This window comes from Hyalella azteca, unplaced genomic scaffold (assembly GCF_000764305.2).
Source record: "Hyalella azteca isolate HAZT.00-mixed unplaced genomic scaffold, Hazt_2.0.2 contig11402, whole genome shotgun sequence".
Lineage (NCBI taxonomy): Eukaryota > Metazoa > Arthropoda > Malacostraca > Amphipoda > Hyalellidae > Hyalella > Hyalella azteca.
The window spans coordinates 1-72,089 of NW_025941401.1; the positions used below are offsets into that span (position 1 = coordinate 1).

At 37.9% G+C, this 72,089-nt stretch overlaps 3 protein-coding genes across 3 annotated transcripts in view; 2 read left to right on the forward strand and 1 right to left on the reverse strand.

Annotated features, from left to right (window-relative positions):
* The first annotated feature begins 4,797 nt into the window (after positions 1–4,797).
* On the forward strand, positions 4,798–35,660 carry LOC125178610. The gene is made up of 2 exons (XM_047882810.1): positions 4,798–5,755; positions 35,477–35,660. Exons 1-2 carry the CDS (start codon positions 4,911–4,913, stop codon positions 35,658–35,660), a joined length of 1,029 nt encoding a protein of 342 aa, XP_047738766.1. The 5' UTR covers positions 4,798–4,910.
* A 6,048-nt stretch (positions 35,661–41,708) lies between these two features.
* On the forward strand, positions 41,709–56,678 carry LOC108681550. The gene is made up of 12 exons (XM_018170595.2): positions 41,709–43,169; positions 46,093–46,276; positions 47,535–47,720; positions 49,232–49,405; positions 49,718–50,261; positions 50,742–50,795; positions 51,185–51,664; positions 52,160–52,315; positions 52,693–52,815; positions 53,469–53,620; positions 54,002–54,189; positions 54,999–56,678. The coding sequence occupies exons 1-12, from the start codon at positions 41,821–41,823 to the stop codon at positions 55,075–55,077; spliced, it is 3,669 nt and encodes a 1,222-aa protein (XP_018026084.1). The 5' UTR covers positions 41,709–41,820; the 3' UTR covers positions 55,078–56,678.
* Positions 56,679–71,113: 14,435 nt separating this feature from the next.
* The window catches only part of LOC125178611, a 14,851-nt gene continuing 13,875 nt past the window's right edge, over positions 71,114–72,089 (reverse strand). Inside the window, exon 6 of the mRNA XM_047882811.1 lies at positions 71,114–71,157. Coding sequence (XP_047738767.1) covers positions 71,114–71,157 — 44 coding nt within the window. The remainder of the gene's footprint in view (positions 71,158–72,089) is intronic.

A 72,089-nucleotide genomic window follows, 5' to 3' on the forward strand; every position in this document is an offset into this window, starting at 1 on the left:
CACGTGTCCAGTGCACGTGTCCAGTGCACGTGTCTAGTGCACGTGTCCAGTGCACGTGTCCAGTACGGAGGCCGTGCAGTGGAGGCCGCGGCCTCTGGCGGATGACCTCAGCGAACACCTGCGCACACACTGCCGTGTGGCGAGAGTTACAGCCACTGCAGTGACTGCAGTGGCTGTAACTCACTGCAGTGGCTGTAACTCACTGCAGTGGCTGTAACTCACTGCAGTGGCTGTAACTCACTGCAGTGACTGCAGCCGGCACAGAGATCACGTTTTTTGGCGTTACTTACTCAGACACTAACAGCACAATTAACAACAGACGCGCCAGTATAAGCAAAAAAACAACAGAAACACCAACTGTATTAAAATTTATACAAAATTAGCACAAATAATAACCATACCAGCATTAACAATCTTAACAATAACGAGTATAGAACTAACATCAGCAACAACTACTGTATCAAAAACAACAGCAGAAAAACTAACAGCAGCAACAAAACTAACAGCAGCAACAAAACTAACAGCAGCAACAAAACTAACAGCAGCAACAAAACTAACAGCAGCAACACTAACAGCAGCAACAACAGAAATAACAACAATAACAACACCAACAACAACAGCAGCAGGGCGGCAGCGGCGCTGGAATGCGTGGATTCTTATTTTTACATTTTACGTATGTATGTGAAGTTTCATGATGATCGGATAATAACTGTAGAAGTTTTTCCGGAGGGTAGCCGGTCCCCTTAACACTAAATCAAATTAATGACTCAGGAGGAAATCCGTTCCATGTCAATATTAATAGATTTGCAATTAATGAGCTGTGCTCCGAGCTGTTGTTTGCAGGAAAAATTCAGACGATGGTTTCATATGCATGGTGATCTTCGTTGAATAATTTTAGTGAATAATTTAAGCACTGGCTAGTTCAGCTCTGGCTTATGACTAGTTGGATCTGATGCTAGCGATAGTAATGGCTCGACGGCTAGTCCATTGGTTAGGCTTCGGCATAAACTAAAAGTCCATAGGTTAGGCTTCGGTATAAACTAAAAGTCCATAGGTTAGGCTTCGGTATAAACTAAAAGTCCATAGGTTAGGCTTCGGCTTAAACTAAAAGTCCATTGGTTAGGCTTCGGTATAAACTAAAAGTCCATTGGTTAGGCTTCGGCATAAACTAAAAGTCCATAGGTTAGGCTTCGGCATAAACTAAAATTCGGGTAAAGTTGATAAACTAGGTTGAATTATGGCTTCAAATGGGCCATGACTACATCATGTAGTAAGTGAGAATAGGATGGAAATAAGAGTTGACGTTTGAGACATCGCCCGAAGAGGTTGAGTACACGTCTCACCATACTGGCGGTGCAGTGCTGTTCAGGGGCCATACTTTCAAAACTCGCTAAGTGAACGTAAGTACTTACGCTCTATTTTCTTGTCAATGATCGGTGGATTTTGCTTGAAAGACTGTCAATGATTGGCTGATGAACTTACGATCTCTTAACTCTTTTTAAAAGTATAGACCCAGCTGGAGATCGCACAGCTTCTGACGGGATATGAGATTCCTTACTTGCAAGGATTGTAGGTCTTCACCCCACAGCCTGCCATGGGGCAAAAGGGCAACCTTACCGTGCCTGGGGGTGAACCTCATCCCTCTGGCTCGGGCTGAAGCTCCCACTGGGGGTTGAACTTCCCTCTGGCTGGGGGTGAACTTCCCTCTGGCTGGGGTTGAACTTCCCTATTGCTGGGGGTAAACTACCCTCTACCTTGGGGGAACCTTCTGGCCGGGGGTGAACCTCCTTCCGGCTGTGGTTAAACGCCTCTCTGGCCTGGGGAGTTATTATCTCACCCTCCCAAATCCCCAACAGGCGGGGTGCAGAGGGAGCAGGCGGGAGGCGACGTGACGAGCGGCAACAGGACCACGCCGGTGGGAGGACCACACGTCCACTGCCCTCCTCCTGGGGAAGCAGGACAAGGTAAACCCTGGGGAGGCATGGGGTCAAGAGGGTAATATAAGCCCCCTGGGGAGGCATGAGGGTCAGGGGACAACAATAATTTACGTGAATTTGTGAGATGAGTTGAGGGGAATCAAGAGGGAAAATGGTACATTATAGGGATGTTTTGGGGAGATATGAGAAGGGTTAAAGGGGTGACGTGGGGAGGTGAAGATGTTGGTAAGTGGGAGGCAATAAAGTGTCAGGCGTTGGTGGGGGAGTCGGGTCGTAATGGGTGGGTGTGGGTGTTCGGAAGGTATGAGTTATACGAGGAATAGAGACGGTGTGGGTGCACGGGGATGCAATAGGTGTGGTGCACGGGGATGCAATAGGTGTGGTGCACGGGGATGCAATAGGTGTGGTACACGGGGATGCAGTAGGTGTGGTGCACGGGGATGCAGTAGGTGTGCATGTGTGCGTGGGTGGGGACAATTCTCGAAGACTCGTTAGCAGTAAACCCGCTTCCCCTGTCGGGGTGAAGTGCATGGCAATCGACAAACGAACTGACTTCACCGCTAGGCGTGTCTCTACAGCCTCACTCTCCCTACTCGTCCCTCATCACTTGCTACGCCATTCCACCACCCTGGTCCATCACTCGCTCCACTCGTTCCGCCAATCACTCCATCACTCGCTCCACTCACTCCATCCCTCGTTCCGTCAATCACTCCACCACTCATCCACCACTCACTCCACCACTTAACCAACCACTCACTCTCAGAGAGGCAGCGTGCCAACTCGCTGACCGATGCGACGCCGGGCCGGCGCTCTGTGTCCCGCCACCACTCCTTCCTGACGTCCCTGCTGTGGCACAGTCAGTCCCGTGTGGTTCACAGTCGGTCCCGTGTGTGACACAGTCAGTCCCGTGTGTGACACTGGTATGCCCGTGTGCGTCACGGTATTTGTTGCCACAACTAACTTTTCGTCTTCCGCTAAATCTTTTTCGTGTGGTTCAACATTTGCTGTGATACAACATTTGCGCTAATAGAACTTTTGTGTATCATAATTGTCGGATGAGCGCACGGCACACAACCTCACTGGGCCGCTATCGCCACGCAAGAGAACTGTCGCTGGCCTCGGGCGGGAAAGTAATGCTTCAGTGCGGGAAGATGCATTCCATTACTGTGATTCATGTTAGCCAGCATTCCCGAATATACTACCCTCAATATAACAATTCCCCAATACCAACCTCACTATAACATTTTTTTCCATGAACAAGCATGCTGCGAAGTAGACTAGTCTAGGAAATTGAGTGTTTTCAAACCCATGGCCCTACCTTCACCCTTACGCCGACTTCCAACACTAAGAAACGAAAGCGAAATTAACCTAAACCTCATTGGCTGCAATATGGTGGAGTGGTAGGTCAAGTAATTGCGGTTTATAGCGGTTTCAGCGTTTATTTAGGCCTGTCGCCGATTATTGACATCGCCGAACATTCACAGCTTGCTGTGGTCTTGAACACGCAACTAGCTGCCCCAATTTTGTTTTACTTAACCGCCGGGCCTCCTAGTCGATTCTCAGCAGGAACTGGCACGAAGAGCTTGAATTGAACAAGCACCTCTCTGCTCCAATTCAAGTAATATTTTTCAAGTATTAATAACTCAGGGGTAAGTATGGAGTTAGTCGGTGCTGGGGTGGAATACCTAACTGAAATGAGAACTGGCTTAGGACATACGGCGCGATGGCTTTGAGTTGTATTGGAACTGGTGTGGCTTGCGGTGTTGCTCTCGTGGTCTGCGGCATCGTAGCTCTGAAGCTAAGTGTATCTGTACATGTTTGTTCTACGCCTTAGCTTTAGGACTATCTTAATAGTTGAATTTGTTGGTAACGGCTGCGATCTCCCATGCTTTATAATTTACGCTGAAAATATGGTGTACTTTTCTCAATGTACGAGTTTTTGTTTTGGAAAATTTTTATTACATAATAACACTTATCTAATGACTGAAAATAATAGAATCAAGTATTTATTACTTCGAATTATTATTCTGTAGTATGGAGGAATTGCATGGGATGAATTAAAGGCTTTCATTACGGCTGTTGCAAGCGCTGCTATCGCGACACCAGCGCCCGGTGAGGCAATGCTGTGCCACTGATACTCTCACTTTCAGCTGGACTAGTGTACTATCACTTTCAGCTGGACTAGTGTACTATCACTTTCAGCTGAACTAGTGCACTCACACATTCAGCTGGAACAGTTTACTCTCACTTTCGGCAGGACTAGTCCACTCTCACTTTCAGCTGGACTAGTGCTGCACTTTTCCTTTGAGCCGGACTGCACTACCTTATCCTTTTCAGCCTTGGATTGAATTGCCCCATTTGTATTAAATTTAAATTCAGTCCAAATTTCCGTTTGAATCGAATTGCCCTCCCTAGTTCACTAGCTGAGTCCGATTTTTTTCTTTCAAGTGGATTATGGCACGTTCGAATTTTCAATATCAGAGTTGGGACCTATGGGATTTTGCGTATAAGTTGTTATTTCATTCGGGATTTTATTCGTGGGATGTTGACCCAGTGGTTATAGTTTAGAGTACCAGGATTGGAGCCGAGAAGTGCTGGTTCGATCCTAGCTCTGTACGTGCGCCAGTTTCTGGTCAGAATCGGCGAGGAGGCCGGGCGGTCAAGCTCATCAGAATTGGAGCAGTGAGTTGCGTGTTCGAGACCGCAACAAGCTGTGAGTGTTCTGCGATGTTACGAATCGGCGACGGGCCAAATGTAGTAGTATTTTTTAGTATTTCTATGCTGAGTAGTTTTAAAAGTATGTATTATATTACATATGTATTATATTACATCATATTCGTAATATCTGATTCCTGTGTTTTCAGAGATATCTTAGTTGGTAAAACAGCAAATTGTTTTACAGTTTCTCTCATCGCATTAGAATAACTATTTCATGACTGTGGATATAACTGGGATTATTAGACGTCATCCATAATGCCGCGACGTTGTTGTTGTGCTTCGTTCTGCACGACTTGTCTGTTGTGCAGACGTCGAAAACGTTTTGACGATAACCTTGTTCTAGTGGCAAACGAAAATAGCTTAGATTCTTTGGAAGTTACTGAAAAGAAGAATAGGAATAAGGTTTCAAATTTTCAAGGAACAGATGAGTGTTGTGATGAAAGCTGTGATCGTTGTTCACGTGATTGCGAAGATGATTGCAGTGCCTGCGATGACTCAGATGTGGAAGACAAGGTAACGGAAAAAATAACGTCTTTTGGAGTCGAAACGAATGGAGCATCACAAAAGTTGAATCAGGCCGTAGAAAAAGATTCAAAGTCGACCAATGTTCCGAAAGAAACTGATGCAGAAGTGACCGACAATGGAGGAAATAGGGACATGAGTGATGGCAAGATGACAATAACTTCTAACGACCGAGTGGACACTCCTCTTAAGAACTTCAACCGGGACGACTTCGCGACGTACTTGACAACGAAGCTTCAGCGTCACGTAGACCAGCAGTTTGAGGACACGGAACTTGAAGCGCAAAAACTCGACACTAGGGACCAGTACGTGCAATCGTCCCTGATCGATTTAAATGAAAATAATGTTGTAGTCGGGCTTAACGGGGTCAACAAAAACAGTTTTCTCAATAAATTCCGAGCCACGCTGTTGGTACGAGGAAAAGAACTTAAAGATAAAAGTAATAAATGGAAAAAACTGTTAAACAAGGAATCTAAAAACGAGAGGTATTTCAGAGATATTGTGATGCGTGGAAGAAGTGAACTACTTGAAGGAACGTCGGTCCATGAAAAGCAACACACCAAACTGGATGCTGAAACGTAAGTACTATGACGGTTCTCATTGAATGAAGGGAATTCAAAATTAATTTCAGAATGTTCATGATTGAAGCGAAAACTGTGCAATTATTATAAATGTTTTTTAAATAGTAAGTTTTATGTTAGTTTGATCGTCGATCCATGCGTATTTTTCACACAGCTTTCATATTAGTTTGTTGTATTAGTATAGGTCACTAGTACCCAGCCTGCAGGTCACTCAGCTGAACTGGTAACTAGGGCATCGAACTTGCAGCAGAGAGAGGCGAAGTCAGTTATGTTTTTTTATGTCATTTTGACCTCCTAATAAGCACGAGAAGTTGGTTCACCGGGTGGCTAGCTTTGTTCCAGTGTGATGTCAGAACCAATTTTTTTTACGTCACAGCAAAGGTCAATTCGACGGTTCTTTGATTTGCGATTATACAGGCATGATCAGATCAAATTAGCTCTTTTTCTTAAATTTGGGGAAGGGTCACTAAAACCGGTAAAACCGGTAAAAAACTGGTAAAAGTCTATTTACCAAAACTTACAAAATGATTCACGGCTTTCTGTTGAGCATAATTTGAGGCACTGAATGGTTTCTTGAACCCGAAATAATTAAATTAATTTCACCAAAGACAATAAATATTAACTAAGGGCACTTATTCCCATTAAATATGTGTAATATTCTATTACCTCAGCTTACTTTAAACTCAATGTATTTGGATCAGGCTCAAGCAAGTAGCATTTACATGTTTTTTTCAAAGAGGGACAAGTGTTGCCACACAAACTGTGTAATGTCTCATGATTGTTGAATACTTAAGCAAGCAGGAAGTAACAGGATTGAAACAAAATAAGGCGAAAATAAGAGCATCACCAAAGAAGGGCGAATGAAGAAACTGATCGCAAGGGCGTTGCAGGAGGCACCGTAAATGTCAGGAGGCACTTTTTAGACCAGTTGTTTTCCTCGCTATTTTGATTTTCATGTGGCGACAAGCATATGTTTAAGTAACGCTGATAACCTGTTGCTCTATACGTATTAGGTCATAAAGCTAACTTCTCTTTCGCCTTATCCAGACACAAGAGAACATTTCAAGGTGTGGGTATGCTAATATTTTTTGTTAATTTAACCTACATGTTTCAGACCACTTACAGGCTTCCGTATCTTGACGTTAAAACTGATGAACTTGGATTATACAGAGGCTCTAATGGTTAAATTATACATAAAAACTCTTTCATTATTTATTCTAGCTGACATACATGATATCATAAAATTTCTTTAATATTCTGTTTGTGGAATAATTCTAGATACGTGCGAGTCCGTTGGGCGGCCATTGAGATAAATCAATTTTATATACTTAATCTCAATCTTATATCAACAGCGACGTAATTATAGCGAGTCCTCATTTTACATTCCATGGTGTTTGCTTGCCAAATTCGTAATCAAAAGAATCAAATAATATCGCGATTACGTGGAATATTTTATTGAGAAGACATTCCGGGATGCGGAGATGATTTTTAGAACTCGTTGTTGAAGGTGATTATTTTTTTGATATTTTTTATCAAAATTTAGACCCTCATTCGAATCATCGTTCGTAATCTTCGGAAGAACTTTACCGACTGAAAAATGGGTTACCTTTAATTTTCAAAGTAAGATGTCAATAAATCTATCGAACTCTGGAATAACTTTTTAAAGACAAGACTACCTCCCTATTAAATCCGTGACTATTTATAGGAAAACTATCTAAGAAAATCGATGTTCAGCAAAGCAGCCGACACTATAGAAAATATTTTAAAAGGAAATTCGTGGATTAATAGACAATCTTGCATCTTAAAATGTTTTGCATTGTCTTGTGATGACATTTGAGGCAAATGTTTTGAATAAATTCAATGAATTTCTTCTAATTGGCTTCCTCGTCCTAAATGAGCGTGAATCTCACATCCGTGCCACCCATGGTCACTCACAATGACCTTTTACTGACAAAATAATTTTTTTAGACCTATATAAATTTTATAATTCAGTCACATATACAGGACTCTCTTCACCTTTAGAGAAAAAAATAAGTTGCATTAAATGAACCTTATTTAAAAGAAGTTACGTACAGGAAATAAGTCGTAATTAAATGACAGTAATTCGTTAGTCGATAAATCAAAGCCTATAAATAAAGGAACACGCATACATTATTTCCTAAGCTAAAAGCCTGGCCAAAAGCTCATAAGTTTCATGGTACTATTTGAGGCCATCATGATACTATACCGTTAAACTTCAGATTCGTTTAAAGACGCTCACAAAAAGCTTCTGGATGAGCAACGTGATATTTCAAAAAAAGTCGCTTCACGGCACCAAAAAACGAGTGAACAAAATGCAAATTTAGCCTCATTTATTTTGGACCTGATTTTTTCTCTAAAAAACATCTACTGATGTACCTATGACTACGGAAAGAAAGGAAATAATTCTACCGCAATAACAATCTGACAGTCTTGCTCGAAATATCTACATATATTAAAAGGTAATAACTTTACAGGCCGACCAAAAAGAAATTAAAAAATCGAGGTAATTTTTGGCGTCAGTTTTGGCGTGATTTTTTACACTACCAATTAGAGACGAAATTTTTTTTTTGTTGACGATGTCTGAGTTTCCGCGGTTACACAAATTATCGGCAAAAAACATACTTTCTATATCACAGTGGACGTAAATATGATCGAGTTAAATAGATAATTTGTTGTGCTTAAAGACTGAAGACAGTGACTTGTAATTCTTGTGATTATACTTCTCTTCTGAGATTAATGCTCGTCTGAGATTACTTCACTTCTGAGATTACTTCTCTTATAAGATTACTTCTCTTCTAAGATTATACTTCACTTCTGAGATAACTTATCTTCTGAGATAACTTCTCTTCTGAGATTACTGCTCGTCTGAGGTAACTTATCTTCCGAGATTACTTATCTTCTGAGATTACTGCTCGTCTGAGATTACTTCTCTTTTTTATCAATCGTAGATGATCGATTAAAAAGCAATTAACTTTTTTTTTCGTGACGCCTGTATAAAGCTTTACACTTCTTCACTTATTAAAAATTTACGAAATACTTGAACTTTAACCCTAATTAATTATGCTTGACTTTTGTGCTACCTTATGTCGCTACGCATGTCGCAGCATAAATAATCTCTTGGCCGAGCTGACGGAAGCTCGGCCAAGAAAGTTTCGTTTCTAGGTCTCAATGTCAGCCATGAATCTGGAGAAAAAACGTTCCCTGAAGTTCATGTGACATTTTGGGGCACTTTTTATTAGACACTTTATACGATGAATGCAAATGGTGAATTTTGAGTTATATATTATTTGTCTCAATGATTTTATTTCAAATTCAAAAGTCACTTCAATTTCAATTAATTAATCACTCGTATTAGAAGTCGAACGCAAAAATTTATGATTCATTGATGACGAGCCTCAAGCACAACAGTAGATTTTTAAACAGTTATTAAATTTCAAATGATTTGGAATGCCAGTTATCCTAATTTTTTAATTACGAGTTATCTGAGGTAAATATTTTAATATGTCAAAAGTAAACAAGCACCATCAAAGTGCACCGCCTACAAGTGCATAGCGTGAGCTCCAAATTTGCTTTTCTGTGGTATAGCTTCAGTGCCTATAACTTAGTAATTGTTGGCTATAATGCAGTGGATTCAGCTTTTATTGCAGGTTAACTCTTCTGTAGAAAATTTGATTTTATAAAGGGGACTTCATCATCACCAAATGTAATGTAAATGTTTAAATTAAATTCGAGAATCGGATTACCCCCGTCTAGAGTTTTCTCAAGGAATTGAAGTAACTCGTGTTCACCAATATAATGCAGAAATTTTGGTAGTTTTCACATGGAATTTCATAAATTCAATAAAAAGCAATTATAACTTATGATGTGCTACTGAAACTAGGTTTATTCTGCTTCGTCAAATCTACAAGGCCGACCGTTTTGCAATGTGCTCAGCGTTTAAACACGAGATTTTTTTGTTAACAGACACGTACTGATAGTAACTACATTATATAAGAAAGATCGTTACGTTATTGCCGTGTAAAGCTCCTGAATGAGAACATTAAATGTTTCGCGCGTTCTTGCACCGGCGTGACGAACGAACCGCAAGACACTAAGAAGTCAGAGAAGTGAAGCCATTCATGAAATTATTACTTAAGTTTCTCAAGCACTGAAGAAATATCCTACAATTTAAACGACTGATAACACCACGATTATGTTGCGTGATTTGTAAGTATTTTTTCCACTTATAATATAAATACAATTCGTAAAACAATTAATAAATGAAATTCGGAAATTAAATGAACTGAAAGAAGAGATGGTAAACTAAAATAAAACATTTCATGTACGTTCAAGCCAGCGGACGAGTCGGCGTGCATGTAAACTCACAGTGAGCCCGGAGAGCAATCGTTTCGCGCGTCCGTAGGGCCGGCGAAGTCTCTTTTGATCGTACGGAAACTCTTAACTATGTTCAAAATTTAATTGAGGTTCCAAAAGTGCCGATTCTTTAACTCACTCCCGACTAAAATAGAACCCGTTCATCGCGAAGAGCTTGTAAAAACATTTGTGGGTGGTTCATTTTGCAACGTTACAGAGTATGCTTTCTCATATAAAAATTGAAGGTTTTATGAACATTTGTAGACAAATTGTGTGTTGGTGCATTATCCATTTCGTAACAGTTTATTCGTGCTGATGTGAAGCGAATTAATAATTTGAAAAGCAAAAAACAAAGGAATCCAAAAGAACTGCTTAAAACAAATTAAAATAAGAATGGGCAAATGAAATAAAAGGGAATGTAAGATTCCAAGCAAAAAAAAAAAAAAAAAACCAAAAACTCAAAATAATGATCACACACGCAAAAGAAAAAGACAGGGAAAGGAAAAAGAAACGAGAAACGAGATCATGGCTCTCGTTCATTTGGGACTTGATCACCCTAGTGATCCACGTAATTTTCCTTGTGTTTCCACGCAATCGCTGGTCATCGACCTTTGTTTGGCGGTTGCCTTTGTTTTCGTTCGATTAGCGTTTTACGATCTTTTCGTTACAGTGTAACGACTTCACGGTCGTTGGTGATCATGGTTGAACCATGGTTGGTAACTTGGTGATCGCCTGCTGTACAAGTTACACACTTGTTCTCTTATATATCTTTCAAGATCTGAAATATATCTTCGTAAGCTATTCATCTAAAATTTTAATCCTATAATACAACTGAACAGACAGTACGTTCTCCTGTCAGATTCATATAAATGTACCAGAAGTATGATTACGTTGATTGAAGGATGATTACATTGAGGTCCGTTTCCCCCTGTGCTCACGTTTTCTTCAGTCCTCCTTCGATCGAAAGTTTTCTTCGTTTAAAAGAATATTTTGCTGACAAAAAGTATCCCGCGCAAGGTCGCTTACAGTGCAGAGCAGCCTGGGCGTGCGATTGCTCCTTTTCAGCCTCGGCACTAAATATTATTATTATCTTATAACATCATCTAAACTAAATAATTATCCTATAATGGCATTACTTGAGTCCTTCCTTTATAAGTTAAGTTAAATAAGCCCATAGCCGTTGGTTAGGTTAGGTTATTTATAGGTTGAAAAACTGTAGTTTTCTAGATTTAATAATTATTGTTGAAACGCGGTTGAAAGGAAAGCGATTGAATATTCATTTTATGAAAACATAAACAGTATTATAAGCTGCAATTATGTAATTAAATTTAAAATGAATCCGATTTCCCAATAGAATATACTCGATTAGTTGTCGGTTGCAAAACACGTTGTTGCAATACGAAACATTTCGTAATTTTGCTCCGAAAAACAACGTTTTCGACGTGTTTTTGTTGTCATGGCGGTTGACCACGAGAGCGTCGTGCGAACCCCTTCACTTTCATGCGAAGCCGAGCATGGTGGCGGTTATCGTTATGAATGGTTATTATTTAAGAAATCTTTGAATAACTTGTAGTCATTAACGTTTATAATAATAATTAATGTTAAAGTACCTTGTAGATTGTTGGACATAATTTGGCTATTACATCAGTTTTCTACATTTTTTACAATTAATAGTCTGAACATGGGGCTGGGTATGTTTCACTTTCGGATTAATTCTTAATTGGTAAAGTACTCTCCTTCTCATGGCAGAAGAATATATTTCTCTGCAGGTCCCTCCATTAAGAATCCCGATCACAATACGCGCTCATTGTTATCTCGGCAAACAAAGATCGATTACGAAAAATTCCCCCGTCAATTATAATTACTTTTATCACAGAAGCAAAAAATCTGTCACAGTATTTTAATATCATAAAATTAAGCAAAAGAAAACGAATATTCGACGCCTTCAATCTATTGTTATCGTTTATTGAAAAATCAAAATTCAACAAATTGCCACCCTCAACTATCGGCTGCTCCTGCAATGATTTCGAAGCGTCAACTCACTGTAATATTATTCGAGCCGGACTATTTATTTACCGCACGTTAAATTCATGATAATTAGAATTAATTATTCTAACAATGGCCACCGAAGAACGTACAAAGTGCCATTTACATCCTCAAATGTAGATTTCAGGCATAGGCAGCTGGCATATATGGGATCATCGCTGCTGAATGATTGTTAATTGTAAATGCGACAAACATATTGTTGATATACATTGAGCTGAACGGCAACAGTGACAGGCCATGCACGATAACGGGAAAACCAGCTTGTTTATGACTTCACAACCGTCATGGCGTCTTATGCCGTAGCATAATGAGTTAGAAGTTGACGCTATTAATATGCGTGACTTGCGGTAGGCCACTTTCTCTTCGTCGAGGAAATTGTAATTTTTGCTGATTAGTTTCGTGGCTGTCAATCGATGTTACGTTGATCACAATCGAGACAGGATCTTTTATCGATGACGAATGGAACTTTCATGCATTGCGTTACAGGACAAGAGACTCATTATGGATGAGTCTTGATATCATCGCACCGATGATATTATTTGAGACTGCCTTCGATTATTATTGTAAAGGTTCATAAATTATTTCTCACCAATTTTTTTTTCTGGCATAAGACACCTACTATTTTGAGCAACAAGGAACATGAATTTGCATACTCCTAGTTCGTTTCTTCATTCTTTTTTCCAACAAAAAAATTTGTAAGTTTGTGTAATAATGGCTTTCACAATTACCAACATAAGACGCCTTCTATTTTTGACTATTAGAATCATGAATTTGCATCCTTTTAATCTGTCTTTTTTTTTCTCTATCTCGAACGATCAGTTCGTCTTAATGGCTTTCACAATTTGCCGCAGTATGCATGACGCTCTCGCACTGATCAATGCAACTCGAGGAGCCGCGGGAGCCGAAGCGATTATTAGCTCCCAGGCGTTCTCTGACCTGGCCTCTGTGCAGAGCGATTATTAGCTCCCAGGCGCTCTCTGACCTGGCCACTGTGCAGAGCAATCTCACACAGCCACAGATATTTTAATCAAACATTAAAATTTGATTAAAATATCTTATTTAAAATTAAAAAATGTAAAAAATTTTTATTATTAAAATTATTATTTAAAATTAAAAAATTTAAATTAAAATATTTAAAATATCTTATTTAAAGTTAGGTTTGCTCGTCTGAGAATTCATCGAAGTATGAGATTTTCTTAGCGTTGTGTCATGTTAGTAATTGATTACGTGACGTATACTTTAATTAAGAGCCCACATCACTGTTAGAGAATGATTCGCTGCTAACTACACCGCTGTACATCTATAAACCTATCGCAATGCACAGTTAAAAATAATGGCTTTTGCCAATCGTGAAAGTGGAACTCAAATTCACGGTCATCGTGAGATTTACGATCACTTAACGAATTTACGACCATTAATGTAGTGCTTCTCTGAACTATTAGACTGAGGTTTAGCCTTCGCTCTGTCGGCGATATACAAAAAGTTTGGATGAGCAACCGCATCCTCAATACGAAAATGGATGCGATTTTTTGAAATACGAAGTATATGATAAAAATAAAAATTCCCTTCATTTTTTACACAATCATAATCATGGATGTGAATTTAACTAGGCTATCAATTAAGGGAGCTTTGAGTATGTGGAGCAATCAAAAAACGAAAATAGTTGACATCGGTTCTGAAGTATTTTAAAGTTAATTACTTTAATTACTTTAATATTTCTAATTAAGGCCAGAAAAAGATTATTTAATCATTTTATTTTCACACATATGATAACTGCTCTGTGTTTCACATGAATCATATATGTTTTTTATAGCATGATTGCATTATAGATACATACTGTATGTAGGAATGTATTTGATATAATCATATATTTTTTAAATTCTATTCAAAATAGATCGATGGAATGAATCTCGTTTCCTGTTTCCATCTAAACGCGCAATCGTCCGGCGCGAATACCAAGCTTATGGTACTCTATAATTCATGACAACAAACTGCGGCTCATGAAGCTCTAACGATAATATGTCGCGACCGTTGCGACAATGACCGAAGATTCTGCAAAAAATGAGCTCGATCGAGTGACCGACCCTATAGCATGCGATGACTGAGCGAAGTGTACTTCTGTTTTGCACATTCCTGTACGAGATCTCATTCCCGCAATAGTAAGAATACCTATTACCACCATATATAATCTATTCTACTCGTGTGTCACGTATCATTTATAAGAATATTTCTAAATAAGGCTTATTCTTATTTCTTATTTATTTCTAAATAAGTAAATCACAAACACGATCGACTTTATTTCAGATGTAATTTATTCAAGATGTCGATTTAAATCATGATGTATTGAATTGCGATAGAAAATCATGAATTTATTAATCAATTCTCGACATGCGTAATCTTGAGCCTATTCTTGCGGCGAGTCTTATTGGCTATGACAAGCCTGCGTATCACGCTCTGGATAGCACACTTGTTATTAGCCATAATCCTAGAGTGCAGATCACAAGGCAGTTTTTCTTGATGAGAAAACGTTATTAACCGAGACAAATGATGCTGCAAATCCACGCATCAGCACTCCAGTTTCAGAGTGGGAGCGATTGAGAGCAAACGATGCTACCGGTGATGTGTGCTGAGATCCTCAAGTTCTAACACAAGCTTGTTTTTCACACGACCTACTTAACTTAACGCAATGATCGATCTTTTACCGCCGCATGGAGGTCGATAAGGCATTTCTATATATACATTATACAGAATGGATTTACTTGTGATTTAACTTTCAGGCCAATATGCTTTATATATATTTTTGATTCATTACCTTTCAAAAGAAAATCAATATTAAATTATATCCTTATGTCTGATTCAAATGCAGTCATTATAATATTCTTTCCCAATTCTAGGCTGATCCATTCAATTCAATTTTGATACAAAAATATGCTGTTTCTTTGTATTCATAAAAATTATATTGTTTTTGTCATCGTCATGGTTATGTAGCATTTGTTGCATCTAATTTTCTGAGGTGATAATGGTCATGGAGTTGATCATGGAGGTGCTCACATAGTCCCATGTTGGTCATGCAGTCGGTCATAGTCGCTAGCTGGTCAATGAGTTGGTCATAGTCTCTCGTTGATCAATGAGTTGGTCATAGTCTCTCGTTGGTCATGCAGTCGGTCATTGACACTGGTTATTAGCGAGCTCGTATTCCACAGTGACCTGCCATGACATGCTCCGCATCACCCGCATCCTCCGGAACGTCTCCGGAACTCCGCATATTTTTCATATTCATGCATTTTATAAAACTTTTGTATTCACGAACCATACGGCAGAAGCGCAATAAAAAATATTCCTAGTGCCATCACTTCTACGGATCATTACATTGGCGGTTACTGTACCAGCTGGAATTGTCGTCTCTCACACATCAAGATCAACACAGTTTTTTTTAGTACTGATTCTGCGATTATTTCTGAAACCAATTGTACTAGGAAATGATTGCAACATCGTGAATAAAGCTGCCTTCCACCATTTAGATCAAGTATAGTCAAAGTATAGTGATATTAGTGTTATAGTTATTGAATACTTTGGTTCTGGTGTATTTACTTTACTAAAAATATGTAAACATCTTTATCTACTAATGAAGAGAGAACATTGGCTTATCAGAAAGCAGTTCAATAAGAGGATCTATTGCAAATAACTAGGAAATTAATATTTCTCTGATTTGAGCCCTTTCTGACTGAATTATTAGGTAGTGTAAGCTATCATGCGAGGCCGCTTAGGGCGGTTGCTCATGTTGGTGTTGAACGATTATGCTGGAGTTCAGTGAAGAGTCAAACACAAGACGCTAGCTAGCACTGATTGTTCTAAGCAACCACTAAATACCGGCTTTTCCAGCTCATGTCACGCTCGGCAACAGAGAGAAAGTTCTTCAGGATTAACGAATGAATTTGAAAACTTTCTCACGCATGACTTACGCGGAGAAATGTTGCATAACGAAATCAAATAACTGACAGAGCAATGGCGAAATGCAAAAATGCGTTGATGGTTTTCAGTTTATAGGAAACAAAAGTCTTTGTTGGCGACTAATTCTTTCTACATGAAAAGTTTTTCTTGCTATTTAATAGTTTTATTGTTGGTTTCATGTTTGTTAGTTTAAAATGTCCGCAGATAAAATTTTAGAACTTTCGCAAACACCAAAGCATGGGCAAACAGGAAAAAAGATTGACCGTAACAAATCGAGAAATTCCTAAACGATTTCTGGTAAGGAAGGTTATCATATTCTCTGTCTGCAGGGCCTTCAACTTTCATCCACATTCTCTCAAGATTACCGCGCACTTCATTTACCCCTCCCATTTATATTACGGCAATAAACAGTCATATTTGAGAAGGAAATCTCGTACAAAAATGAGTTCAAAGGTCGGAAACACGAGCTTTAGCCCTCAATCTTGACAAAGGAACTAACGTCTGGCCTTGAACTTGCGGTGTTGTGTAGTTCAAACTCAAGCCCTTGCAAGACATCCTTAATGCATATCAGTGACACGCCTTAGTTCTCATTTGCTAAGCAGTAACATGTGCTGTTCAGAGGCGTTGTGTTGAAGCTCTATGATATCCATTGACCCAGCTCGGCCATAACCTTAAGTTTTCTAGTTGCTCACCTTTGTTAAAAATCGAGTGAAAAGAGATTTTATTCGTAATGAAATTGTTTCTTGCCAAGTGTTACTCAACATTTATTTTCAAAACATAAAAAGGTGGCTATAACTATAGTTAGCAAGAAAGAATGTATGCTATTATATTACTATTGAATGCAATGCATGACATTCAAAAAGTGATAAGCTTAATTGTCCTTAATCTCTTCTTTTCCTTTCGATTTGATTGTATTTTACTACTGAATGTAGAGCCCGGCTAAAATTTCTATCAACTTTTTATTGTACGACCATCATTTCATATTGCGTCACAGAATAACAATACTGCAGATAAAGTTCCTGTTTTGATTTAAAGGTCTATGCAGAATGTTTAAAATTAAATCTAAATCCACATGCCTATGCAGAATGTTTAAAGTTAACTAAATTTAGTCGTCCACTTCTAACGACTAGCATTGGTCGTAAAAACAACGACATTGACATAACAGTTGAAATTGTGTTCTTTAAACAGTTGTTTATCAGCTAAATACCTCTGCTTGGAATACCTCGTCTTAAGGGGCTTGTTAAAAACCTGTACGTGAGCATCTCGCCCGACGAGGTCAGTGCGTAAATGTTGCGGTCTGAATTTCCATGACCCCATCAAACATGGTGTCAACAGAAGTGAAAAACATGTGTAACGCATTTTATTGCAAACCACGTATGGCTACGGGATGAAGGTCAAAAATAATAATTATGTAAAATTAGTTAAATTATGCAGTCAAAATCAAGATGTGCTCCTAGCGAGGGTATAAAAACTAGTAAAAAGCTGCTCAGACCTTGTAAGGAATTTTATATTTTGGAAAATTGATGGCAATTATTTCGCAAACACGATTCCTGAAAAGGAGTTAAAATATTTAAATATTAATCTAATTTGAATTAATCAAATTTAAATCTCAATTTTTCAAAAGTTCAGTCATAAATTCGATGACAAATTGAATCATAAAAATCATAAAATTGTTCTGGATTTGCAATTTATTTTCCGCATAAATATATCAGGATGATACATGAAAATTTATATGAGACATAAACTCTAGCTCAAAATATAAAAACCGAATCAATACAATACACTAAGTTAAAAGGCTGAGACTATTTCAGTTCTACTTAACATTCTCAAGCCTTCCTTTCTTATTTGTAGTGAAGGGAGTTCAGATGTAAATTTTTGTTCTCATTTTTCCGCCTTTAATTAGCTTGTTTGATGAGCGACTTCAGTGAAATGTACTGAACAAACATATCGGTCTTGCACGGCCCGTACGTAGTACATAGCAAGAGGCTCAATATCGCGTGCACCGCTGCTGCATTTTCAGTGCAAATCCGCGGCGCTGCTTAATTCAAAAGAATTTTCCGATGTTCAGCGAAAGTGAAGAATCAGTGAAGCAAAACTTCGCTTCCTTCTTAGTCTTTTCGAGCCTCACTACATTTTTGACCGCATGTCGAGATTCAGCAATTTATTAACCGGAGTGAGACGGTTTTACTATAAATGTCAATTCATGCTTTCTCGTAGCCATTACAGCAATATATGTGCAATGTAGACATTAACTATTTAATTGTATAGCAGGGAAGATTGAATCGTTAAACTATGGAAAGAGAGTTACTGAAACGTGTTGGAAACTCGATTTGGGATTGAGATTAAACTGACTTTTTCCAGCAGTTCCTATATAATATTATAGGAACTGCAGTTCCTATAATATATAATAGAATTTTCCAGCAGTTCCTACTGTTGTTTTAAAGATTTTTACTGAAGGCCTTTTTCGAGTAAAAATGACGAAATTTATCTTCAGTCCACACTAAAATTTTTGTTCACGGGATGAATGTATATTTTGTGAAGCACTGGAAGAGTGCGGTAGAAGAGCAGTGAAAGTGAAAAACACTTACCGACTGATGGATGAACGGGTGCATCAATCCAGGATTGATGGATGATTGGGTGCAGGGATGAATTAATGTATGCATGGATGAATGAGAGCATGGAAGAGCGGGTGCTTGGATGAAAGGGCGTAAGGATGAATGAGTGCAAGGATGAATGAGTGTATGGATATGTGGATGATTGGATAATAAGTAGCCATTAGAAGTTTGGGGTGACAAAGGGCCGATGGATGAACAGACGGTTGGATCATTTTTTAAATGGATGAATAGATAGGTGGACATGCAGTTTATAAATAATGGCATGCGGATAATAACATCTATGAAGAGATGAATATTCTACAGTTAGTTAGAAAAAGTTATATATACAGTAACGGATGTTTGAAAAACTGTTTTGAAGACATTCATGCTTGAATTGGTCTTGCGCCGACGGGTAAATGATTTAATTGACATTGCGTTGTACAGACGGATGATTAAATGAGTATAGTTTCGAAGCGATAGAAGTTTTAATTTTTATGCATAGTGTTAAATGGATTTTATACATCGTTTCGACCGATTTAACTGGAATATAGAACAGATGCAGAATTGAGTATATTCAACGCAGAACGCACATATTTTAAATTGGCAAATTTTAACGAATGGATGATTAAATTGTATTAGTTGGGTTCTGGAGTGAAACGTGCGCATTTACTGTACAAGCGTGAAGCAAGACCGATGAGGCGAGCTTTAAAAAATTGATCGGTGCATGGAGAAACATAGAGCGCATTATAATGCTTATCCATGTAGGTGCCAACATAAGTCAACATAAGTTTTGACTTCAAAATGAGTGAGTTTTAAAATAAGTATACATATGTTAGTGGTAAAATGTTCCTCTAAAACCACTTACCACTTCAGCTCTCTCATATATGCAGAAATTTTCAACGCTACGCTTTTAACAATTATTTGCCGCTTCCAACTCACAGACTACACTTCGTGTTTTTTTTAACCTATCGTTCGACTCGCGTAAAGTAAGCATGCAATTTTTTAAAGTGACTTTCTCAGATTCCTTGAGTGAATTTTCCAAGATACCGGGAATTAATGAGAATAAATTATTGGGATACTATGTGAGTTTACACGGAACAGAGTACCGTGACATGGAATGAAGCAAGCGTAATTTGTAAGCGCAACTCTGAAAAGCTCAAGAAAATAGTTTGTTGTTCGTAACGTTCAGTACTGCGCGCTTGAAAGGAATTATTGCATTGTATTGTAGAGTATAATGTGCATATATATGGTAATTATGGGTACTTTTAGATGTTTTAAGCAGGTTGAGCATGCAACTATGAATGTGTTTAATGGAGATTATTGAAATATTTTCTAAAGAATTATTGTTAGTGTCGTGACCCATAACGGAATTAAAAACATTTAAGATCGTGATTCTCCAAACGATAAATCCTGCAGCCCGTAATTCAAGACATTATTTCGCCTTGTAGTCCTGGAATCTTCAATTACAGGATCTTGTTTACCGATGCCAGACAATAATTTCAAGACTCCTATGTTATGACCTTCAGTGTTTAACCCGCATGAAAATTAAGCTTTGGAATCCTAATGATAAATTATTTATAGGTTCCTTTTTATTATTTTCAATCCTTGATAAAAAAGCAGAGAATATCCTACGTGAGGTCATTAGTAATGAATTCAAAGATGAAAATAAAGTGGCGGCGCTTTTTATAATATGAATTTTAAATTTGAATTCAGATTGGAAATGCAAAAACTCAGACATCATTCAGACTCAGACATCACTCATTGCAAAAACTCATCATTCTCATTATTAATGATTCAGACATCATTAATAAGAATATTAAAGTATTTTTCGTCTTGAATTGAAACATTTTATACAATATTCAATATTGATTGCAAATCATTTTAACCATTGTGACATGAACATCTCTCACCCCCGAAGTCTAAAAAATAAATCGATATTAAAATTTTTTACCGTAGCCAACAAAAGTTATCTAAATTCAATTAATCAATCTGTACGCGGAGACATGCATTAAATAGAATAATTTTGTTAATATAAAGTAAGAAGATGTCTTACTACTCATGTGACCAGCAACAACAATTTAATCCTTAAACAATTATCAGAAAACCATGAATTCTTTTCTCGTTATGAATTCTTATCAGATCATTCAGCAATATTCAGTTTCCGCTTCCGATGAACAGATTCCATTGGCGCATTGAACTCCCACTCACATCTTACACGTACTTATATCCTGATAATTATTATTAGTTTCTCACTATTGCCGCACGTACTTATATGCAGGGACTTATCATTATTTTAATATTATTACTTTTAATCTATTACATAGTATACATCTGCGGACTTATTAGTATTTCATTATTGTTATCGCACGTCCATATAACCAGGTCAACTCTACACCACAAGGGTTCAGTTGTTCAGGACTCCTTTTCTACCGATCCCCCGGAGAGAGGAAATTGAGGCCAGCCTCTCATTGCATTGCCTCCTTAGAGGACTAAAAAGCTATATAAGGTATATAAGGTGGAAATTGAGGCCAGCCTCTCATTGCATTGCCTCCTTAGAGGACTAAAAAATATTCTCATTAATTCACTTTAATAATTCCATGTGTAGATAAATTATTTCACAATGTATTATAAATACATGGAATTTGCAACAATAATCGCTTGATCTCAGGTGTGAACAGTACCACAATAATCGTTTGATCTCAGGTGTGAACACCGCCGCAATAATCGTTTGATCTCAGGTGTGAACAGTACCACAATAATCNATGTGTCAGTATTTAATATGTACTGTATATAGTCAAGCCATATGTGATGACTCGGCTAATTTTTATAGAGTTAAATATGCTGGAGAATAAGGATCGAATCTTTGTTGTGGCAGGATATAAGAGTAAATCAGAATTGAAGATTTGGGCACGAGGTATGCTTATGATTGAAGGGTATACTACCTACATATTTATGTTTAAGAGGTTTATCTGTAGAAATGTGGCGTTGTTAAGGCGACTGACTCGTCTTGGTAATCTAGTACTGACTTGTTATCGCATGGACAGGATTACCTCTTTTGAAAAGTATGCACCTACGTATTTTCTGGTTTATTCCCAAAAGAATAAGATTGAAATTTGAAACGAAAAGGCCATGAAAAATACAAACTGGAGTCATTGAACAAATGAAGATTTTTTTGTCTACAGAAATTGCTAGATTGATTAACACGCAACATTCATTATTGTAGAAGCAAACGCATTGAGTACTAGCGAATTGAAACACTTATTATCCCGGCACGATAAATTTTTCCTGAAAAGTTTATAAAGCATTCAAGGTTAATGAAAATTAAATTTGTACATCAACGTTGGTCCGCGGTTTTGAAAGAATGCTCATCGGTAATTCGGATCCTCGCCCCAGGGCAGATACTCCAGCGTTTATTTCTTCACTAGAGGACCGGACGCGGAGCAAATGCCTCACGTGATGCAGGACCAGCCAAGCGAAACGCGGCCCAGGATGCATTTTGCCCACCACCCTCGCCACAGTTTAGGATGAGCAGACAATCATCAAGAAAAAAACCTAATGCAGGTTGGAATGAAGGAATAAATGATAGCATCAATATATACTCTGTTTATACAATTTGATGTTGATTGAGAAATAAAAAAAATGTGATCGATTTTCGGTGTTGTGGAAACTTAGTTATTTTTGCGTGAAATCTTCCAGTGTTTTAGGCTGCACTGCAGGACTGCCCTGTACAACTTGTATAGTAGAACGATGGAGTAACAGCTACATTATCCCTACCTCAATTACCATCAAGGTTAGGACACTGCCGAAACAGACCAGCAAGGTTAGGACACTGCCGAAGCAGGATATAAAGCTAGGATATCGCCGAAACAGGCCAGCAAGGTTAGGCCACTGCCCAAGCAGGCCAGCAAAGTTAAGACGTACACTGCCGAAGCAGGATATAAAGCTAGGACATCTCCGAAAGAGGCCAGAAAGGTTAGGAAAGGTTAGCAGGATTTCAAGGCTAGGACACTGCCAAAGCATCTTACCAAGGTTAGAACACTGCTGGAGCAGGACAGCAAGGTTTTGACACAGCCTGCGCACGAAAGCACGGTTTTGCCATAGCCAAGCGCAGAGACACTGCCGAAACAGGCCAGCAAGGTTAGGACACTGCCGAAACAGGCCAGCAAGGTTAAAGACACTGCCGAATCAGGATATAAAGCTAGGACATCGCCGAAACAGGCCAGCAAGATTAGGACACTGTCGAAGCAGGCCAGCAAGGTTAGGATATCGCCGAAGCAGGATTTCAAGGCTAGGACACTGCCGAAGCATCATACCAAGGTTAGGACACTGCCGAAGCAGGACAGCAAGGTTTTGCCACAGCCTGCGCACGACGGCAAGGACAGCAAAGTTTTGCCACAGCCTGCGCAGGACAGCAAGGTTTTGCCACGGCCTGCGCAGGATAGCAAGGTTTTTCCACAGCCTGCGCAGGACAGCAAGGTTTTTCCATAGCCTGCGCAGGACAACTATGTTTTACCACGGCCTGCGCAGGACAGTTTCCTGCAATGTAATCACTGAAATATGCGCCTGGCGGATGTCTTGAGCAGAATTGCAAGTCATGCGGAACACGGCACCAGCTGCTGCAGTGCTGCTGTTCGTGATGCTGGTGCTGCTCCAGTGCTGCCGTTAGTGATGCTGCTGGTGTTAGCACAACTGTAATGGTGATGCTACATCTTCAGTTATTTTGCTGATTATACTGCTGATATTAATGTTGCTACTAACACCGGTATAATATTTCTGCTAACATCGGCATAATATTGCTGAAACTATTATCTTTATATTGCTGAGACTGTTGGCATAATGTTGTTACTGGTGCAGCTACTCATGGCGCAAAGTTATTGCAACTGGTGTTGCGCTGTTTGTTGAAAAGTTTGTTTAAGGTTTCCCCTACTGCTGATGTGAAGTTGAGTGAATAACTTCTAAAACTTTATTTACGCTTACATAAAATTATTGCAATGTCTCAGTTGTTATCGACTTGTGACAGTTCATGCCGATTGAGATTATATTTAAATATCTGGTTTCGAATTAAGTGAAATTGGATTCCTTCTTATACAAACTCAGGTTCTCGTCATTATATTAACTAACCAATCGTCGTTTGGAAACGTTTCACTATCATCCTACCTATTCAATTCTTGTTAAGCAGCAATACAATTCGATATCATCTTCAGTAACAGAGCTATCGTGATCATCAGTAGCAGCAGCATCAACACCCTTACCAACTGCAGCATCACCAACGTACCTATTAGCATCAGTAGCATCCACCTTTTCATCAGCATGGACGTGGTCATCAGCAGCAGCAACAGCATTAGCCTGCTTGTCTTCATAACATAAATTGGATGAACACAAGCTGAGGATAGAATATATCCTAGGGCCAGGCACGGATCATCTGTGACGACAGCAGCCCCCGGGTTTTGAGGTTCCAGTAGCCGTCTTTGTGGTGTCCAGTCGTCGATGGAGAGTAGCTGTGTGAGGGTGTGAGACGCTCCGCTAGAACTGAGAGTTAACTCTTGGTGCAAGAACTTGCCTTTGTAATGTGTTGATTATTTTTAGTAGATATTCCAAGCGAAGTTGACTCTTGAGGGAAATTTGTTTTCAATGAAAGTATCGCGTTTGTTCCCGAATTGATTTTGGCATGTGGGATTGAAATTTGATTCAATACTGGAAACATCCTAATATAATGAGTTGATGTAACGATATTTTTGCTATTGTTATAGAACATTTTGATGTCGCCTCCAAAATTGGTGAATGATATTAAACCTAAAATAATAACTTGAATTCACAACCAAATGTTTACATTTCGTTAGCCATATGACGTTTGCATCAAGCTTGATGAAAGATATCTTTACTGTTATTCAGTACTCTATATACTTTTTTTTTAATTCTTTGGGCTGAAGGAAGATTTTCATGAATAATATTTCTAAAGTATCAGTGGTAGAAAACGAGAAGCATTTTGTCCGAGGGCTAAAATTTCTAAAGATTCGATCCGCACGGATAAGCTCCACGCCAGCTTTCTCTGTTTTGCTTACATCATTTGCTGCTTAAAATGAAACGAAACCTAAACTCTGTCCTGCAAGAGCATAGTTTTCTATGAAATAATGATCTATGCGTTAAAAACTAATTGAAATAATGGTTTCAAAGTAAATAAATTTATATATGTTACAATTTATTTAGCTTAAATACAATTTAGAAGCTTTGTAAAATTCATTCTAGCTTTTTGAGAGCCCATGAAAATTACAGTCGATGAGAGTGTAATTATATTCTAAAAATTAATGACGCTTTCAATGAAGTCTCCGTATTGTGCATACAAGTATTTCCAGTGAAAAATGTACTAATTTTTAACAAACAATAACGGGAAAGTTCGGTCATTGAAATTATTTCGAAGTTTGCATTCATGTCACCGATGTGGTATTACGACATATTTTGACCGCGCATTTTCATCAGCTGAGATCTCAAATCAAATTCAAGTATTTATTAAAGTGAATTCATCACTCTTAATGTTGTACGCTCTAGAGCTCATCCATCAACGTGTGTTGCTAAGTGATAGACGAAAAATTGTTTTGTGAAGCAGCGTAATTACTGCAGCCAGCGCTGCGTGACTGCATCAGAGGTAAGATGCTAAAAATTTCCCAAATATTACAGAAGAATATTATATATACTTCTGAATATTCCCTTTAAATTATATTAGAAGAATTTTATCCATGATCGAAATGAATAATTTATTCACTCGCTGATAATTGTAAATTTAATAAATACTTTCAATTAAACTAAATTAAAGTTAAATAAACAAATATTTAATTATATTTAGAATTGAAAATAATTGTAAATGAATAAAAATAAATAGCGGATACTTTCGTGAGTTCTTGTTAACAAAATTAGTCTCTCATTGACATGGATGGCTCCCGTTTATTTTCCTTTAACAATCAAATTCTGTTGGAAGCTCAATTTAAGATGCTACCTAATGTTTACAATAGCTGTGGTGAAATATTTTGCGTGTACAATTTTTTATAGCCAAACTATACATACTTTCAGTATAATGTTTTTCAGCGACTTTAACTTAAGCTACGAGCATCACTTCGTGCAACTAAATCAAAGTTACCAATTGATCAAGAGGATGTTGCAAGTAAGAAGCAGTGTTACAAATTACTAGTCCACGTCAAGCAATTTTGCAAATTAGTCTACTTATATTTACTTACTTATATTTTTACGCAGTTACACAATAATAACACATAAGATATTGAAGTTTCTCTAATAAACCTGTTATTTAGCGTTTAGTTTCATAGGATGATTTTTGGTCTTCATTGGATTACTAAAATCTTCTGATTGATCACTTTTGATTGTTGAAACAAAACCCAAATCAGATAAAAAACCCTAAATGCAAACCTTCTTGCAACTTACGACCTGCTAAACATTTTTGAGCAAGCAGTGAGTTGAGCTAAATACCTGCTAGGTCGGTATTATAGAAGTTGGTTAACACTCATGACCTATAAAGATGGACTGCTGCGGGAGTCTTGGTTGCGTGGCGATATTTCATTGTTTTTATGACGGCCATGATGCAATTCTTGATGGAATTTGATGGATTACGTTAAGAAAGCGTTCACATTTTACTCACATACGACCTGAAGAATTTCATGCTTTATTAGTAAGCGCATTAACGAATTCATGGTTTAAAATGTGAGTGAGATAATTATTCTGGTTTCAATAATTGATATTGATTGAGTTGATTAGTGATTATTATTTGTGGTATTGATCAGCAGTATAATTTTATCTGAAATTATCACCGGTATATATCACCGTGAAACCGAATGAATACAAGTGGCTGGGATTGTTTTTTGGTGGTGTTATCTCAATTTCTCCTTCTGACTCAAGAAATGAATTATCATCAATTCAGACACTGAATGAACTCTATACCATCAAGTGGTATAAGCGTTAATTCGTATTTGAGTGAAGTTTGTTTCTATATCGCATTAAGCGGTGTCGGTGGCTGTGTTCAGCAGCCTGAGCAAGTTTTCGTGATAGACTTTATTTCTAGTATCATTTTAATTTATCTATTATCATTTTAAATTTTTAGAGGACAAATATGCCGATGCCCAGAAGAATGTTCACTTTCGAATATATGAAATCTCAGATTTTTCACCATTGTCAGACTCTATCACAGCTATTGATATATCGCATTTTTGCACATCCAGTATTTCCAACAGTTTCATCATTTCCTCAATGTCAGATGATGACATGTATATAATAAACTAATCATTGTTTCGGCTCCTGACACAGTTGTGCGCCCCATATATCATGCACCTCGTATGCTTTTTTTAATATTATCGTTTTTGTCTGTGGTATCGTTGACTTTTGGGATCAGTGTTGCTGTCTATTGATTCCTCTTTAAAAATTTCCGCCATTTATTTATCTACCTAATCAAATAACTATTTACATTGTCACCAAAACGTGCCTACCATGCAATATGAGTTTGTACCTCATATTTTGTTTGTTTTCTTATTTTCTCATATTTACCCCATTTCATCACCTGTAACATCATGTCCATTACATCTTCTTCACCCAATAACATCATCACAATTCATCCCAATAACATCTCCGTCATCACAGGTCCTTACCGTGCAGAGCTGGTGCCACATGTCTACAGTGGGCATGAGCTCATATATCTGACACTAATNCTCGGTAAGGCTGACCCACTGGCAGCTCCAGCGCCACACCATCTGCCAGAGTCGCCACGTCGGTCGCCCGTTACCATCTGTGCCGCACGTTGAGTCTAATTTCTTCGTTACGTGGAACTCCTGCCAGAACCTCTCATTATATTTAATTTGTACTGCTGGTTACACTTCAATAGAGCTCTGTTTTTGCCCGTCACTGCCTATGAGTATACATAGCAGTTCATCATTTTTGTTCGACTAAATATGTAATTTAGGGACCAAGATCCTCATCTTTTGACGTTTATAAAGGAGTATTGACAATTTATTTGCAACGAATAATATTTCTTTGTTCATTTTCTAGGTTTAACAAAATATTACAAAAAAGAGAAGCAAGCGTATTCCTGATTGGCACAAAGTATGAAAGGGCTCAGATATCACGTTTTTTGCACATTGGCTCCAACAGTTTATTAGAAATCTTAAATTCCATTGCAACTTTATCTCAAAAATATCTCGATGCAATCACTTCAGAAACTCCTTCGGCAGCCGTGAAAAATATATTTCACTCTTCATAAACTTTCTGATGGCCTTTGTTTTCACCGCCAGCACGATCCGCTGGAGGGAACACTTTTATATCAGTTAGTCGTGCCGATGTCCTTTTGATCTGCTCAGCGCTGATCCACCACACCCTCGCTCTGTCCCTTCTAATCTCATCACGATTGTCTGACATATAGAAAGAGATGCATCAAAGAAACCTACAAATACAGTTACCAGATCAAATAGATAATATGATCATTGCTGTCAATATAATATTATCATACATTAGCTAAAATGCAACAAATTTTTTGAAACTAAAATTCTGAAAAAAATTAAACAAATTTCAATGATACTTGTATATTATAATAGGATAAAATGCATTCTAATCATAATTATTTGGATTAGCTTTGCTCTGACTCAGTGAAACAATTTCATGTTTTTTACAGGAATTACACAAATTTTCTCAGTTTGCAAAAAAAAAAAAATAAATTGACGTTCAATACATTTACCATGTTACAAACAATATTTAAGCACAAAGCTTTGCAGCTCTCGAGGGAATTTTTGTCTTCTTAATCTACAAGCTATGTGTGCTTCCGTGATTTTTCTATTCACAACTAAAAAGGCTTTAGATAATAAATAGTATATTCATTGATGCGTATTTTCAAATAATATTACATGATATATAATAAATTACGCATTAGATGTGATCAAGACGGTTCATACGTGCTTTAGGCATCCAGTTGATCGTGATCGACCATCTTGATCACGATTGAGTTGTGATCCACTGAGCCGTGCAATTAAAACTCATCAGCGACCGTACGGCGCACGCTGAGGCTGGAAAATTTCTCCATGGTGTTGACGGGGATTGTTTGCGGTAGTAATTAGAGCGTGCAGAGGTGATGCTGCGAACATGCATGCATTTACTGAGCGCAGTCTGCAGTCTTCAGCTTGTTTGACACGCTCGTATCTTTTTAACAAATACGACCTATTTTCCCAGCATCAATGTATCATTTAAAAGCCCCTTGAAGCGCAAAGGCATCTTGAGAAGTCGATTGTGTTATTGCTATTTGGAACGTAAAAGCGTCGGCGAGGTGAGAAAATTGGTGTAATTCCTGTAGAAAAACATGAAATCGCCTCACTGAGTCATAGCAAAGCTAATTCAAATAATTATGGTTGAAGTGGATTTTATCCTATTATAATATACATGCATGTGTCAGGGAATTTTTTAAAAAAAATTTCGAAATTTTAGTCTCGAAAAATTTTTTGGTTTGAGCTACAGCTTCGTAAATGTAGAGCCATAAGCTCATGCTTACAGTGAAGAATGGAATGGCTTAAATATCCCAACAATAGGAAAGCAAATCCGTTTGTAGTGCAGTGAATTAGAATTGAACCATAAGAACGAATATTGAGATTTGCGAACCCAACAACGAAGGCATTTTCAAGTAAAGTATTGTTAAATTCATGCAGTTTTTAGTGCACGACCACGCGCGAGAAGTTTTATACAATAGAGACAGCGTTAATTCTTTTGTCTGTTGTCGGGAGGATTGAACTTCCGCGAGAAACTCTCCTGTTGGTCACTGCTGCGCTGTTCTCCGTAAAAGCGATTTCGCTTCAGTGAAATTCTTAGCGTCAGAACTAACGTTGTTTGCGTCGCGTCGCGCTTTACGAACAAACGAATTTAATGAAGGAAATGTTCTGCAGGGTGTCGAGCGACGGCGTTTGGAGGCGTCTAACAAATGACTTTGTTAGACGTGCGTTAGACTATTTGAATAGTGAGTTCACAAGTAATGAGGCCTCATAAATCAGTATAATGATTATTTATTCATATTGCGCACGCCATTATTCACATGAATTTCATCACTGCTTCTATTTAAAATGTACAAATTTAATATTTTACGAATAATTGTATTTTTTGTTGTTGTTGTGTGTCAAAGACAAATTTATGCTAACAGCTCCTAATTTTATGCTGCCTGGTGTGAGCATTTCAAATGTGAACTCTACTAAACGAACGTTAAAAGTTTTTGGTTGGAACAAGACTGAATAATTTCAAATCAAAATTCATAAGTTCTTCTTGCAGAACATTGTTATACGATAAAGCTTGGGAATACCCGATGTTGTTAAAAAAATCAGCACCTTGACTCTAGTGATAATTAGAGTTAGTTGCACATTTCATACATACAAGAAGCGAAACAAATTACCTTTATTTTTAAAATCATGACTTCATCCAATGTTGTCGCTTTTGTGGGGATAAATGGTGATGGTGGGTGCTTAAATGGTGAGCTAAAAAGTTTCTAAAATATCATTTCTTCCTCACTACATATATAGCCGATCTTGAGTCCCGTAACTTTGATAGTTCTTCAAAAATTAAGTATTATTTCGTTTTCCCCATTTTATGGCTTTTCATGACACTGGAATTTGTAATTGAAATCTACAACTGAAGTACGGAACTGAAATTCGTAACTGAAATTTGCAACTTAAATCTGCAACTGAAGTGTGTAATTGAAATTTGTAACTGATTGGAGTGATAGGAGTGCGGGAAATTGTTAAGTGTAACTCACGAAGCCGTTCACCCAGAATGAGTTCCGTAAATTCTTGGAGTTCAGCAATTAGTATCAACGCGGCAGATTTATTTTCTTCGCAAAATTATAGTTTGCGAAAAGCAATACAGTAATGAAAAAGACTTAGAAATATGAACTGAACAATTATTAACATCTAACGGTTTTAAATCTAGAAATTCTTCATCGTGGCGCTAAAAATTTTCTTTACATTCTGTTATCCATGAAGCGAATTCTTTTATTTATCTGTTAAAATGGAGGATAAATTTAAGGCGAATGAACCTTGATCATTTATATTTGGTTTATAATGGCCCTAAAATTTCTGACGTCTTGGAAATATATGAACTAATAATACCCATCGTGCATGTTATACAAATGAACAGGTAGAAGACACATGAGATCGCTGCGGTACTTGCGTAATGCTGGAGATCATTGCGGTCTGCACAACAAGATACAGATTTTGTGGTCCGTATATGGCGAAGATCATACGGTCTGTACATAAGACAGGTCGACGGTCCTAGTATGGGACAGATCGACGAAATGGGTATGGACAGATCGTCGGTCTGTGCAAGGGACAGATCGTACGGTCCGTGCAAGGGACAGATCGAACGGTTCGTACAAGGGACAGATCGAACGGTCCTTACAAGGGACATATCGTACGGTCTGTGCAAGGGTCAGATCGTACGGTCCGTGCAAGGAACAGATTGTACGGTCCGCGCAAGGGACAGATCGAACGGTCCGTGCAAGGAACAGATCGTACGGTCCGTGCAAAGGACAGATCGAACGGTTCGTGCAAGGGACAGATCGTACGGTCCGTGCAAGGGACAGATCGAAACGGTCCAGTTTGCGTTTAGCTAATCCCCGAGATCCACGCTATCTATACGGCGAGTTAAAGCGAGCGGTGTCTCCACTGTTGACACGCCACGCAAACATAACGGGTGCAGCTTTCTTTCCTCTTGTATACATGCAAAATGTAAGGAATACTTTGCTTCAAACTAAGACAAATAAGATAATCATTGTCCGGCGTATTTTAATAGGTAATACCACATCCTACACTGATAGAATGAAACCGTTGATGTTATCGTAGATGTTGCCACCGGTTTGAAGGTTAATCTCATAAAATAAATATAATTCAGGCATAAGCTGATTGGAAATAATTGAATTCTCCTCAATTTTTAGTTGGATAGTTTAAAATGGCGTCATATTATTGAGCTTCAGGGATAGTAGACATTGCATCATTGCAGAGGCCTAACAGATTTCATCGTCTGCATGCCAGCACGAACGTCGCCGCTACATTGCACGCGTGTGATGATACCAGCATTTCTGCCGTGGTCTGAGGTGTACTTCTTGACTGTTCTTGTCTTGACTGTTCTTGTCTTGACTGTTCTTGTCTTGACTGTTCTTGTCTTGACTGTTCTTGCCTTGACTGTTCTTGTCTTGACTGTTCCTGTCTTAATATTGTTTTGGTCTTTACTGTTCATGTCTTGACTGTTCTTGTCTTGACTGTTCTTCCCTTGACTGTTCTTGTCTTGATTGTTCTTGTCTTGACTGTTCTTGTCATGACTGTTCTTGTCTTGACTGTTCTGTTCTTGTCTTGACTGTTCTTGTCGTGACTGTTCTGGTCTTGGCTTGACTGTTCAGGTCTATACTGTTCTTGTCTTGACTTTTCTTTTCCTTTTGTGTCGTTAATTTATTTCTTCGTTGAATATTAAATCAGTTACTACGTTTTAAGAAACTTTTCAATAATAATGGAGCTTACTTCTATACGTTTCTTATAAAAGACATTACACAAGCCGTTACTGAACTAAATGTTTTTGATATAAATTGCTTTAATTTCGTTTCCAATTTATAAAAACTGATAAATTTTATCGGATCATGACTCCAAAGAAGTTCATTCAAATTTTCTACTAAAGGACAGTAATTTTCTACGAATTCTGAGCATTATCCTTGTGAAAATAAGAATTCAAGTTAAAATTTATCGACTTTGCTGTTTCCATGTAAATCAGGCAATGTTAGCTTATAGTGCACTCCCCTCATTTCAATTAAAACTTTCACCTTCGTAATAACATTCAAGGCTCCTCAATCCCTCAACTTAGGTCTTCATCTTGATAGAATGCACATAATTTTTTGACTTATATTCTAAGTTTAAGAGTATTTCAATAATAATTACTAGAAAGTAGATCGTTATATTATCTCTGTATAACACTTCATGGTCTTGATCTCGTGACTAAGCGAGCGCTCATTAAATAACTTCTCTCACTTTCATTCAGCGCTGCTGGCCCGGCTTCACTTTCGTGAGTTTGCCTCACTTCAGAAAAAGTAATTTGGTCATGGCCCTCCCACCGAGCTCAACCTAGCGCCGTGAATGTGATAGAAGCGTGATAATGCGTAATACTGGGAAAATTTGTGAATCTGTGATCGAATATTTACGGTTAGGGGTGATTCAATTAAAAAATAAAAGTGCAATAGATACCGAGGATTTCAGATCAGAATTGTCAAAATGATAAATTTTTTAGCTATTATGAAATTGCCTCACAAACGGATCTTATTATTTGTATTTCAAATTCTTTCGAAAATTTCACACTAAGTCATTGTTATTATAATTTTATTAAACATTTACTGCAGAGAGAATCGTTGTCGATCAACATATGCTGTTCCAACGTGGGCTTTTTTTCTGGAGAATCTAGTCGTAACATTCTGCAAGTTCCTGGAGAATTTTGAATTCATCAATCACGATGTCTTTCTTCACGATGATATTGAATGCACAATGACCAAATTGAATCTTGTATCAAACGATAAATGAGAGAAAGCTTCAAATAGAACAACAAAGATCGAGGAAGATTAATTCTAATCACCAAAATGTTTCGCCGTATTCAGATGAAGTCACGTTCAATAATGAGGAGAGAGATGAAAGCTACAAACTGGAGGTAAAGCGCGAAGAGAAACTCTGATCTCGATATAATAATATTCCTAAAAATTTACTCCACTTGTTGATGAAATCACGAAAATTATCTGTTACGTTCAAATCAATTTAGTGACTTTACCTTCACAATCTGATCAAATTGTCAAATATCAAGTGCTATAATAAATGAATTGATAAAAAGCCTAATTGTTATCCGACGAAATCAAGAATAAATTCAATAACTCGTATGGAATTACGAAAAAGTTGATTCAGCATTCAATGCCATGACAATGATTTTAATGATGATAAATAATAAAAACGACAAAATCATGAACATAAGCAACAGCGCAGTGAATAACTCGATCGCTCTCTCTCTCCGTCACGCACGCGTCTAGCGAACAAAGCTGGCAGCGGCGACGCGACACGCGCACTGCAGGCGAGACTGAAGAAATTTTCACACCTGCGCCGTCCGTGTACGCGAAGTGCTCTACTGCCTGCAGTTCAATGGAAGTTAGCAAAACTGTACCGCCATGACAGGGACTTCTGAAGTGGAAATTGCATCTGTCACGACCACGTGTATTCAGTTGATCTTTGGCTGACAAATGAGTTTATACACTTTTTATTTCCTCAAAAAATGAAGACAAATACTGACACCATTGAAATGCAGTGGTTTGAAATGATCCCATTCTTTCTTTAAAATTCCGAGGAACTATTTTTTTAGTTAGTTTCGACGGTGTTTGACCTGTTCGTTTCTTTTACTATATCTTTATATTGGTGCACACACATCTAAGGTTAGAGATAGGGCGTGGTTGTTTCTCAGAACTGTGAATTATTTCTAAGCAGATATGTGTTTTTTTATAATTAAAACTTAAGTTTGAATGAACGCATACATACAATGTTAAGGTTTAAAATAATAGCTGTACAATAAAAACACGTATAGGTATCTCAATGCAACTTAGATTTTCTCAGAACTGTAAATTATTTATAAATACACGTCTCTAAAAATTAGAACTCAAGTTTGTATCAATGCCTGTATAAATTGTTAAGGTGTAAACGCGTTTCTATTGGATAATGAAACGTTTAGCTATCACAATGCAACCTAGAGCTCAATATTGAAGGAAAATATACGAATGACCGTCATGAATCGGTCTTGAATAACGCTTATTTTCGATTCCCCATTGGCAACTAGTCTCCTGCAATTCATATTTAGTGTGATGATTTGCTAACATCTATTTTTATAATGACTATTAATCCAGTTATGCTAGTTCTCGAACCAGTTAAGGAACATAAACACTAAAAAATTACCAGATGATGCCTGAACAGTGAACACCATGTTTTAAATATTAGCGTAAATCGTCGGAACTACTTTCGTAACAATATCACATGGTATTTAAAAAATTACCGTTACTAAAATATGTTACTGCATGCTGTCATTAAAATATTACCGGATGCTATCGATACCACTGTTATTTAAATATTACCGTGACCTAATCAGAATATTGTCAATTGGTGCCGGGACTAACGTCAGAAATATATTCTTGTTTATAGCGAAACATCATTGATTTTTAGACTGCAAATAATATAACAGGTATCACCAACGACTTATATCTACTATAATTGTATATGTTGAGGGGATTGTTGTTCTGAATAACTTCTTTGTGTATTGCAAAAAGTGTGCATCGTTAAGGCCTCTGTGTTTGTTGTTGTAATTGCCCATCCTGGCAGTGCGACTAGGGAGGGGGGTGATAGGTCAGTTTTTCCGGGCACTCGGTACCACTGGTAGTTCTACGAACATCACTGTCTCGCTGTCTCGCCAGAACCATTTTATTGCATTACAGAACACCCTGGACAAGCCAGGTACTCATTTATCAACCAGAGTTAGATGAATGGCTGAGTTGACCATGAGCTGAGCTTCCCGGTAGAACTTTGTCCTCAGTGGGACTCGAACCCGGGCGCTGGGTGCGAGAGACAGAGTCTCTCACCACTGCACCACCACAGCCCCACCTCTATGTTTGTAGACGGACTTAGCGTTATTTTGACTTGCATTACATAATAATGAATGAATTTTTTGTGCGTTGCAGGAGCGTGCGACTGTTGCACGCAGCTCGCGCAGCAGGCATGAGCGTCGGCGCAGCAGGCGGCGAGCTTGCGCTGCATTACGCAGCTGCGCGAGGCTGCGCGCAGTGCGTATTGCTCTTTCCAGGAACACGCACAAAGAAGAACTCTACGCCCACTCCATTAGCCCGCACATGTAATAACTCTTAGCTACTCATGCAGCCCCAAATACATTGGCCTCTTTTTCGATTCACTTTTTCGGAAATTAAGCGCCCACTCAACAAACCGTAAAACACCTCGTCCCACGTCTGACTTGCACCGGCTATAAAAGCCGGTTTCACGGAAAAGCTTGTTTTCCTTGAAACAAAAAATTTATTTTGACACGTTTAGAATGAAGCATACTGTCACAGTCATAATCAGCTGAAACGTCACATTTATGTATTTAAAATTGCTTTGGCAAAATATTCGAGTAGATTCTTCACTCCACTGACCGGTGAATTTTTTAATATCGGCTAGACGCTTTGGACTAAATTTGCATGCAGTGTCAGCCGTCCTTCTGTGATTCCCAGCTGTTACGCATCTCCAGCTCAAGCTCTAACAGCTGACTGCTCCTGTCTGGGCAACGGTACTTCATGCATCCGAGTCATTTGAGTATTAGTTCTTATTTACGCATAAGCAACGTTCACACCGGAGGGTTGTGATTGAGGGATATATCAATAGAAACTTTAATGCTTTCCTGTGACTAGGCGTTTGCACGAAATTGGCACTCCGCAAGAAAAGCTTCCAACCTCAGTCTTGCTACTATTATGTACGTGTCGTGATGAAAATTAGGCTAGTGAATATTTATTCAATGTTTATCAATTTCACACAGATTTTTTGTTTTAATTTAAATGAATTATCGTTACCTGTTTCACGAGAACTACCAATTATTGCAGTGTTTAACTTGTATAAAAGCTAGCAAACGGGTAACTGTCAGTGAAGGAAAAAATGTAAGTTTGCTACGCTGGATCGTAATAGAATAGTTGCTGATCAAATTATAATCTCTTTGTCTGATAGAAAACGGAGAAGGACAATAGTTTTCATGGTAGACTAAATATTGAAGAAGGACGATACTAATTTTATTCTTTATTCTTTATTCACACAGAAGCACGCAAAAAATATATAATAATAATACAATACGTAATAAAAATACATAATATTTGAATACTTGATTGGATGTACTGAAAAAGGTTATAAGGAAAATAAGCTTTGCTTCTGGGTGTGGCCTTTTTCTACTAAAATATAAGAATTTTGCGTAGTTTGCATAGCCTACCTTTACTACAAAGAAATATTTACGGGCGAAAATTAGTCATATCCTACGAGAGGTTTAACTAAGAACTATAATATGTTCAGAATGCAGTCTTTGAAATCCATTCATAACCACATGACACTGAGTCCTTTGAAATTAAGTCATAACCACATTCAAAGTATTACCTAAATTCTGGACCTCAATTCGCTAAGTAATGCAGGAATCTTATCATGCTGGAATTTTTGGCTCGTGCTGTTTGTAGTAAATACTATAGAAGTCTTCACGCTTCTTCAATTTCAGTTTTTATAAGCTCGATGAAAGGCAATATTGCCTCACGTTACATTCCGGAGGTCATTTATTAGAATATTGAGCAACTTCAAGAAATTATTTGCAGCAGTTCTACAGTTTATTATGAACTATTTGCTGAAAAACTTGCATAACAAGTGTTTTGGCATGTTCGACATGTGTTTTGGCATGACATGTACGACATTCTTTTGAAGTCGAACTTACATATATTACACGTCGAACTATAAACTCGTATTACTTATGTGTTACATATTTCTTTAAAATTTTCAAAATAAAAAAGGTAAAGTAACACCATCGTTCGTTCATCATCAAATGATAAATTTTAGTTACTTATCTACAAGTCTCACGCAGGTAGTAGTTATTTTATCCCATTATTCTATAATTAGTGAAGAATGAGAAATCATCTAGTTTTGGCATTAGTAAATTTTCATTACCCAAACTAAATAGTAAATTAGTATAATAGCATTAATAAATTTTCTTCATTGATTATTCCACTGTAACGTCATTGATGACTCCACCGTAATCTCAATCATTCCATTGTAAGACTTCTGCCCGCAGCTGTAGGGCGCCCCACACGTAGAGGTTCAGTTCTGCCACAGCCAGCGACTCTGTCGCGATGACGCTGCGTAACTCAATGCGTGCCTCCTTAATTTTCTTGGCTATAAGCAACCTTTATTAACGCATATGGATTTATTGTTCTTCTGTGCTGTAATAAGGCTTGAGAAGAAAGGCATTCGTAACAAAAGGTTTGGTTTGAAGCTTCTTTAGAATGCACCGACGAAATTGATCAAACACTGCAAAAATAAAGAGGTCAAACATCTCCAAGTAACGATACATTTTATTACCAATAACACGAGCAGAAAGCAGACGTAGCACTGATGCAGAATTTTGCGGTGTAAAACTGGATCAAGATAACCTACCAAAGTGTGAAAAGTGCCTCGATTTTTGAAAGCTGTCCCGCTCATTTATCTGAGAGATGAGACATACGTTATAGGTATTCATATTTTCACCACATCTGCCGCCAATTATTTTTAACAACTGGAAAATGTATGACAACTCCAGTCAACTTGATATGCGTTAGGCCCCACGCCCTCTTCCCACATGATAACAATTTTCAAATACAGATTATAAATTTACGCGAAGAGCTTCACCGAACTTTAGACCTGACTGTTCCTCTCCCTTCTAACCCGTGCACGACACAATGCCAGCATAATTTTTTTACTTGTATAGAGAATATTCTTTAATTCTACGGTTTGCTTGCAAGTCTCAGTTGAAAAGAGCACATTGAAGCAGTTCACAGGTAAGTACAATTAGAATATTTCAAAATACCATTGCAGATACAGTGTTTTATCTTTTCAATCTCTTTTCGACAATATCTTCAACACTGTCGTTGTTTCAACCCTCTGCTGAAAAACGATGTTTCTAGAGCCGTACACAATGCCACTGTAACTCGACAGAAATGCACCCGTGTGTTGTTGCCTCAGGAAATAGAAGTGTAAGAGAACGCGTTTGAAGAACAGCAAAAGTGTTGACTAACGTATTCAAACAAGGCCAGCATCAAGCAGAAGTGACAAAGCTTCAAGCTATGAAATAAATTGCATCTGAGCTTGCTCAGTAAATGCTGCAGGCTCGTGGTGCAGTCACGCTGCAGGTGACAGCAGAGAGAGAAAGTTCTCCAAGCTGTGAACGGCTTAGTGCTTGAAAAAAGTTTTGACATCTTAGGCCTATCGATCAGTTGCCATTCAGATGTGTGCCTGTATGAACCAGTAGATATGTCCACATCAAGATGTTTATCCACTTACATCCAGTTGGCTTCAGCCAAAAAATTAGAATTTGATGTATCCAATTCAAACCCACAATTATTACAATTAGTACATTGGTTCACCCGCAAGTCGTACACTGAATCTTAATGATTCGAATGCTTTAACGCACTTTACATGGGGCCTCGAAAAATTTAATCATTTTTATACAAAATCCGATTTTACGTCATTGTAGAATTCCCGGTCGTCAAACATAAACTTTAGAGTTATATTCCGGAACAAACGATGCCAATCGCAACGGCTGGTTACATTGTGGCGAAAACACGATTGTGAGGCCACAGCGTGACAGTCTGTAGACAATGGTCTGCCGAGAGGCGCTCAAGTGAAAGACTTGATTGTGAGGCCACAGCGTGACAGTCTGCGGGCAATGGGTCAGTCGTGAGGCGCTCAAGTGAAAGACTCGATCGTGAGGCCACAGCGTGACAGTCAATGGGTCTGTCGTGAGGCGATCATGTGAAAGACTCGATTGTGAGGCCACACAGCGTCACTGTCTGCAGACAATGGCTCTGTCGTGAGGCGCTCAAGTGAAAGACTCGATTGTGAGGCCACAGCGTGACAGTCTGCAGCGAATGGCCTGGCGCGTTCACTCAATGCGCAAACGTTCAAGTTGAGACATCGACGCTGCAGGGAGCTTCTATAGCCATTGTTTATCAGTAAATTGTGGAAAGTATAACTTCTGTTAGTAGTGGTTTACTCTCAAGAGCTTCTTGCTTCCTAGGGGAGGATGATGTCTTTTTTTTTGCACGCTCAAAGTAAATATTGCTGATAGTTGTCCGTGAAATGTGTTACATATGAAATGTCCAGAAATTTGGGTACCGTATATGTTTACTGTCATCATTTAATTTAAAATAGAAATATACATGTTTATCACTAAAGACAGTTTATAATTCCTAGTAGATCATTGCTTATTTTTTCCTCCGAGCCTTATTAGTTAGTTTACTGGTTCAATATAACCACCCAAGAAAGAACTGACGAATAATTTTGACTTCATTTAATTCTCTATCTTAATTAAATTCTTAAAGATTTATTCCTCGTTTATTTTTCACTTATAATTATGTCTAAATTAAATAAAATCGTAATTATAACATACGAAGTGACACTACGAGACTAATGGTTGCTAATTATTAAAAAAGAGTGTAGTGGTGACATTTGAATTTTCTACTATATAGCATGAATTTTGAAAAATGTTTTTTCCCGACTTATTTTCATTCTAATTAATTACGTGTTGGAGCCTAAATCCACAGTAATTTATCCTTCGGTAAATACTGGTAATTAGATCCTTTGTAGAGGTCGCCCGGAGGTCGGAGTTCCATAGCTTTCTATACAGTATTTTTTAAGTAATGGAAAGCCGAACGTAAGAACAGGAGACGGCAGGATCATATATCCCGCAGGGGGAGAGAGCTGTCTTGATTGCGCGTCCATCGCTCAAGTGTTGTGCAATGAAATCTTTAAAATTATCCTCCGTTGAACTTTCATTTTCTGAAGCTTTGTAACGTGTTATTAATTCCTTTCTTTCAATATATATTTTAATCAAATCACCTCCTTCCCAAGTTTGAATGCTGTTAGTATCGTTTTTTTCTAACAATCAATGTGAATTAAACTTTTTAGTTCAAGTTATCTTGCCGATAATAATAACAGATTTTCGAAGAAAAATAACTCTGAGATGAACATTTATCTTTTTTTGGTGGTTTGCACTGACATTTCTGAAAGAAATCGGTCATTATGCAATTTTTCTTAGATTATTCATTTCTTCGATTGACCATTTAATATGGATACCCAGCTGAGGAATTTTTTGTGCCTGACTTAGCTTTAGTCATTGAGTGAGAAAACATGAGATCGCCCTTTATAACATCTGCTAACATTACACTTCCGACCCTGAGTGATGAAGTCCCATTAAAGTTTCATTGTAAATCGAGGACCGCATGCACTATGTACTCTGTCTCTTGTACGTCATTAGTTATGTACGGTGAGCGTTATTCGAGCAGCTGGTCACGCTCATCGTTCGCAGAGACTAATCCACGTGCGCCAGCTGTTGTGTTCACTCGATGAACAACTGAACATCGCTGCACACGAACTGCGATGCTTCTACAGTCCCATAACCAAATTCCAAATCCCGCCTAACATGACGATGCAATTTTGAATAATTAATTCCGAGTATTTTTTACCTATATACTCACTAATAACTGACTGCAAAGAAGACTTTCATGAGCACGGAATAAAATCCAATTGCAATCCGAGGTTTCGGTTAAAAGTTCCGAATACCTTTCTCATGTTGTTGCAGGATTTTTTTTATGACTGTATACCGACTTTTCTCTTTAAATAGACCGTTTCTAACGCCTAAATACTAGAGATAGATATTCTAAACTCGCTGCCCTGCCCCGCGGCAACGCCTGTACTAGGGTGACCAGTACAAGTGTCGTCTGCTCCAGGAATTTCTCTCGCTGTCGCTGCCCGCGGTAGCTTCTTCATGCAGAGGGCTGGCGGCGACGCATAAGGAGGTCGCCTGTTAGTTCCTTCCGGACAGCCACGATGGGTGGTAGTGCGCTCCTCGCAAGTCCGCGTCGTCTAACTGAAGAAGAGCGCATGCGTGTGGTTAGATTATTTCGCCTGAAAAGCTTACATGGATCGTGGTTATACTAACAACTTTCGATGCAGTTACAGAATGCAGACGGGATCCTCAATTAAAAAGGTCCAGATAATTCGAAGGCAGTGTTGATTCCACTTCAATTAGACAATTATTTTTCTGAAGTCGGATTGCGCCTTCGATTGAGTTGATTGCATTGGCTAAGCTTGATTGCGTTCGAAAGTGCCGCAAATATTTTGATGTGATGAGTTTGAGCGACAGTGAAAATTATTTGATGATTATAAATTATTCTCCGTTATTTGAAATGAACAATTGTACGTGAAAGTGAAAATCTATTCTCCGTGACTTGAAATGAACAACTGCACGTGAACCATGGGAGCTAACACCAGCTCCCCCTGTGAGTACTCCTCCCACTGCGCAGATGATGGCAAAGCGAGTACGAACTTTGAATCAAATGTCTCAAATTCAGTGAAGCGGAGACGGATTCACGATAACAAACATCACCAAAAACGACATAGGAGAGAAACCCGACATGGTGTCGACAATAAAGGTTATGATCAGCGGAAGCAGTTTAACAGAGGCTCGCTTCAAAGTTCTGGAAAGAAATCCGATAAAGCTCGGCAGTCATTAGCCCTTGAAATGAAAAATACAGGGAAGAGAAACATGAAAAATTTGCGATGCATGGACAGTTTTGAAGCAGGAGTTTTTGAAGCAATACATCTTAGCAAAAATATGCTGTTTGAAGAGAAAGCTAGTGGGAAGCACTCGAATGGAAATAGCATTGATGATAGCAAAGTTGATCAAGAAATCAAGATCCCTACTTTGTTTGATGTCACCAATCACGACGCCACAAAAATTTATGACCTAAGAGGTTTCTATTCTCAAGGTGGAAGTAAAATCGGACAATCTTGTGATTCGATGGTGTTAACGAATGAGATAAGGTTATCGAACACAAGGCCTGTTGACTCCAAACCTTTTGAGACTAAAAATCCCTCCTTAACAATAAGTAAAGAAAATATTGTCTGTGATGTTCCTTATTTCTGTACAAAAACGAACCAGTCAGAAGCAAGGAGCGGGTGTCACCGGAAAACTACAGATGAGCACTTTGACCGAAGGTTGACTAAAGAATTTGTGTCAGTAAATAGCAAAGTCAGTAAACGGTCTCCATTGCTACGCATTAGCTTACGATTTCCTGGTAAGATATTCAAAACTACGACGAAGCCACCAAGTGACGGAAAAAGATTGAACCAAATCAATAAGGCTGAATCCAAATCATTTAAAAATAGTCGAGTAGAAGCATGTGTAGATTCTTCTTTTTTAGAATCCGACGTCTCTTTTCACATGCAAGGACCGCCCAAAAAGTCCCATGTGGTCCTAGCTTCTGCCTCAACTGTTCCCATTGTGAGCAACTCTGGACAAAAACTCGGCAGGTCTTCTGAACCGGAAGAAACAGTCTCGAGCAAGACGTTGATTTCGTCGGAAGGTAGTGTGCTTAAAAACTGTGATATTAGTTACGATGAAGAAAAAACTACGTTCAAAAATGCGGACAAGGCTGTTGGTTGTGAGAAGCCATTTACCAGCAATGAATGTCAGGATGAAGTTCCGCTCTATGAAAACGAAGAAGTTTTGTCGGAGAAGCCAGCGGTTCCTAAACGCGTTCAAAATGCTACATCAAAAATACGGAATAAAGTGTCCGCAACTCGATCTCAAATTCAAAAAAGGTTTGTAGCTATCAATAAGTTTAGAACACTTCTGTTATCTACGACTAAGTATAAATAATGAGAAATGTTGATGAGAATTTAATATTTATCTAGCAGAACGAATATCAATTGCTCGATACTCTCGTGCTTCGTTCCTGCAAATATTGCTCTGTGCATCGATTTTGATTAGAAATCTCGGTATTACACTGAATTACTTTGCATCCACATAAAAAGTCTAATCGTTGAAGGTCTCTACAAAAAATCCCCTCAAAACGTCAACTATGAATTAGTAGATAACATATAAAAATAGAAAAGCATAATCAAATGAAAATGAACAAGTTAATATTGAGTCTATATCATACGTGTAATTTATCTTTATCCTCTGATATCGTCAATCCACAGTAAAACATGGACACATATAATTTGTTTACTCAAATCTTTTTGAAAGATTATTCATGAATATTTTTGTGGAATGTTTTTAATAGTCATCATTTGTAACACAATTGTATCGGTATGAGAAAAACATTAATTTATTATACCTTAAACAACTACTTGCGTTCACTAAGTCATTAGTGCTTCGAACCTTGTTAAAAATCTTCGTATCTTCAAGATCATCTTCACATTTTTTTAAATTTGTTTGGTTCATCGCAGTGCGCGCAAAAAGCGACGAAAGTGTCCTAGTTAAGTCTAGCCCGCGGTCCACTACCGGCTACGACGCCCGTTTTCTGCTACTCCTTGATCTCCCTTTGGGATCATTCGAACCATTTGTTTAATAGCACGCAATTCCGCTTTGAGAAGATAATAGTTTAGAGTGCCCTCTGGGTGGATGCTCTGTGACGGACGACCAGCTGTCATCCTTCAAAAACGAAATTTCATTTGAATTGCGAGGCTTTGGCATGCCTCATAGATCAGGACTGAAAAGCTTCAATTATATTCATATTATTAGGAGAACTTTGGCTCGGTTTAGCAGTAAACTGGTGCAGCCGTTCTGAAAGGATTGATTCGCGTCAATGCGTATAAACTTTAAACTTTTGAACATCGAAAGAAATAATTAGAGCTACTTCGGATTCTGTTTCCTTTCACCCATCAGACGCTAACGTAATGAAATTAATTAAATTACAATTTCATAAGCAAGCCAACTACATGGATTAACTCTTAAGTCTAGTCAAAATAAATAGAGAATCTATATCTGTGAGTATTATTGCCTTCAAAAATGTCTGGGAGTTGTTTGCTTTTTAAGTTAACAATGCCTATGTCATCCACTTTCGCTTATGTCCTCATATTTTAAAATATATTCATTATTTTATCAAACTCAAATGTCCTCAATTTTATGGGGTGATTTATTAGCATCTCTGTGTATGGATCTATTCTTGCTAAAAAAAATAAAGACTATGTACGTATGTAGGCCAAGAGGGCTTGGCAAAAATGAATGATGCATGTAAAAGTGTAGTCTAACGATCAATTTATTCAATTTCAACACGAAGCACACAACTTGTGCAAATGAAGAAAACGAGAACAATTTCGCAATGTCTCCTAAATAATTAGCGTAAAATCTTAGGTTTTTCTATCCTCAAGCGCATAAGCGGTAATCTTGAGCCCAGTTTTTGTGTAAAGTGCAACGCATCTGCCTGGAAGCCGTTCAGGACTTTCTCTTTAGGATGCGGCGATTTGCTGCCTCGGAATCGGACTTGTTGTGTTCCATAAAGCTGGCACCTTTCTTCTTCTTCTTTCCAATGGGAGAAAGTCAGGAGAAATGGGTCGATCTTAGTGAAGATGCTGTTGGCGTGACCTGCCCATATCCTAGCTTTCGAAAAACTCATTTTTGACCCAGAAAACCACTGCAATTGCAAAGCAAGCAGGATGAGTGCAAGGTTCATTATAAAATCAGGTTTACACAAAGAGTCGTATTCATTTTTACGTCCAATTTATGCAACTCTTGATAGTGCAATTAGAATTTTTTTAGATTTACGATATTTAGCTCATCAAAATTGGGGTTAGCCAAAAAGATATCTTAAGCCCTGCATTCCCTTCAACAGATAAATTTGTACAAGGTGTTGTATAACTTCTACGGCAAGTAAATTATTTATTTTTTAATTTTCGGAATAATGAATATAACTTCATCCAATGATGGTGATCAAGTTGAGCCTTATGCTGCTTTCACTCTTAAATGTAGCTCTCTCAAAGATCCCTTCTCGTCTCGAAGAAAATAAAAAACACGTAGGCCCTATGCTGTTTCTAATTTAAAATCTTTCAGCACCTGTTACCAATATTATCTTCATCAATTTATTGTCAATTGATAATTTTATTAATAGTATTTCATATACGGTTCATACAATTAATCAATTAACGTAATATGCGTGCCTAACATAATCAATATAAATTGAAGCAAACAGCTCGCCTTTCTCAACTGGTTCTTGCAAGCTGGTCATCTATGGTCTAGGAAAGCTGACCAGTTTCTCTGGTTGAGGACAATAGCTTATGGGTTAACAAAGGCTGTCAAACAGCCGCATCTTTAGCAATGGCTTTCATAATACTTTCTATTTCGAGTAGTAAATTGTTTGTACGTTGTATAATTGTATATTGTACAATAACTGTATATTGTAATTGTATTGTGTATATACTTAGTGTATATAGATTTCTAATTTACTTTTACTAAGATAACGTAATTTTCTTGTTACGTTAACTTTTACTTATTTTATTATTCTTGTAATTCAAATCTAGAGATCGTAGCTGCATCGATGAATCAAGTTATCGTTTCAAGTTTTCATTCAAATTGAGCCTTACGTTGGTTTATATCTGCGGCAATTAAAAACACTAGTCAATAAAATCTTTTTCATAAACTGAGCAGCAGAAAAATCGACCATTATTCGTTTACACTTCGCTAACGCACAATAGTTAATCTACAATAATTATCTCCTATTTCATTTAGAATTTTTTTTTTCAGTGCCAACGCGGAGATGTGCAGTTCAGGAGTGACGCCGGTCTACCTGGCAGCTCAGGAGGGCCACCTGCAGGTGTTGCAGGAGCTTGTAGATGCAGGAGGCCGTTTGGACCATCCTGCAGCAGATGGTCTCACTCCTGTGCACGCGGCGGCACAGATGGGATGTACGGACGTGCTAAAGTACATGGTGAGAGGGGCCCCTGTTACTTGGTATCCTTGATACTTGTTTGGGACATAGCAGTCCCAGGCCACGATGGATCGCCGCCTCTGATTATCGTTCATCCGCCCTCATTTGGGCCACCTGATGCACGATGCTGTTGCTTGCTTCTCGCCGCTGGTAGTGTTGCTGGGGAGGTACATGATCGTGTGGTATTATCTAGAAATTAAACTCGAATTAATTCCTGGTCCTTCATTTAGTTTAATAAGCCTCTAGTTTTTAATTTTTTTTTAAATTTGTAAGCTTTACTTACTAGTAATATGTTTAAAAAGTTCATTGCCAACAATAAGAATCGCTATTGAACCACACAGGATTTCATTTTTTATTTTTCAACGTTCAAGTAATTTTGACCGAGTTTCAATTAGCAAGTTAGATTTCGTATAGCTCTTGCTACACGAACCACGAACCACGTGCAGCTCTTGCTCCACGAACTACGAATTTCAAAAGAACCTCCCTTAGTATTCATTGATCTATTAAAACAAATGATCGAATTCTAAATTGGTTTCTTACATAATTCAACGGGTGTTTCCTGCTTTAAACTAATCGAGTATTTTTGCCGAGCGGTAGAAGCGTTCAGTCGACCGTAAAGCTTGCAGTGGTTGCAGAAGACTTTGTATGATTAGAGTCAAATAAAGTTCAAGTTATAGAACTAGGAGTCCTAAAATAACTTCCTCTTTTTTATTAAAATGTGCCTTCGAAGCTCCTTGTAGTCAGTCACAGACAGTTTAATTGTAGGTAAGCGTATAGGTACTCCTGTCTGAGACGTTTCTATGTAATAGGTAACCTTTCTTGAATAAAAACACTTAGCCATCGAATAGTTTATTGTTATTGATCTATAGTTTCACTCTTCTGAAGAAGATTTTAATCGTAATAATAAAAATTGGGTAGTGTCAGATTTAATTAGACCATGTTTGCATGTAGCCGATCGTCAACCACCAGACCACCTTGCCGATCTCGACCGGAATTTTATTAATGTGGGTCCGAACTCCAAACTCGCTTCGCCAATCATGGTAATCTTTACCATTTAGCACCTCAATTCACATTCTAATTATTTTACTTTAAATTCCTTTAATGTGCTTAAATTTAGTTTATTGGCCGAACCCCAAACTCGCTTCTCCATTCTTAGTTATCTATAGCATTCGACACCTCAATTCGCATTTTAATTTTTTTACTTTAAATTCCTTCACTCTGCTTTAATTTTGTTTATTGGAATATTCTCGCATTTCAGATCTCAGTTGATCCTCGTCTTGTGCACATTCGTGACTCCGACGGTGCCACTCCCTTGCACTTCTGCGCGTCACGCGGTCACACGTCCTCCGCGCGCCTGCTGCTCGCCAGCGGCGCCAACCCTGACCAGACGGACCTGTGGGGCAAGACGGCCGTCCACGACGCTATAGAAAACAGGCATCAGGAGGTCAGACTTTAGTATTAATTGATTTAAAATTTTATCCTACTAACTGTAAGTATTCAGTCTGAAATAAATGGGTCATATTGTCCAAATAGTGACCCTCTTTCTTTCGCACTGGCAGAGAGCGGACGTATCACTGATAAAGGCCAAACTGGGTCAGGATGACCTATATAAGAGATGCGATAAAAAGCTAGCACAAGGAGTACAGATTTTAGTGTTCATTAATTCAAATCTTCGTCTACGGACGGTAAACATACTACAGTGAGATATAAATGGGTCACATTGTCCAAAAATTGAGAAAATTGAGCCTCTTTCTTACAGAAAGCAAACGTAGCACTGACATAACCCATCAAAATTTAGATTATTTAATTTTTACGATTACCAGAATGCTAGACTAAATAAAAAATTACTGGGCATATTACTATAGTTTTGAACTGAACACAAACTATTTCTGCTTGTGAAAACGATCAAACGTTAGGAGAATTTAAAAAAAAATTACTGAGCTTATTACTATACTCCTAAACTGAACACAAGCGATATCTTCTAGTATCGCTTCTGTTCGCGATCAATCGATAGCAGACTTAAATATATTATACCCTAGAATAAATAAAAAATTACCGGGCATATTACTATAGTCTTGAACTGAGCACAAGCAATTTCTGCTTGTGAACACGATCAAACGATGGGAGACTTAAATATATTATACCTTAGAATATAAATAAATTACTGAGCTTATTACTATACTCTTAAAATGAACACAGGCGATATTTTCTAGTTAACGCGATCAATCGACAGCAGACTTACATATATTATACCCTAGAATAAATGAAAATTACCGGGCATATTGCTATAGTCTTGAACTGAACACAAGCAATTTCTGCTTGCGAACACGATCAAACGATAGGAGACTTAAATATATTATACCTTAGAATAAATAAAAAATTACCGGGCATATTACTATAATCTTGACCTGAACACAAAGAATTTCTACTTGTGAACATGATCAAATGATAGGAGACTTGAATATAATATACCTTAGTATATAAAAAAAAGTTACTGAGCTTATTACTATAATCTTAAACTGAACACAAGCGATATTTTCCAGTTAACGCGATCAAACGATAGGAGACATAAATATATTATACTCTAGAATAAATGAAAAATTACCNAAAAAAAAATCCCGCCTCTATTTGGACAAAGCCCCTCTTATTTCGCTGAGTGTTGTCAACCTGCATTTTAGTAAGAAAAGTCGTAGCGACGTGGAATAAATCAGCATAAAAAAGATTCTGTGATACATCTCGGCTTCAGATAGAATAAAGATAAATTCAGATTCAATTTGTCAGAGAAATAATAATAACAATTCTAGCATTCAGTTATGTTTGGAAAATTTTTCGTTCACTATTAAGTATTTAAGAATGTTCTCAACCATTTATTATGGTTAACTTTTCATATGATCATTTATTATTTATTAATCATAATGATCATCCACATGATTAAATTGGTTCAAATGCAATCAGATGGTGAGGCTGTTGATGCAATACAGCGACCTGCCGTTTTCTCCTGAAGAAGGTGAGATCAAAGCTCGCCACAGCAGCACTAGCAGCACCAGCGCCCGCCACAGCAGCACAAGCAGCACCAGCAGTAGCAGCAGCAGCAAGAAGAGCAACGCCAACAACACTCGCAAAAGACAAGTGCGTCTTGCGTATTAAATCTTAATCCGATCCATCTTAGATAGAAAGTTAACTGGTATTTATATATTTAGAGTTTACGTTCGAATGAAAAGAGTAGGTTAAAATGAGTCAGTTCATTAGTTTTAAATTCTACATTTACTGTTATTAAATTTATTTTTATGCTCTGATAATGCTTAAAGAATAGGCCTTTAGGGAATTGCCGATATTTGTAAGAAAAATAGGCTATTTCAGAAAAATCTAAAAATTTTCATAATAGTATTTATGCAGCTAATCATAATTTCTCTACAAGTTACTTATTCTCCCGTCGTGCAGTCATCCCGGCAACAGAATTCTTTTCCGCACTCGCCCTTCTACCTACACCCTCCTGACGCGGGCTCAGGCCCTCAGACGTCCCCTCCTTCACCGTGCGCCCATCATCCTCAAGCTGACGACGCTCATTACACGGAAATCTTGGGCCGCAATGATGGCGAAGAATGCGCATCAGACTCTTCCTGCAGACGCACTAAGAGCAACACGTCCAGCACCTCTGATGGTGGCATCAACGGAACGCACCACAACAGCAACAGCATGCGGAGCAACAGCCGCAACAGTGACCAAGGCAGCAACCATAGTAACTGTGACAGCATGAACAGCAACGGTAACTACAACACTCTTCAAGACCTGCGCAACACAGCAGTGCACCAGCAGCTGCAAGGCAGCAGCAGTAACAACAGCTCTGTTAGTGAGCCATTTTATCTCCATAGCGCCGATGCAAAAAATGGCAACGCCTCGCCACTGCAGAAACTTTTTGACGGAGTAGACGGCAATGACAGAAGCCTTAGCAGACGGAGCTCTACCAAGTCCTTTTCAGACGGCGGTGAGTGCGGCAGGTCGAAGGTCTTGTGCTATATTCTTAAGCATACAATTCCCCCTCAATTGTTTCGAAGTCGATAATTTCAAAATTTCGCCGTGGGTTTGGTGGAAAATGTAAATGAAAGGATATTGCTAGAAAATTTCGTATTTGGCATTGAAATAGCCCTTTTATTGTACTATCATCTCGTATTTTTAGCGCATTTTCTCATTTATGAAAAAAGGCGCTATTTTTCTTTTACCTTCATAAAATTCTCAAACGATAACAGAAATTGTTTTGCTCGTTTCAATTGTCAAGTCAAATTGTCAAGTCAAATTGTCAAGACAAATTGTCAAGTCAAATTGTCAAGACAAATTGTCAAGACAAATTGTCAAGACAAATTGTCAAGACAAATTGTCAAGTCAAATTGTCAAGACAAATTGTCAAGTCAAATTGTCAAGACAAATTGCCAAGAAAAAGCTAAGTTTCGACGATTCGTTCTCCCAGGATCCAGCGAGCGCGTGCAGCGACACTTGCAAGGTCTGGACGACCTGGTCACAGGTAACCTGGAAGTCAGAGTCTAGTTTAGGTGGCTACTCAGGCTGCAGCAGATATTATTTTATTATTTAGGCGGATAATATTTGAGATATTATTTAGGCCGATGATAAATAATGTAGCAGATATTATTTAGGCTGATGATAAATTTAGCAGATATTATGTTCAAAATTAAAAGCGAGTCAATCGTACTGAGAACTTGTAGACATAAATTTGCGTCCATCGCAGGTTATGATATAATTTCTGGTCTTGTTTTCAATGCAAATTATTCAAGTGCACAGGCATTGGCATCACGATCATTGATATAATTTGAAGATAAATTGAATAAACTAGACAATAAATTGTATATTAAAGCATTCAATTATTGAATTTTTATGATATTTTCAATTCCTCAGGCGTTCCTCCCCCGGACTACGAGATGGACTCTTCCCCTCATTCCTCTCACAAGCACAGCCCAGTTTCTAGAATAAAATCAGAACCCGCCCCCAAAGCCCTAGCGCACCCGCGCCTCATCCCCAGCAATTCCCACAACGGCTCTGAAAACAGCCCTCCCTCTCGCTCCCCCCGACACTCCATCCCCGACTCCCACAGCGGATCTGAAAACAGTCCTTCCTCTCGTTCCCCCCGACACTCCATCCCAGACTCCCACAGCGGATCTGAAAACAGTCCTTCCTCTCGTTCCCCCCGACACTCCATCCCCGACTCCCACAGCGGCTCTGAAAACAGTTCTCCCACTCGAACCCGCTCTTCCATACCAGAGTTCCACAACAGTTCGCTCCCTTCCGAGGCTCCCCAGACTCCCCCCGCTGCGACTGTCATTCCCCCAGTCCCTGTCCCACCTCCTCCTCCTCCACCTCCCCCTCCTGCTCATCCTCGTGAGTAATTAACGAAATAATCACGTAATCATGAACAGTTAATGTTCTCTGAAGAATAACATTATAACAAATTAAATAGATAAATTTATTCAAAGATGGACGTTGCGCACTTCGTTTACGCCATTTATAACTCCATAAATGTTCCTCATAACTTGGTAGCTTTGAATCCAAGTGATAAATACAAGGGCATTGAAATATTATCATTATCGCGTAAATAAATTATTACTATCAATGTTGTAGAATTTTAATATTATATTAATATTGTCACATTTATAACATTCAGTTCTCATATTCAGTTTGAAAATAAATGGTTACTTTTTTTATTCTCAGTTAGCTTAATTTTTTGCTTGAAAAATTAATTTTTGTTCAAAACCTCTCATTCAACTCTATGTCCACTTAAGCTAAATCTGATTACCTGACCATTAAGTACGTATAGCATTAAAAGAGGTTTACTTACCCGTAGAAAAGGCGTTGAAACCTTGAATTATTTTCCAGTCGTGGAGAAGAACTCTTCACTTGACACGGAAGAGCTGACGCTGAAGAGAACGCAGTCCAACAGCATCGAGTCTCCCGCTCCGACCAGCGACAGCAACGGCAGCAGCAACGAAAATAGCAGCGATAACATCGCGTCTCCAACAGGCACAAACACGTGTAAGATGAATAACGCAATTATGCATGATTTTTCCCTTTTACGACTGGTTTTACACAGCTTGCTCAGAGATTTTTCTTCTGAATATTTATGGAACTAGATTAAGCCTTTTAACTGCGCTGCAGTTGTATTATAGAGGCATTAATAAAGTTGTCAAAATCGTAAAGTTTTTTAACTGATAAATTTTTATACTAGGACTTTAAATTTCTGTAAATTCGACTGTCGTTTGCTCCACACACACGACACAAAGTAATCGTGTATCGCGTGTGCGACTTGCATGTCGGGTAGTGAAACTCGTGAATCATGTGTTACATTCGTCTGTCATGAAGCCATTTTACGCTTAATTGTAAATTTATTAATGCGTATATGTACTATGCAGCGTCGGCATCACGCGGCCTCGCAAGCATCAGCATCGCGCAGCTGCAGAGCGTCCAGCTGCGCAAGACGGCGCCGCGCGAGGGCCGCGTCACCGCCGTCCCGCTGCTGCTCAACGCCCCTGAAAGTGAGTGCCGCTTGGCACCGCCAACAGTTATCCCACGAAAAAATAATTCCCTTTCTGTATAATTATATACATAAAGATATATTACATATAAGATATATTATATGATATGCATAATTATATCTTATTTATATGCTGTGTTAAAGTTTGTGTTTGAAGCCTGGCACCGTGAATAAATCGGGGGCTTTCTGGGACGCACATCCAGGATACTTTTCGTGTAACCTTTTGATGAGCGCTTATTGAATGGTACTTATTGTATCAATGTTACTGGTATAACCTGGACCTGGAAATTTATTCCTGAGTGAGAATAGTAAGTCATTGCAGAACTGGAAGGAAAGATTTTGATCAAAAATTAAAAATGTGATTTAATAGACTTGAAATTGTTTTTCTTTATATCTTGAAACGAGTGGCAAATGGGAGTTTTCTGTGAAATTTGGGAAGGTAAGGGTCTTTTCCTATTTGCATAGCTAGATTATTAATGGAATTAAAAAATAGTGCGGAAGTTTTTTTGGCGAGCAGCGCCGGACTAACCTTCTGGTGCTTCAACATAGAATGAGTTCAGAACTGTTAGGCAATAGCGAGCCTATTTTTGTTTGAAGGCAAATATATATATGCAGGCAAATAAATTTTCTAATGAATTTGCTTGATAACTTCAGAGCCAGACAAAGCTGACGTCATCGAAGAGCTGAAGCGTTCGGTCGACATCGGCTCTCCAAGCAAGCTCAAACATCAGCAGCAACAGCAACACCAACAGCAAAAACAGGAAAATCTACAAGTCCTAATAACTCCCGAGCAGATCATGAGTAAGGTAAGTCTATTGATGTTACTTGGTTGTTATGAGTTTAATCACCTGTTGGTGAGTAAGGTGAGTCATCTGATGTCACGTAATCTGCATGGGTTCCATCAAATATTTGTGAGCAAGGTGAGTCTATTGATGTCACGTGGTTGTTTTGAGTTTTTTCAGGCGTTGGTGAATAAAGTGAGTCTTATGTTAGCACGTAATCACCACGAGTTCCATCAAGTATTTGTGAGTAAGGTGAGTCTTCTAATGTCACGTAATCGCCATGATTTCTATGAAGCCTTTGTGATCTTAAATAATTCTCATGAATTTTACTCCCAGGCTACTTTTTTTTACTTCATTTCTAATACCTGGTTTAAATTTGTTTTTATTTTTTGGTGAAATTTTCAGGTGCCGCAAGTGGACTCTGCAGGTCTGCCAATACCGGAGTGGAAGCGGCAGATGCTGGCCCGGCGCGCTGCAGAGCGAGCGACTGCAGAGGAGCAGCAGCACAGACTGCAGCAGCTCGAGCTGAAGCGTCTGCAGGAACTGCCACCGTGGAAGCGACAGCTGCTAGAGAAGAAGAACAGCTCGAGCAAGTGAGGCTATGTCTTAATTATTGTTATCAGGACCAGTCATAATTATTGTTATCGGGACCAGTCGTAATTATGGTCCTGAGATCCAGTCATAGTTATTGTTATCAGGACCAGTCGTAATTATGGTCCTGAGATCCAGTCATAATTATTGTTATCAGGACCAGCCGTAATTATGGTCCCCAGTTCCAGTCAATAGTTTGGTCCAATTATCGGACTAATATAACTGGACTCAAGTACAATTATAACTATGGAGATGAGATCCAGCCAAATTAAGGTTATTACCTAACAGGTCAAGTTAGGGACAAATCTTCTTTAAATACAAATGTCGTTAGCGAAAAGCTCCAATGTATACCATCTAATATGCTTAATTTATTATTTTTACAATTTACAATCAAACCACAAAATTACTCTAGATCTTATAGCATGAATAGCCATGATTAGAGACATACATGCATGAGACTTTTTAAACAATTATTGCGCACAGAGTTTAATTATGCACCACTCGTCAAATCGTAGAAAAATACGAAGGCTTGGTAGTCAACGATGAGAAAAAGTGTACACCGGCACATAATAAAAGAAATAATGTTTATAATGTCACTTATTTCTAGATCTGAGTGCATGATTAGGAGCAGTCCGCCCGCTCGGCTAAAATACCTCGCCGACCGCAATCAACCCGCGTCGTCTTTCGATTTTTACCCTAGACAACCTGAGTTTCTACCCTAAGTCCGAAACACCCATGCTTTATGCATAATTCATATTCTTATTCCTAATCATGCAGTTGTCAGTGACGGTGCCTCTTGTGTTGTGTGCAGTGGCGTGCCCGGGGCGCTCTACACGCCCAGGGTGGTCGAGCCTCGCAAGATCAACGTCGCCATATCCGCGTCTCGCTGACCAGAAACTGCGTCAATATGACCCACCTGATGAACAGAGTCATCAAGACTCGTCTGATGAACCATATCAACATGACTCACCTTATGAACAGCGGCAAGACGACTCATGTGAAGGAACAGTATCAATAGGACTCATCTGTTCACTATCATCAGGACTCGTGAATCTGACGAAGTGTGTCACAGGAATTATCTGATGAACAAGAATTCATCATAACGACAATTCCAATGAAGAACTACATTGTCAAGAGTCAACAAGACTTGCAATATCAAGCTTGATTAACGTCTTAAACAAGATCTGATCAAGACCAACTTCGTCAACATGGGAAATGTAAACACAATAAGGATAAGAACCAATTTATTTGAAGTTATAAACAGAAATGAGAATGAAAGTGGCGTAATATTTGTATATGATTGTCGTACTTGCGGATGTCATTTGGTTTAGGTTTTAGGTCAGTCGGTTCTGCATGTAAAGAAAGTAAACTAGAGATTAGAGATTTTATAGCTGTAAATACTAGTTTTCAATATTTTGAATAAGCTAAGATCATGTTAATTATTTGCTTTATTTTACAATATAATGGATGCTCCCCATTCGAAAATACATTGCTTCACTCTGAATCCGTTCTTTTCAAAGCTGAATTAAGTCTGTGCATGGTTTTTGTACATACACCGAACTACCAATACCCCCATTCTCGTGTTGCTATCTTCTGTAAATTTATGACCTTACGTTCTTCCACCTCCTTTTATAGTCCACAATTATTGATTTATACTTTTTAAGTTTGAAATTTGCTGCTCAAATGTGACGAACCCTTCCTACTCAAATATAACTTTGCTTTGGGGATAATTTTTACGGAATTGGGCGTTAGGTTCAGTATGATAATGCCGGAGACACCTTCTGTGTGAATCTTCTATTTGTATACTTATTATAGTTATTCTCACAGAACTGGCAATAAAAACGTTCTGATCATCAAATCAAGATGAACAATATGCTCGAAGAAATTCAGCTTTTTAGTAGCTTTTACTAACGCAATTCTTAGATACTGTATATTGTTCGCCAACTAAATGCTTAGTTTATCAATGTTCATGATGCTGTGCGTATGTAAATAGAAGACATTTAGTTTACAATAACTAGACGACAGAAATGCTTTGAGCTTTTGACTGCAATTTTTTTCGAAATAAGTCGCTTCTGTTTTTTGTTTCTAGAACAATTTGTGCTTAGTTCTTGACTACAAAGTTTTTTCCTCAGAATTTTATAATCAAGCTTTTCAAATTCGATATATTTGCGGAAGTCTATAAATATAATAAAATAATGAAAGTTCACAGCACAACGTGCTCTTTTTATTGCTCTAAATTTTGAAAAAGAGCCTATTTTCTTGGGAGTATTTGACTGTACATCCAAACGTTTATGCTACTACAAGCATAAGCTATGGTGTTTCAAAGAGATTAATTTGTCCAATAATTCCTGGTATAATGAATTCATTTCTGCTAGAAATCATGCAAGGTGCATATTGTTATCACATTCGGGGATGTCTCTGCACTCATAGCATTTGTATCTGTATTCTCCGTCTCATGATCTATCGGGAAAATAAAACAAACTTGTAGAGAAAAAAAGTGAGTTTCTTTACCCAAATTTTTATAAACTTTTTTACTGTGATTTTAGAATAACTGTATTTTCTCGTACGGTAAAATAATGATATTGAATTGATTTTGAATATACCAGTATATATCACTACTTTTATTCTTGGTAATCGTATTATTGGCCAATGTATCATTAGATATTATATATAATATATTATATATTATATATCACATATCATATATTATCATTCAAATTTTCTCGTTTTGGTATTTGTATCGCATCTTATTATTTGGCACTACACCTTCTTTAATTACCGATCTCAGTTTTATTCCATGTGTGCTCTGCTACTCGTTGCCATGTTTCATTACCTCTATGCTCTGCTACTCTGCTCCCTGATTCATTCGATGTGCGCTCTACTACTCTGTTATCCAAAGTGATTTTTGTCTCATGCATTTTTACACGTACGCACATGACTAGCGTCAAGTGCGAAAAATATTTTTTCAAAAGATAAGTCGTCTCGATGAAGCGCTTTACGATTCAACCTCGTTGATAATAATAGACAAAATATAACAGAGAACCTTGATGCCAGAAGCGCAAAAACAGCAGCTGGTACTACCTGCAACTGCAATTGAGGTTTAATTATGGCAACAGTAAAGCTGCAGCCCTTATACTGGTAAATATGGTGCAGTAGTACCATGATGCTTTTAGTGCAGTTACGGCTGCAGGAGCAGTAAAAATTCGACTGGATTTTAAAGAGGCAACTAAAAGCCATTTTTTAGCAAGCGCTATTATGGGCCCCACATTGCATAAATGATATATTATATAAGATTAAATGATATGATAACATTAACCAGGCAGAGTGGCCCAGTGGTTAAAGCTCAGAGTACCAAGATTTGAGCAGAGAGGTGCGGGTTCGATCCCAGCTCTGTGCGCCAGTTTCTGGTCAGAATCGGCGAGGAGGCCGGGCGGTTGAGCAAAGAAATTTGAAGCAGTGAGCTGCGCGTTTGAGCCCGCAACAAGCTTTGGATGTTCTGCGCTATTAAGAATCGATGATAGGCCTACGGTCTAATAAACGCTGAAACCGCTATAATATTATTATTACATTATATAATAAATATATGTCAAATATCTCTACTGCTTCTGTCACCAGGCATTTACGCATTCTCTCTTATCGCTGATGTTCCCCGAGCATCAGTGTAAAATCTGGCAGCTGGATACGCTGCAGATGGTTCGTGCGGCAGTAGACCAGCTGCCACCGCTGCGCAGTGCAGCCATGGCAGCTGGCGACAGTTCTGCCGTACATCCATCATCCTCCGGGAGACGCTGGGGCGGGCGGAGCGCTAAGCGGTGTCTGCAGCCGCGAAATTAAGAACTCCGGCAATTCATGGGAATGCAGCGGATGAAGGGAGTCGTGCTTCTCAGGGCTCATGAGAGGTTGTTTCCGATACAGCATTTTGCATCTAAACTTCCTTGAAAATATTTTGTATTTCACTCAGCAACACACTACTTTAATAGTCTACAAAAAAAGCATAAAATAAGTGACTGATATAAGTTTATTTACACAATGAAAAAGGCAAAGTTGGCAACGCTAATTATTTTGACTTGAATTTGAAGGAGATTTATTTAATTAATAAAATTTATTTAATTTAATGACATTTAAACCATGGTCTTACATCAATATCTAAGTATTTGTAATATGTATTAAACGTATTGAACGTATAAATAAGGTATTGATTAACTTCCCCGTTCTAATTCATTCTCAACTATCAAACGTTCATAGAACGATTTTTGATGTATGTCAACGATAATCTAAAACTTTATTGAAAACTCGTGAATCTTGTGATACAAACGAACGTGCTACAGATTCTTTCCATCGAAACCACTGAAAACCAAAACAAAGAGCATGGAATCGCTAACAGATTCGCTTCATTCGAGCTGCTGAGGCGTCGTAATTCTTCCTATGAAGAAGCGCATTAAAAACTTACTTCGTTAACTCGCGCAGCGTTTTGACAAGAAAAAGAAGGACTTCGAGTCCCGCTCAGTTCTGCTCAGATGCATCGTTTGTTTGTCAGTTCCTGCTCGAACTTCCTTAACGAGCTGCTCAATTGCGAGCAAGAAACATGTGAGTCAAAATGTACCGATAATTTGTCTCAAGTTTTATATTCTCTTGACCGTGATGGCATTCGTGGACATTTTTATGGCTTCTGTGTTGAATGATAATTTTTGTTGTGAGACCGCAGATATTTGGTTCTTCGCCTTTAAATAATTATGGGATACATAAGGACTTTTTTCACTTCTCTGATAATTATTAATACCGCGAAGCCAAACCATAGCCAGAAAGTTTTGTTGCCATGAAGTAGGGGCAGTTTATGAAATTTGCAAGTTTTCTAAAAAAAAGTTTTTTTCGTCACTGTATCCGTTCGTCCAAGGTTATGAAACTCAAGGTTATGATTTTTTTTAATTTCAAACTTCACAATTCTCAGCAGTACCTTTGAAGAGAACCCTAGTCACTTAATTGACTTTCATTGACTTCGAATGATCAATAAAAAATATAGAAAATATTTTCTTGCGAAGCATCTTTGATGATAAGAGCCCAACTTCATACAATAATCTTGCTTAGCTCAGTTTTATGGTCCATTAGCCCATGATCTTTGATCCTTCAGGCACCATGACGCACATTTTTTTCATCAATCTCTTTGATCGTAAAAAAAATTCGCAAACGGAACTTGAAAAATACGAATTGGAATTTTCTTGGGAATACTATTACTGATGCCGGCAAGCATCTTTCAATGCAAATTTATCGCAAATTATTTTATCTGTGGAAAAAACGACGGTTCATAAAATTTTCAACATTAGTTTGTCAACTATTACATTTGGTGTCAACATCGGATGTTTACGCAACTCAGTTCTATTTAAAATAATTTTCCGCTTTAAAAATATATTGGTGGTGCCCAATTTTAAATTGGCTAGGCCACATATTTCTTAATATAACATGCATTTGATTGAACTCGCTGTGGTATCACAGATACTACACTCCGAGATCTAACTATTTTGCGTCTCATTATTTAAAGACATTAGTATAGGTCGGCAAAATTTGTTCTTCTACGCAGGTTTCATTGAAGACCAGAGAATACGTTTTATTGACAATAAAATGTATAAAAAAAATTTTTAAAGACCACGTTTTTCATGTGGACTCAAAAGTAGAAAATAATTTTTCGGCAGCTACTGATCTCTGTTTGCTTTCATTCTCTTGGAAAAATTGTCAATAAAACGAATTCTCTGGTCTTCAATGAAACCTGCTTATTTAAAGACTTGCATGAATAGTCAAAATTTAAAATACAAATGAAGTTGATACAGGGTTTTTAGTAAAGATATTAAGCACATGGGAATATATAAAGAAACAACAAACAACGAAGCTTTGTCAGTTCCGCACTTGAACAAAAGTGACTTTCTTATGTTTAGTTTGAAGGGTTTTTAGTTACCCAAGATATATTAGATATTTCACGTTAAGTTGAGCGGTTGCTGCATTAAAAATATAGAGACCAAATGATTTATCTTATACTAATTTTCTTGGTTTGGTAAAATCTTAGATAACTTTACCCTCTTTCAGTAGCAACAGCATATAACGGTGTGTAAGTTTTTATGATTTCGATCATTCATCATTGTTAACTATGCACAAAATATGGACATAAACATAACATTAATTTTTTCCTCATATCCAGCTAGCTTATGAATATTATCACCAAGCCTGAAATTCGCTCGCTTGTTTTTTTTCTGGCACTGGGAAAAATTTATTATAAAGTGTTCATTGCGACAAATGTTGTACGAATGTTTCCATCCACTGCCTATGGGGACGTTTCCACTTAACAACTTTCGTCTCCCTGCAAATCACAAGATTTTTTATCTTAATTTTCACGCTCTGCATAATTTTACGGGACTCATAACTATCTCAGACCTCGTTCAGCAACTTGACTCATGGACTTAGCTTACATTTTTAGAACAGAAACTAAAACCCACTTAGAATTCAATGGAATTTTGCTTAGTAGAAGGTCAGCGTCTTTACGAGCGTCTCGCAGTCTTAAGTCATCGCGCTGAAAAATACCGGAAATATGAATATCTTGAGGGTCGAATTAAGGCAGTGCAGAGCCGTGCAGAGCCGTGCAGAGCCGTGCAGAGCGGCACTGTTGAGGAGAAAGGATAAAATCTCAACCTTACGATCCAAGTATACGAGAGCGATGCTGCAAGCGATGCTTAACTTCGGTATAGGAAATACCCTCATGCTTTTTTATTTTCATATCCACGAGTAAAATTATTGCAAATAATATTTTTATTGAATGATTTACCTGGTTTATTTTATTAATATTCAGAAAAATATTGATTTGGAATTTAAGCACGGGTTTTCTCATTTGCGAATTAAGTTCTGTGTCCAGTGTTAACTAGTGCAATGAGAGCATCCATTACTAATTTTATAGACCCACAATAGCCCAATTGAAAAAATCAAAACTCAAATTGCAAACCATGGTTATACATCCACGCACGGTATCATTTGACTAAAAACGGTTCCTGAAAGCGACGATTTTAGTAGTAACAAAACGTACTCATTATCGCCACAATGATAGTGACAGTTCATAGTTACAATCCGATAATTAAAGCTAACCAAAATGAACGCAGAATGTAGAATTCAAATGCGGAAGAGGACGCATTAATGTTAAAATTTTCTAATCGCTCATCATCAGAGATCGGCATTTAATGTAATTTCCTTTGGGCACAGCAATGCGTTTTATTTAAATACGAGTAACTACAACAAATTTCCATTGCTTTTCTAAGCGAATCTAAGCGAATGATCTGGGAACTCAGGCGTCCTCACTTCCGAGCTAAATTTCACTAACTGATTTGAACTTTCTTTTGATGATTATTTACAGATAAATAATTCGTTATTTAAAGTCCCACCATACACTGACGAAGCGACTAAGCGCTTTGTCCCCCCACCATTGCTGACCAAACTTTCGAAATTTTTAATGAAAATATGAGAACATTAGCTGCGCAAAGCCCGGACGGAGTTCATTTGTTTGTCACCTGACGATTGCAGATTTCCGCTTTTATTGCTTGTTTGCTAAACAAATAAGATTAAAATTAATTTTATCGATGAAATCAGAATTGCAAATGAAAATAAAAGTGGCTTCAACGCGGCAATCAGTGGACCAAGATTTGATCTGTGGATTGCGGCGCGAGATTTTTCCTGCTTCAGTTTTGGCTGAGCTAATTTATGGCGTCGGTAAATCTTTGCTCGCTGGCGATTTTCACCATAAATTATAAATAAATAAATATTTCAAAGATAAAAAAATTGATTTCATAAAATTCAAATTCAATTGCAGTTTAGTAACTTTAGAATTATTTTTGAGAAAAGTGCAAATGAGATCAGTTACCGTCTTAATGGTATTTTTTTTAAAGATTTTTATTTATTTATGTGTTAGTTTTTAGAAATTTTAATATTGCATCATTTAGAATATACGTTACTTGACTATTTCATTTACTGTCACGTAAAATTGGAAGTGGAGACGTCGCCTGAGATTTACTCTGACGATCGATCATCAGTAACAAACTTTAAATATTTAAGAGCTATTTACGTTCTTGTTCGGATTCATTGTCATTGAGGCAAGCATAATAAAACTGTAATAAATTTGAATTAAGGGGTCGCCTTTGATTTGTAAGTAAACTTTTTTAGTTGCATGTACTGTATACTGTATATGACCACAATACGGGGGCCACAAAGTTGAACAAATGCTACAAATTTAAATTATGTAATCTTCAAAGTATTTTCGTAATAAAACTTAAATGTAAAGACATAGGAATTCAAATTATGTCACATTAAACGTAAACAACTCAAGCTTACAATTTCTCGAAACAGCACGTTTAAGCCTCCTTGTCACACACTTTGAAGGCTCATTGCAAACTCACAGTAGTATTTTTGTTTACATTCTTGTTTATTCGAGGACCTAATTTTCGTTTGTTGTTAGTCTCCTAACTATAATGTTTACGTTGCCATTGCCGTTACTTTTGCACTGAGATAGAAAAAAAGAAGAGGTCAGGCAACTGCGTCACGTTTTGTGGTTCTCCTAAAGTTAGGATTACTTGGGCATCCAAAACAATACCGCTGGCTCGGCAAAAGAACTCTTAGCAAAAAGTCCCAGCGTGTTGAGAGTGAAGCGATTAAGTCTGTCATGTAAAGCAGAGACGTACGTGACATGGTATGTATAGGCGGTGACGCGCGTAAATTTATAGAAATAAAACTTAAAGTAACATAGATTTATATCAGACTAAAATTTTAATAAAGGCTTTTAAAAATTCTGTAATAACACTTCTAAATAACTCTTCCTGACAGCTCATTTATATAGGATAATAAAATTTAGTTACTTATGAAAGTTAAAAAAACTATTCAGCGACTGAGGTTCGTGGAAGCATTGAGAGAATAAGTTAAGTAAAAATGATCGGTATATTTCAATCACTCACTGTATGTGACTAATGAAGATATAAAATGGTTTATCACACGGTAACATTACCAAATTAAAAGTATATCAATGAAATTTCATTATATTTGAATGTATGAAGGAATGTGAATCATCAATCGGAAAACAAGAATGCGAACTGTGGCTTAAAAAAAAACGATACTAAAAAAAACTGACAACTCTCACTGACATTCAAAATTGAGATCGGTATTCACTGAATAATTTATTACCATCCAACAGAAACATGGTGGCTTCTCCGTCACCTGAAAACTCAATGTTACTGAACATTTCCTTCGTGATTCTCATGAAGTGTCGTCGTTGCGACCATGAAGAAGCCACGTCTTCGTTACCATGTAAAAATACGATTAATAAATAGCACCATAAAAGACGAAGCAAATAAAATTTGAACTGTTATTTCATTGAAATAATCCCTCCCAAATTATATGTGTATCATAGCATTAAAACATGTTCTTATCTATGCAGAAAAACATACATTTTTACCTTGTGCTCCCGGTATCCCGGGAGCCGGTCTCTCTATTTGCATGTAGGCGATCAAGCAACGTGCCATGAAAGTGGTCTGTTCGGATGCCGAAAAGTACGCGCGCGAGCGAAGTGTTTGCGCGACTCTGGCGATGAAAGACGCAGCGTCGCTCATCAATCAACGCAGAGCCACTCGGCCGTCACGCGCCGAGGCCGCTAGGATATGTCATTTGTTCGACTATGTATCTGCCTAATGACGATGTACGAATGTTTTCAAGGGATTTATTGGGTGTTTATTTGAAACTAAAATAATTTTTTCTTCAGTTGTTATTTAGGTTGCGTCACACGAATATTTAATTAGAAACATTAAAATTCATCAGTTTTTGAAAATTCAGTAAAATAGAATTGAACCCGTTTGCGGCATTTTTATTTTATTTTATTTATTTTTTTTAGGTTTCCTATTTTGCTTTATTTTGCGTGATCGGCATCAAATTTAGAAAGATGTGACTTTATTAGACCCCAAAACAGATAGAATAGATAATAATAGACGCTATGACTCGTGAAATTTCACGCTGAATTTCAACAATTTTCCCTTCATGATATGATTAGCAGTGATTACCTGTATACTTAAATTTTGAGCTCAAAGTCCGTAGATTTTTAGGGATCAAAGCCTAATGGAATAAAATTTGCCGATTTGTTCATAAATAATTCACTTAGTTGCTTGAGTTGCAGGCCTCTAGAATTAAAATATATTCTATCCAATGCTTGTCAGTAAGGCCAAGTTGTGAAAGCAGTGGTCAGTAACAAGGCGTTTTGCGAGAATGTAGCTAAAGTGCAGTTTGGCCTATTGGAAAAGTTGCGTTGCAAATTGCACAGCCTTCGAGCATTGTCTTGAAAGCTAAACCGCAGTCGGTACTTCTTTGGTTCTTGAAACCCGCGTATATGTCCTGCTGAGAAATCTTCGCGAACTCTGAGGCAAAAATGTTTATCAATTTTTTAGAAAACTCACGTAATGTGATCAAATGAGATTGATAATATCGAACTCATTGCATAGATTTTTAACCATTAGGTATATAAATTTATTTGCTTCCTAAATTGAATATGAAGTTTCATTTATGTCCATTTGCTTCAATAGCTACGGGGGCATATATACTCAAGTCTATACTCACGTTTTGAGTAAATTGGTGGCTAATTTACTGTGGAATTTTGGCATAGTCAATCAGTGTTGAAACAGTTACGTTTGAACACTTATACGACGATATATATATTAATAAATTGGAGTGGATGAATCTTTTCGTTAGCACATCTTTAATTATGCTGTTAGCATGCGAGTGATTTTATGTACCGACAATTCATTCTGTAAAAATTACCATGTAGAACGCCGAAAATAACTGACGCATAATTTAGCTAAAACAAATCATAATTTTATCCGAGTTTTTATGTTTTAAGGTAAATTAAAACCAATTTTGAGTAAGCAGAAATTTTGTCACCAAGCTTGCTGTAATTTACGCCAAGGTAGCTGAGACGAATTCAAATGCTGCTCTGTCGGGCTCTGAGCATTAGACGGGGCATTAAGTTAATTAGATCTTTTATACCTAACGATGTAGGCTACCATCGCGCTAGCATCATCCTGCAATTACACTTTAAGTGAAAAATAACGAAAAGTTCCACATTAAAATACGTATTTTTACTTCCATGATCGGTCAAATTTCTAGAAAGATATTAACTCTATGAATTAGCGGGAAAAGTGAAGAGAAAGTCGTTGACGTTCACCTGATCCTGTTTCTTGAGGCCCCGGGTGTTGTTTCCGGACATTTCTGGCACGCTGGCCAGCGACCATCCCTAATACTGCGAATTAAGGCAGCGCCATAAAAGTTCGTGGCCATAAAAGCCCCGAAAAAGCACCGGTGGCTGTGGCTTTTAAAACGACACTTAGCATTGCATTGGAGAGGCCAGCAAGTGAATTGCTTGATTAGGACTCGGCAGTGGCACGGCAGATCAAAGCTACGTCATAGAAAGGCTCCAACATCGCCATAGCGATAACTACTAAGGACATTGACTCTCAAATCGGCATTCAAGATACGAAGAAAACCATGTGCTGATTTTCACGGGTAAGTTAATCGTGAACTAGAATGATTCAAATTACGATTAATAAGTAAAATCACATTGTTCTGTTCTTTTGTGAACTAGTCTTTTGAAGTTTAGGACTACGATCTTGACTCATTATTCAATGCGAAATATTTTTATCGAAAATACTCGATTTTCAAAATGTAAAGGGTTATTCTATCGCGTGTCCAAGATACATTTTGCATCTAGTTATCAATATGATCGGAAATTTTAGAATGTTCAGTGGAATTAGGAAAAATGGGTTAAAAATGTTAAATTTTTTATATTTGGACTGTTCATTCTTTCATGTACATTTTTTGAGTTTTAGAATCACGGCTGTTACATTGAAGACTTTTTTTGTCTAGCTGATGTTCAAATTTAAGGGCTGTAAATTAGAGAAAAAATTCCACAAATCTCATTGATTTTCCATCGAGGGCTACTCCTGCTCACCAGCTACCTTGCTAGCAGTTGCTAGATGATTTTATAATTGACTAATCTATGCTGCGCCGCTAGCAATGATTTTTGCCAGATTATTTTAGATTTTATTTAGGATTTACCTTTCTCCGTCTTCTATTGGACCAGGTCTTCGCGTCCTGTAACTCTTTAACGTGGATTCAATTTCGAATTGAGGTGTTGATTCCCAAGAAATCACTCTGCATTGAAAGATTTCGGGACTTTCAACGCCTCTACATAATAATTTATTTTGGATTCGATGGATTAAGAATAACTTCAACAGGCAAGAGAGCCTATTTAATTTTACGATTTATTTATAATTCATGTCAAAAGTGACAATTTTCGGGACGGTGTGTACTTGCTATCTCTTACCACTGCCAAGGCTGCCAAGATTCGAACGCTGTTGACTCCTTCGGCTTGCCCTTCAGGATTGAAAATTCTAAACGTCGAAGTTAACGATAACTGCGAGCAGACTGGCATTTATAAGAAACCAGCTTGCGAAACTTTTGTGCAACGAAGTCCCGTTATCGACACGGTCTTCATGAGAAGTGCAACAGATGAGATAGACTATGTGGCACCGTAGCAACTTTGTTCCTCGAGTCTCCCTACATGTCTGTGCAGTGTGCCGGACTTAGCGTGGGTAACGACCTTTTGATCTCATCGAAACGGTTGCGCTTCCATCATTTGAGGAGAGTTGCGGTCCAAACTGCGTTCTGTAATAGCACGGTTCCGTCGTAACCTGACCTTCACTATCCACGATACGCCCCTAAAATTACACTGGAATCGACTTCGAATGAAATCCTAGCACCGACCACAAGGTGAGCGGAAGCAGGTTAAGACGCTGATTTAACTTTGACGATTTGCGTGCACTGCTCGTCTTGCACTGAACGACTGTGTCAGCTCCACTCAGACGGGCAACATATGTAACATTTTAATGGCTTTAAACACCGTTTGCCCAGGGTGCTTGTATCACAACTAAGAACACAAGTGTTCTTCAAAATGCCCACGCGTGTTTACGTTTCTTAATACCACAAGAAACGGTAAATCAAACAACACTAGAAGCGTTCAGAAGTGCAGGAGCCCACACGGCCATGGCAAGAGAGTTTCAAATTGTGAACAAAAAACCGGCAATTCCGATAATTCCCTGGCACAGTGAAGCAATGCCTTTGTATGCGCTTGCGTCGTAACTAGTCTTCGAGCTGATGATTTATGAGGCTGGGACGCAATTATTGCTGAAATCAATTGAATATTTTATTGCCGTGATGCTTGCGCCGTGCAGAGAAGAACACAGCGATTCCTCATTTTTGTTTGGCCAGTTAGTCTCTAAGAAATTTGTGTTATGTGTTGCACTGTTTCCTTACGTTAACAGTTAAATACATATATGTTTATTTATGGCAGTTTCTTCGACGGCCACGCATGTCGGTCGCCGATAATGCACCTCCATTTGAACAATTTTTCGACATTTCTAGGGAAATTTGCATTAAGGTGGGATTTGTTCATACTATGTAATGCTGGTTTTAATTTCGTCTTTTTTATGTCTGAGCAGCATTGATGAGCGAACCCTTCCGCAATAATTATTAAAACAACTGCATCAGCGGATTACACAAACAAAATTGCGGTATATAACGTTTTATTTAGACGGAATGAACATGAAGATGAGCTAAATGTGTCAATAATTCAGTGTTATTAAGAAAGATAAGTGATCACAATGATAAATTTTAATATTTTTGTTTAAATAGCTTTTTACTACATAAAAATCTAACTCATACAACCTGCATTACAATAAGAATGAGAACTCACAACATAATTTTAAATGTTGCCTGATATTATCAAAACGTATTTTTTCCATAAATAAAAAAATATTTTGTTTGTAAAATTATAATTAAACTGTATTGTTCCATATAAATGATAAAATATTTGATCAGATGAGAGAGAGAGAGTAAAGCAAATTCTCTCCTTATTCGTTGAGCTGAGAAAATCAGGAGCACCACAGTATACAGGCATTCAGATTATAACTAACAATGCAGAAACAAAGGAAGAAGTGTAAATTTTCAAATATCTTACTTAATTATTTAACGCTCATTAACCAAAGTACGCATCTCATTAATGCAGGTGTACGTAAACTAATTCAACACGATTCAGAAGTCTTGGTTGGGTCAGAAATCCAGATTCAAGATCAAAAGTGAATAACAAGTATGGCAGGATTACAAAGGATGCATGGTTACAACGCCAGACTGCTGAATTTCTATCGGAATATACAAAGTTTCATCCTATTCTTGGCCATAATTTCCTGAAAACTGTACAACACTTAGAAAAAACTAGTAACTGAGCTTTGAACTTTGCCTTCAAGTTGAGCTTTCGTTTGAGCCACTTGAGTCAACAGCCCTTTGACTTTTGAAACACATCTGTCAATCATCTCTTTTATTGGTTTAAGAATGTGCAGAAATTCAGCGCCATGCTGGTTCAGAACCTATCGAATTAATAATTGATCAAAAAAGGATCACTTTTAATCGGCTTTTAAAAAAACAATGGTAACAAATCAAAGATTTTATGAACTTAATAACTAGATTATAAACCGGCATTAAATTCTCATGTAACTGAAGACAACCCCGCACGGGACTTGACTCGCATTTTAAAGTGCACCGCCAAGCTTCATACAAAGGCGCAGCTGGCACCACATGGGACCTATAAAATTTACTTGGCCCTTGGGTGCAGCTGTGGAACTTTTTCCCTCGTTATGATACCATCTGCGCGGTGTAGAGAAGAACCCTTCCGCATACGATCATAATAGTGGAACTTGTTCACAGTCAGTAATGTATAAATCTTCGAATTACAGAGACTAAGCACCGAAACAAAAAATCTACGGCAGTTTCGAATTAACTTTCGCAATGCGAAAGTGAACCGCTTCAGGTCAATGAGAAAATTGTACCTCAAAATGGCCCAGATGCCCTGATCAGCAATTGCTATTCTAAAGCGGAGCAATGGAAACGATGCATCAGTTCTAGAAAAACGAGCTGCAAATCCACGCTCTAGTTTTCAGCTGGCCGTGAGCTCTTGATCGAAATTGAAAATTGATGGCTGATACTGGAGCTCGAGAGTCGAGGCGCTGGCATATGCTTGTTCTCACACATCTCCATATTGAAATTAGTGAGAATAAGAATCTTGTGATATAATAAAAGTCTAAAATGATCATCGATGGAAATTAGAAATTCTTAATTTCAAATAAAAAACATTTATGTACATCAATTATATGAATTTAAGTCAACACGGCGCTTCTTTCTTAGGATAGCAAGTGAAGTGAGGTCAAAGAAAATATAACCATGGACGGATATCCGATATGGATATCATTAGAGTTATTAATATAAATCTTAAAATCATTTATACTTAGTAAACATTCACACTGTATGTCTGTTCGAATATAAAGATGAAATATGAAACCATCAATTTCTATAGTTGCAACTGCAAACTATATGCAGGGACATATCGCGCCACAATGACGCTAGGGGGCGCACATTTGGAACTTGTCCGCAATTATTGCGGGCCACGGAGCCGGAAAAGGCCAAAAATGATGTTGATGAGCCGCCGGTTTTCATGAGCTTTGGGGGCCATAAAGGGATATTTTAGGGCCAGTTTTGCACACGCCGCGGCCACGTCTGTGACTGCGGTGCACAAGCGCCACATCTACTTGCGCTTGTACCACCTGATTAACGATAGTGATATCCTGCATAATTTTTCTCATAAATAAAGAAAGAAGATAAATAAAGATAGAAGATAAATAAAGAAAGAAGATGATAATTTTCTATTTAGTGTATAACTAAGAAACAAAGACGAATGTAAATTTAATTTCTTATGAATGTATGAGATCATCTTTACACTATTTAAAACTTATCATATAAACAATATACAATGAAGGAAAAATATGCACACTTATAGCATGCATGGCTCTTGACCGCAGTTAATGCCTAGTTACATTACAGGAATGAGAATGACGATTTAAATGCGATTCATTTAATTCAATCTTGAATAACATTTAATTAATTATATTTTACAACCCAGGAGCTCTAACTTTCACGGAGTTAAAACCCAAATCTTCCCCATTCAATAAATTTGTTCCCAATGATCCACTTGTGCTCATTCACTAAGTAAAAACCATTTCACCCTCGCCAAAAATAAACCATTTCACCCTAGTCAAAAATATGGCCTTTTTTGCGTAATTAATTGACATGTCATAATAATAATATAATTAATTTTCTCTTACAGAAGCCGAAGAGTGACTTCAAAGATTCAACATTATTTGATTAGTGAAGACTTCGCTCATTCAATATTCCATCCCGCATATTTTATGTTTGCCTTATAGCGGAGTTCAAGATTTGCCAATAATCTTTACTGTTCAGTCGAGAATAGAAACTTGTTATAGACAAAATATTTTTAAACCCTCATCCAATGATAGAAATTTTATTTACTATGAATACTTTATCTAGTTTCAGTCAGTTAATCAGTTGAATAATCAGTTAATTACCATAGAATGTTCGCGAGATATACTGCCTCTTTTTTCTCTACTTTTTTTATGTAATTTAAAGTGTTAACGAATCATCTCTTGCATGAAACTAATAACGGCATGAGGCAAAATAAAAACGCTCCTTTGACGAGCTTACAGTTTAGTTACTTATTATTGCGTAGTAAATTCCTGGTTACTTTTCCGCCATTCTCATGTAGCGATCATCGAAGAGCTTGCAGTGGTGGGGAAAATTAGGAAGAATTTAGACCCCAAGAGAGCAGCCGAGGCACTCACTAGAACCTCAAGAGAGCTGCCGAGGCACTCACTAGAACCTCAAGAGAGCTGCCGAGGCACTCACTAGAACCCCAAGAGAGCGGCCGAGGCACTCACTAGAACCACAAGAGAGCGGCCGAGGCACTCACCAGATCCACCAGAGAGGCAAAATGAACATCATGGCGAGTTCTGTAGGCAAAAAAAAAACTATTAATAATTTCTAATGTGTATATATAATATAGTATAAATTTTCTACTCGAATTACCACTGTACAATTTGTATTAGCGATGCAATAATTATAGAAGTCAAATTTAGGTAATAAGTTGCAGTGATTCAGAATTCATTCTCATATATAGCAGTGTAATTTTGCGTAAATGATGAGACACGGCGCAATAAATTACATGCAACCAAATCCTGATACCTTGAAGCGTGAGGGTCACAACGTTCATGCAAAATTAGAGCAATAAATCGACATTAATGTTAAACGATTTACTGACGGGAGTTAAACGACTAATTGTTCAAGAATTGACTAAGCGGTGCAGTATTGAAAAGGACGTGGATACGCCTAATAGAAAATTTAAAATTTCGAAATTTTTTGGAAATTACCGAAAATGTTATTGGCCAGATTGATTAGACTTTGAGAGATAATTTTTTGCAAAATTTGTTGAAACAACATGTGCTAATTAGGAGCATTGCATTAAATTCAGCTGCAGTCCCGTGTAAATTCTTTAAAATCGAACTTTGCCTATGCATTTCCCACCAGTAAATTGTGTCAATGTCAGCTAAAAATGCAACTTGGTGGAACAGTTTAAGGGAAAAGGCGGTTACTCTCAAGTGGTAGATTTGAGCAAAACGGCGGCTAAAAAATGATCGTGTGGCCAGCAGCTAATGTTTCATATATAAAAGTCCATTAGCTTCGAACAGTTACATCGGCTTCGGCTGCATTAAGCCGTCATTAAATGTTAGAGCCTGCATCAGTTTCATCAGTTTCGGAGGCACACAATGAGACGCCTCGGGTGGACTCTACAAATCTCTTCATCCGCACTTTATGACACCGAAAATTGATCCGTGTATTAGATCGTTATTAGGACCATGAGAGGTTATGAGTCGGCCTTCCTCGC

What these genes read in the sequence shown, in the direction of transcription:
- LOC125178610 (XM_047882810.1), top strand. Translation starts at nt 4,911, where the DNA reads ATGCCGCGACGTTGTTGTTGTGCTTCGTTCTGCACGACTTGTCTGTTG. An exon ending in ACCAAACTGGATGCTGAAAC is followed by an intron (nt 5,756 to 35,476) that starts GTAAGTACTATG and finishes TGTGCGTTGCAG; the next exon opens with GAGCGTGCGACTGTTGCACG.
- LOC108681550 (XM_018170595.2), top strand. Translation starts at nt 41,821, where the DNA reads ATGGGAGCTAACACCAGCTCCCCCTGTGAGTACTCCTCCCACTGCGCA. An exon ending in CAAGTCCTTTTCAGACGGCG is followed by an intron (nt 50,262 to 50,741) that starts GTGAGTGCGGCA and finishes TCGTTCTCCCAG; the next exon opens with GATCCAGCGAGCGCGTGCAG. An exon ending in TCTGGACGACCTGGTCACAG is followed by an intron (nt 50,796 to 51,184) that starts GTAACCTGGAAG and finishes TCAATTCCTCAG; the next exon opens with GCGTTCCTCCCCCGGACTAC.